Source organism: Cynocephalus volans, chromosome 10 (genome assembly GCF_027409185.1).
Source record: "Cynocephalus volans isolate mCynVol1 chromosome 10, mCynVol1.pri, whole genome shotgun sequence".
Taxonomy (NCBI): domain Eukaryota; kingdom Metazoa; phylum Chordata; class Mammalia; order Dermoptera; family Cynocephalidae; genus Cynocephalus; species Cynocephalus volans.
In genome coordinates this window covers 13,121,874-13,193,962 of record NC_084469.1, presented here as the reverse complement: position 1 = coordinate 13,193,962, position 72,089 = coordinate 13,121,874, and the positions used below count along the sequence as shown (strand labels likewise).

Here is a 72,089-nt window from a genome sequence, read left to right as displayed (position 1 = left end):
GAGAATTTTTTTAAGAAAGTTTCTCATGACTAGGCAAATCACTTTCCTTCTAAAGTTATATGATTCTTTTTTTTTTTTTTCTTTTTTTTGTGATGGCTGGCCAGTATGGGGATCCGAACCCTTGACCTTGATGTTATCAGCATATGATTCTATTTTAAAAGTGTCCTCTGTGGCTGCTTCCTGGCCTCCTTTTATCCCAGGAGTCTGTTCATCTGTTAACCAAGTGCAAAGACCCCTTGGGATCTGAGGTAGGAGGTTCAAAGTTCAGACAGTGGGACCTTTGGGGGGATTTTAAAGAGCAAGTCTGTCCCTCAGGCCACAGATGGTCAGGACTGGCATGCTAAGCTCAAGCACCAACCTTCTTCACCTCCTGAATTTCATACTCTACCCGGAGTAGGAAATGCACTGTGCAAACCTCAAACCACCTACAGGCTAGCAATAGTCAGATTGGTAAGGGGAGTGCACAGGAATTTGGCTTAAATCTGTTCAGTCTCCAAAATCATACCAGTCAAAGAGCCTTTTCATCTCAAGGTCAGCAAGAATGACCAAGGCCGATGCCTTTGTGTGATTAGAGCTGACACGGATTTTAACCCTCTAACTGAATCCCTGAAAGTGAGCCTTCAGCTTGATTTCTGCAAGTTCCACACAGGCCCGTGATTACCCCATATTTCAGGTGGAAGTTTGCCTTGAGGGAAATTGCAGGGTGAACGACCTTGACTGAACTGGGTAACTAGAAGGGAAGCAAAGCAGGGGGCTGCCCACCCCCTGCCCATCCCCAGAGAGTGATTCCTCAGCATTTTCTCACTAAGGAAAAGGTTTTTGGCAGAAGCAACTTTGCATTGTCATCGATTTTTTTTTTTTACCTTTATTTTACAGAAAAACTAAAGTAAAATGCTAAAAAATATTTCCAATGGAGGCATTTCAAACTTTTTCTGGCAGGGATTTAAGATTGCCAGTATTGCTTGTTGTTATTGTTAGTTTTAAATATATATACAGTATATGTGTGTGTGTGTGTGTGTGTGCATGTGCGTGTGCGTGTGCGTGTGTGTGTGTGTATTTCAAGATGTAGCACTAGTCCAAAGAGCCCTCCTGAGTGGAAGGAGTCCCTGAACCACCTCCACCCAGAACAGCAGCCGTGGGAAACTGGGACCTAGTTTGATCATGCAAGATTTGCTCAGAGGCTGGCACCCCTCATCCCCCTTCTACTCCCATTCTCCACCAAGGACATCCTGCACTGGTATTTCTAAATTAGGACCAAAGGCAACAGAGTATAAACTCTACATTCCATTCCTTATGTAAGAAAGCCCTGTGAAAGTTTCTCTCTTGGCAAGGAGGAATGTGGAGTGGTGTTGGAGAGTTGCCAAAGGACTGCACGTTTTAAAGGCAAATTTTTCAGTTTTCCCATGGATGGAGACTTTGAAAGGAGACCGGTTAGGGTCAGGCATCATGTCCCAATGTATCCGTATGCGACATTGTTATACTTCAAAAACAATTCCATTTTAAAATCAGGTTGGGGAGTAAAGCACCTTAATGTCTCGTCTCGCTGGGAGAGTCATACTGTGCATTAGCATGTTAAGGGTTCTGAGAAAGGCTACTCGTTTATGTTTAATGCAAGATTTCCAAACGCTGTTTGACTATACAGTGTTTTTTTTTTTTTCTCTCTTTTATGTAATACCTATTAACATCTGTTCTGAGAATTATATACTAGAATATGCTGGTGTAATGGAAAATCATGACCTTTGGAGTCAGCAAACCTAGATTGGAGTCACCACCTGATCACTTACTTGCTGTGGGGCCCTAGGAAATTCTCTTAACCTCTCTGAGTCTCTGTTTTGCTGTCTTCAAAATTAAAGCCAATAATTCTGACCTCATAAGGCTATTGTAAGGATGAAATAAGCAAGCACATTGTTGGCATCTGATGGGAGCCCAATAAATGGTAATTGCCGTTAATGAAAATGATACCTTGTGCAGTGGGGGCTGTAAGGTGCTTTCCAGATCCCACTTCTGGAATAAAGGAAAGATTTGCTTCCCCAGCTTCTGGGACTGCTATAGAAAGACAGCCCTCAGCTCTCAGTCCTCTTCAGCAATTGTCCTGGCTGAAGAAAGCCACTTGTTCCAAGGGCACACCTCATCCTTAGGACAGCTGTGGCAGGGGCAAGGGTTACAAAGGTCTGGCTCCTTTACCCTATTAGGGGGACAGGCCAGCTTCAGAGCTTCCCATGGAGTTGGCTAAGGCCCCCTTGAGACTATATTGCAGCTTGTCTTCCCTTTTCTTTCCCTCCCCGTCTCTTTCCTTCCCCTTTACAGGTGTTAATCCAAAAGCACTCCCTAATAAACTTCCTGCAAATAAATGTCCTGATGACACAGCCGACACCACTTTGATTCTAATAGCCCACCTTCCATCAGACTTTGAATGGTAGGAAAGCAAGGTGTGTGTGCATGGTTCAAAGGACTCAGCAAGACCCAGTATGTATGAGTTCCTCAAAGAAATGCATCATTTGCCAAGAAAATGTCCATCCCAACAACGATCAGTCCCCTCAGTAAGACGGGGTGTGGCTTTGTTCCTCAAAGTGTATCTCATCGGCAGCACCTGAGCCACTTGAAAGTAATGGGGCTTGCCACACCCATCTCCAGACTGCCTTGGGAGTAGGTCTGGGATGATACTGGGAATCAATATTTGTAACAAAACCTCCAAATGTTGCTGATGCAGGCTGTCTTTGGACCACTTCTTCTGTAAAGGGGCCGACAGTAAATATTTCAAGATTGGCAGGCCATGTAGTCTCTGTCACAACTACTCAACTCTGCGGCTGTAGCATGAAAGCAGCCATAGGCAATACAGTAAGTTAGGTGGTTGAATATGACTGTGTTCCAATAAAACTTTATTCACAGAAAAGGCAGGGGACCAGATTTGACCATAGGTGGTGCTTTTCCAATGCCTGCCCTAGACCCTTGCTATTTATTCAAAGTTTGGTCCTAGGACCATCAACATCACTAGGACCAAGCCAGAAATACCAAATCTCAGCCCAGCCCCTAAACTACTGAGTCAGCATCTGCAATATAAGAAGATCCTCAGTGATTTCTAGTATGTTTGCTGTACAATGTCCATTGGGGCAAAGTCACAGATCAACATCATCACAAGCTGATTAGCTTCTCTGTTCTGTGATCATGGAAGAAAGATTAGAACCGAGGCTGTCCCAACTATCTGGCTTCATGTACCCCTTTCTTTACAGGACAGACCAAGCAAGTCCTGACTTTCAAACTGGGGGTTAGTGGTTAATTAATATGAAGGACACACATTTTTTCAAAGGTGCAATCAAGCTAATATATGGGGAGGGAAAAAAAGAAGAAACCTTCTTATCTTGGAGGGGAAATGGGGTAGAAGAGATAGTCTTGGTTACCAGGCAGCAGAGTTCATCTTCCTGATTCATGCCATCCTGTTTTTCCAGCAGAGACTTTGCAATATTGCATTAGTCAAATGATTCTGCAACATCATTTCAATGACATTAGGTTTCTGCTTGTGTCTGAGCATGATTCTGAGGGCGGACTTGTGCCAACCCATCTGTTCCTCTGAGAATATATCCAGAATTAATTGTACTGGAAACTCAAAAACAACAGCTCACTTGGGCAGAAGACCCTGGTGAGTGGATATAAAAGGCCTGTGTGCCAGAAGAACTCTCCTCCTCAGGTACACCACCAGCAGGTCCAGGGCGGGTACATCTTGTCCTCCCCTCCACCCATGCCCTGGGAAAAGCCCCGAGATGCTTTCTTGGCTGGACCTAACCATTCCATTCTCTAAAGCAGTGACTGGCAAACATTTTCTGCAAAGGGCCAGATAATAAATGTAGGGGAGACATAACTTTACCCTCTTCGGATCCCTGTCTGAGCCTGAGAATTAAATTGACATGAGATAGATAAACAGGAGAAAAGTATACACGTTTAGTATGAGTTTTACATAACAGGAGAGCCCTCATCTGGAAAGGAGCTCCAGAGAAATGGCAAAACCTACATGCTTCTGTATTAGGTTGAACCAAGAGAGGCAATGTGGAAAAGCAACTAAATTGTGTGGGGAGAATAAAGGAAAAGAAGAATTATTTTAACAAGGTCTGTTTGTACAAAAGTCTCTGGCTATGACTCCCCACCGAAGAACGTTTCTGGTACCGGGAGGGCATCTTTTACATGGGATTCTTATCTCCTGTTTTCAGGAAGAAAAGGGATTGCCTTTCTTCTATCTGCTGTTTTGCAAGTCCCTTTAGCTGAAAATACAAGTGTACTTTGAGAACTTCATGGGAAGGTTTGTATTATCTTGTAATTCTATTTTTCCATGAACTTTTTTTTCAAGTACCCTCATAACCCTTATGTCAAAGTGGCATATTTTGGTGTGGCATTTTCTGCCACCGTTCATAAATATTTTAGGCTTTCTCAGCTGTAAAGTCTCTCACAATTACTCAGTTTTGCCACGGTAGTGCAAAAACCCATAGACAATATGTAAAGGAATGGGTGTGGCTCAATATGTTTATTTACAAAAGCAGGCAGTGAGCTGGATTTGGCCTATGAATTTTAGTTTGCTGACTCCTGTTCTATATCACCACTTCTCAAACCTCAATGTGCATAGGAATCACCAGGGTATCTTGTTAAACTAGAGACTCTGATTCAATAGATGGGGCCTGAGATTCTACCTTTTTGACAAGCTCCCACATGATGATAATGACAGTGATGATGATGAACCGAGAACCACACTGTGAGCAGCGAGGATTTTTAGACCAATAGTTCTTAACCCCAGATGCAACTTGGAAAGGCCTGGAGAGCTTAAAAATACCAGTGCCTGGTTCTCTCTCCCTCCCCCCTCTCACCCCCCAAATTATGATTTCATTATTCTGTGGTGTGGCCTGAAGCATCGGGATTTTTTGAAACTCCCCAGGCAATTCTGGTGCACAGCTAATTCAGCTAATGTGCTGATAGAAACAGCAGAGAAATGAAAGACTTAGGAGTTTCTTTGATAAGGATTAAATTCACTACTCAAATTTCTAAAGGAGAACATTTGCTCAGAGCGAAGTTAACCTTTGAGGAAAGAAAATATTTCTGCTCAAGAGAAATGACGCTATTTCTTATGTTATAAAGTAAATAAGTCCCTGAATTAGCCAAATAGGATTACATTTAAAACCCAAGTGGACAAATAAGCTTTATAGAAGGGACCAGCTCTTTCCTCTGGGATTAGGGCAAGAAGACAAACAAGACTTTGTTAGGGTGGAGTCTATCAATTGGGCCTTTCCTGTCAACTCTTTTGTAGAGGAAGAGACACTCAACTAGCAAATGCTTTCTGAGTACTTAGCACGTCCCAGGGGAGGTCACCTGCTGAGCGTGGGAAATGGAAGTGAAGTGAAATACTTCAAGGGAATTGTGAAAATTTAGAATAGGTTCTATGGACTCTAGGAGAAGATGCAGAGCTGGGGGCAAATGAATTTCCCAGTGCTGTGGCTGGCGGGCCAGCTGCCGTTAGAGACATTTGTCAACTAAATAAAAGGAAGAATTTGCTGACAGTAAAAACCATCCAAAATTGGCATGGGCTTGCATTGGAAATGAATTCCCAGTGACTGGATCTCAACCACAGGTGGGATAAGCACTTTTCATTCAAAAAACCTATGTGTCATGAACAGCCGAGTGGGGTGTTCCTAATAATTCTGGCTAAGAATGATTAATCTACCAAGCTTTGCCAATGCATGACTTTAAAATGACTTAAGAACACAATCAAGGATGTCTCTGTAATAGCATCCCTCTTAATCACTTGCATTATTGATTCACTTTGAGTGGAAGAAAAAGGCGTGGCACAAGGTTAGCGTGCCAGGAATTGCATATAATCCACAAAGGATCTTAGCTCACCAGCAGAGAAAATGTATCTCATGTGGGAATATTATCCATTGCATGTGGGGGAGTGGAAAAAAGGACTGACAACTGCTAAGACAGATGACACTGTCGTAGTGGGGGACCTAAGAATTGAATGCGGAGCAAGGATGGTGAATTGAACAGTAGTTTAAAGTCCTTCCAACTCTGCTACTGGGACCCTAAGAAAACACCTGTGCTTCTGGTGTTCTTTTGGTTTGAAAGTAAAAGCTTCACTTAAGAAGGGGATGAATCACTACATAAATTATTCAGAGCCTGGAGTTCTTTAGAGAATTGCTCTCTGGTCTTTCTTTGATTGAGGCAGGAATCTTCTCCCATATCCCTAGCCTGGACCTAGGCTGCATTTTTATTTTTCAGGTCCAGAGAAGGTCATAGGTAATTAGGCCCTGGGAAACTAGGATGCCCCCATCTCGCATCATTATGATTATCAAAAGCATGACTTTGTACATAGCTTGCAAAAAATTCTTTTCCTTATAGCCCACAGTTGTTGTTTAAGCTAGAATAGGTGTTGTTGCAAAAGGATTTCATAGCTAGCGGGATGCACTATGACATTGCTTTATGTCTGGGTTGACACCAGCTCACCATGTTCCAGGTGATAACCCTAGGTAGGTTGCTTTATGCTCAGTGCCGGTCTCGTCACTGGTAAAATGAGAATAATGATGCCTCAGAGGGTTACGATGAGGACAAAATACATGTCAATGGCATAGAACAGCACTTGGCAGGTATAAAGGTGAGTACTCCAGCCACATTAGTCATATGATTCTCGCCTTCTAGGAACTGGGAGAAAGATACACTTAGATGGACATACTTTTATAACACATGCAGCCAACAAAATAAGAACATAAAACAAAAAATTAGACACTTAGTATTTTATTGCTTTTCTTTTATAGGTTCTCCTTGTTTATAAAATTAGACAACAACTCTTTAGCTTGGCATCAAAGTCTTTCATGATTTGAAGCTGATGCTTGTGTACACACAATACACTCTTCCTCATTAGGTAAATACCCTGCACTCAAACCAAGCCACATCACCTGCTGTGGTCCCAACGGGCCCTACACCTCCCTGTCTCTGAAAGCTTACTCATAATATTTATTCAATCAGTATGTAATATACTCTTCACTCATCCTTGCTGGTCAGTGTCATCCTTCATCCAGTCCAAATGACTTTCTCCAAGGAGACTTTCTTTAAAATCCCAATAGATAGAATGACTCTATCCCTCTCTATGATACCTTAACATTTTATGCCTCCATGACCATACTTTTATACACCCCCGTGGCTCAGTGCTGTTTTGTGAATCCCACCAGATTTTAAGTGCCTTGAAGGACAGAAATTGTTCCTTATCTATCTTTATATCCAATCTTCTGACTAGTCCCCACCATTTCCACCTCAACAATATGCACAGGGCAGTCCATGGTGCCTTATACACTGTAGGCATTTGATAAGTGTGAGCAAGGTATGGGAATCTCTGGAATGTAAGAAAGCATATAATTGGAATGGAGATTGGGAAGTGTTCCCTATCAAGCCTAAGTGGGGCCAGAAGAAAACAGATGGCCGTAACCCAGGGGCTGCAAGCACTTATTAAAATTAGATATTTAATGTCTGAGAACAAAAACCTTGCACACACTTTGGCATTTTGGGGGTGCTAGCTGCACCCATGCCCCTTTCTAAAAGAACTGCTCTCTACTTCCAGCCCCCGAAGCAGTGGTGGATGAGTTCCCCATGTTTATTCTACCGCAGTCCACCCTCCAGCTTGAGTTGACAGGATCAGGGCATCCAATTCACAGAAAGCCCAGCTACCTATGGCCTCATGAGACCAAATGAGGTCACCCAATGGTTCTCCACTGAGAATTTCAAATTGGAATTTGGAAATACTCACCTAGGAGCTATAAACACCAAAGTTGCTATAATAATAATAACAACAACAATAGCTGTATTTATTGAGCATGTACTACATGACAGTCACTGTACTGAGTGTTTTCAGGACATTATCTTTACTACTCATAGTACCACATGAAGTTGAGGCTGTTATTAGCCCCACTTCATCAATGAGAAAACTTGAACACTGAGAAGTAGAGTGTTAAATCAGGAGGCAAACTCAAGGGATCTGTCTCCAATGTCTATGCTCTTAATGACTGTGCTGAAATGTGTTTCTCCAGGGCAGGGCTGGTCAAAGTGAAATGTCTCAAGACTCAAAGACTGGCACCCCGTTGAGAGTCACACACAAGCCAATGAGTAAGAAAAAGAAGTCAGCCTACAGAGGGAAAAAAAACTACAGGGGGAGGAGCAAATGAAGAAATGTAAATAAAAGATTGCACAGCCACTTAAGGACACAGAACAGTCTCATTTCCCATCAGCTGTAAAATTCCCAGGGCTTGGCAATATTGTGTTTCCTGCCTCAGGATTCTGTAAACCCCACTGTTTATGCTAAACTGGCCTTTGTATTGGCTAAATAAGTGGGGCTTCTCTGCTGTGAAAAAAACTCCATGTGCACTTGTTAAAAGACTGTGTCCCCATATGGAACGCAGACTCAGAAGTCACACCATTATACGGTCCTCAATGCAGGCCAGCCCTAACTCTGAAGACCGTCACACTCTGGAAAGAATTTCTTACTCAGAGTCAGAAGACTTGATTGGAATTCTAGCTCTTCCATGTTATTAACTGAGGGACCTGGCACTAGTCCTTAATGTGTTTACCGTAATGTGTGAAAACCTCAGCAACTTCATTTATAAAACTGGGAGCGGGGGAGAAGAGGGAGAAGACAACCAATAGCAAAACATGTGACCTGCCTCCTGCTTCCAGCCAAGAGTTGTGGCTACGGCTCAAGTGAGAGTGAAGGCTGCGGAATCCAGAGCTTGTCTGTGCGCCATGGCTGTTATCAGAGGTGCTGGGCCATACCGTAAAGAAGCAGGTAGCGTTATCTACCATCCTGGCGTTTTCCTCTCTCCTGTCTCTGTTTACGAAGTAACAGCTATTGCCAAGAAATATCCACATTCCTTTGTTATCACTAATGAGTCAACTCTGGAAGCACCAGTCTCTATCAGTCAGACGGATCTACTTTTCCACATTTCTGTTTATTCACCACTGTTTACTCTGCCACTCTCCTGGGCTGGTTCCCATAGTCTTGGCCCTGAGTCTTCTCATGCCTTTCTGCTTTGCCAAACCTACCTTCTCTACCCATTTGGACCTAATCAGCCTCCTTCTTCTACCACTCCCCCTCCTCACAACAACAAGGGTTGTAGTTCCTGCCCAGGAGACTTTTAATTGATTGTTTGGTGAGAAAATTATTTGGCAACAAAGAGATGGGCCAGATAGATATCAGCTTGAGAATCCAGTCAACTGTGCGATTCTCTGATACAACTAAGTTTACAAGACACAGAGGTTATAATTTAGTTGAATTTTGTGGTGGATTTATTTTGTTAAATAAAATATATAGGAGGCCATTGGTTTGGACTGAGCTCCTGCTCTAGGCCCAACAGATCAAACCAAACTGGAGTCACTCATGACCAATCCAAGCCAAACCCAAGTTATCTGAACTTCTGAGAAATCAGGAAAGAGAGAGATAATTGCCAAATCCCCAAACAGGCCACTTTAAGCCAGGAAGTTCCCTCAGCTTCAATCTCTACAATAGAAGTAACTGAAAATGACCAATCGACTTTTTGTTCTCTGTTTCTGCCTTCCTCAGACTTTTTCTGTCTGTAAAACCAACTTCCTCTGCTCACCTCATCAGAACATTCATTCTATTTTATGAAATGAGGTGTTACCCAAGTCTAGAATTGCAAATAAAAGCCAATTAAGATCTTTAAACTAAATTTGTTGTAACGTAGTCTTTTGACGGTTGGTACATAAACCATGTCTCCCTCATAAATATTACTTATGTGGGGTTGACCCCAACTTTAGAAAGATTTTGTGTCCCATCAAAACCACAAAACTCACTAAATCATAGTCTTCCTATCTTGTAACTCATGACCACAATTTCTTAGAAATAAATTATGAGACAGCTGAATCTTGCTGTATTAAGAGACAAGGTGGGAAGGATGCTTGGGAGTCGAAGCCCTGGGGTAGGATTGCCAGATAGATTACAGGACATGGAGTTAAATTTGAATTTCAGATACATAATGAATAAACAACCAATAATGCATGGGACAGACTTATACTAAAAAATTATTTGTTGTTAACTGAAATTCAAATTTAATTTTTATTTGCTAAATCTGGCACCCTTACCCAGGAGTCCAGTTCTGACTCTCACAACAGACAGCATTTAAATCCTGCAATCCTCAGAATCCTCTGTAAATGAGAAGGCTGAACAAGGGTGTCTTAGTCTGTTCCTGTTGCTATAACAGAATACTTGAGACTGAGTGATTTATAAAGAAAACTGAAATTTATTGCTTACAGTTTCTGAGGCTGGGAAGTCCAAAGTCTATCTGGTGGTGGTGACAGTGACCCAGGGGTCTCACATTACAAGACGGTGGAAGCAGAGAGAGCAGAGAAAGACTCTCCTTTTCTTTCAAAGCCCTCAGAACCACACCCCTGACCACCATTACTAATCCATTCACTACAGCATGGTCCTACAATCCAATCACCTCTTCAAGGCTCCACCTTTCAATTACCAGAGTAGGATTTCCCACCCTCTTAACAGTCACAGTGGGGGCCAAGTTTCTAAGACATAAAACCTGGGGAACACAATTCAAGTTTCAGTGAGTTTTGGGGGGACATAATTCAATCCACTACAAAGAGGAATCCTAACTAAGGTTTCTTGCAGCTCAATCATTACGTAATTCTATGACTCAAATACTAATGAACTACAAATATAATGCTAGGCAAGTTATTTAATCTTTTGGTGAATCAATGTCGTCATCTTCAACCTAAGGATGACAAAGCCAACGTTACAGAATTGTCTGATGGATGAACCCAACTCATGCCTCTGTCATAGATAAACAAAGCTTGACATTAGTTAAAGAAGTGGTGAAAACAGATTTTATTCAGTAACTACTGACAGTAAGGGAAAGAGCTGTGCTCCATTCCAATTTGTACAGAGGTGACTGGGCATTTTAAAGGGAGAATGAAGGAGTAGGAGGAGGGAGAAAGCAGGGCTCAAGTAGAATCAGAGAAATGAAAAATTACAGACGGTTGATCTGTGTAAATGTGATCAGGCCACCTGTGTCTGCTAGCTGGCAATTATGGAGTCAGGACTCTATCCTCTCCCGGGGACACCCAGGCCTTATCCTTCCTGATGATTACATTTCAAAGAAATGGTTTTCAGATCCTTGAAAAAGACACGCTGGAATTGCAGGAGATACATATACATCCCAAAGGGACAGAGAAAAGACTCACAATTGTAAGCCTTTTTTAGTAAATGCTCCAGGAAAGGGTGGTCAGGGGCCTATTGTCAGGTGTTGGCTAGAACAAAGAGTAAATTCTTTTGACAGCTCTTAGCTTTTCCTGCCAGGAACTCAAAAGGGGGCTGTGTTGTCCCAGCAACGCCTCCATGGGCTGCTGGAAGACTTGCTAGGATCGGTTAGTTTCAGCGCAGGGGTTTGGACAAGTTCATGTGCGCCAAGAGTTCTTTGCAGTTCTCACCTTCAAAAGTGCCTGGCGTGGTAACTTGTACTTAATAAACAGTCATTTGTTTATTCGTGCAAAATACTACAAGATCCCTCATAATCAAATTGTATATAATGAGAACTTTTTACAATGCAATCATATGTGGGAAAAAAGGACTTGCGATGCAAGTTTTAATTGTAAAATACATTATAGGAAACTTGCTTAACTTGCTTAACTTAAAATACTATTGAGTCTTGGCAAATTGTTGGCAAGCAATGGATATGCGGCAGTTTTAAATGAATCTTATTTTTTCACGAAGGCATCTCTTAAGACTTGACATTGCCAATGTTTTTGTTGACACGGGGTTGGTGAACTATAGGCACAATATACACGTATTTAAATTATTCTGGAATTTGTATGTTAGCTCTCAGCTTTCCTTCCCTTCCATTAGTCTAGAATAAAAGGGTTTCTCGGTTTCTGATAGGTCAGGGTACTACTCTGATTTAGTTATATCTGTATTGTGGCAGATCTGAGCTGGATCTGGGGAGGAGCATGCGTCCTATTTTTGTTTCCCTTTACTCATTAGAATTCTATTTTGAAATGGTACAAAATTATGAATTTAATGCAGTGCACACAGAAGCAGTCATGGCTGGAATTGTATTCCTCCGTGGCTCCGAAGAGTTTTCACAGATTTAGGCTGTGTACAAAGAACTCCTTCATCTTTCTGAGATTATTCTCTTTTTCTCCCACTCCCATTGGTGTTGCCTTAGTTCTGACATTCATCACTTCTTGCGTGGAACATTGTCATGCAGCTTCACTCATAGTATTTGTTGGGATAATCTTCCTGTGACAGAAGCCCAAAATAAGAGCAGTATAAACGAGATAGAAATTAATTTCTTTTCACTTAGAAGTTTGAGTTGGCAATGGCAGCTCTGCACCAAAGCCAGTGGGGCCCAGGCTTCTTCTACCTTACTGTTCTACCATGCCAGAGTGTTATCCTGTCCATAGAGTCCAAATGCCTCTCCTTAATTTTCTGTATTTTAGCCTTTGGCAAAAGAGAAATAAGTAAGGGGACCCTTACCCTTAAAGGCATGACCCAGAAATTGAGCTTCAGCTCACACCCCATTGTCCTGAACTTAGTCATATGGCCACACTTAGCTGTAAGGCAGGCTAGAAAATGTGGTCTTTTTTCTGGGCAGCCATGTGCCCAGCTAAAAAAAATTGGGATTTCTTTAGTACAGACAAAGAAAAAAAAGATATAGAACCATACCATCCAATATGGTAGACACATGTGGCTATTTAAATTTATCAAAATTAAAGAACAGCAAAAATTCAGTTTCTCAGATTGACTAGCCCCATTTCAGCACTTAGTAGTTCAAGTGGCTAGCTGCTGTGCTATCGGGCAGCACAGATATGGAACATATCAATCATCGCTGGAAGTTCTACTGGATAGGAGCTGATATAAACAACCAACAATTTCATCTGTACCCCTCCAAACAATTCTTTATACAAATTTCATCAGAGAGATCTTTCTAAACACAAAACTGATCACCTCATTTGTGTATTTAAAGTTCAGTGGGTCTCTACTGATTTCAGCATAAATTCCACATTTTTTAGTTTTTAGCACATCAATCCTTTCTTTAATCTGAACCCTTCTTACTCTCTAGCTTCATTTGCTACACCTCTCCACACACGCCCTCCACTTGCACCACGTGGAGCGGCAGGTCTTCAACGCATCGTGCTTTTTGCACATGCTGTGCCTCCTCCCTTGACTCTCAACTTCTTTACCTTCGTTGCCTAGCTTACCTACTCTCTCATCTAACCATGCGTACTAAGTCCCAATGTCATCTCCTTTTAAAAGTTACCACTGCCCACCCCACTCCTGTACCTCAGTATCATCAGAGATTCCTATTATGCACCTCTAAAATGTCCCAAACAACACACCACCATAGCACTTAATACACTGAATGGGGACTCGTGGTCAATTGTTTTCCTCTCCCACCACCTGGAGGTCTCTTGAGGACAGGTTGTCTTACTTTGTATCTACTACCTATATGCTCATTAAACTTTCAATAAATGTTCATGGGATAAATGTGTGATAGGAAAAATAATTAATTATTAGTTATTTTCAAGTCCTCCCCTTACCTGTATCTTTTTAGGAAGGCAAATTTCCATGAAGACCCTTGGTTTAGCTCAGCAGTCATTGCTGGGGATGCAATGGCAGAAGGCAAAAGAGAAGGGCCAAATTTCTTTGCATGGGAAAATATGCACACTGACTTTCTGGAGGTGGAAGATTTTCCCCACTGGTATGGAGAAAAAATGTTGGACAGGATAATGGGGTTGTTCGGGAGAAAGAGATATGGAAGCTGCCATAGAATGTAGAACTTTGGAGAAACAAAGATGTTTAAGAGTATACACAATGTAATTCCCTTTTCCATATCCACAAGAAACTTTAGTAACAATGAATAATACTTGTTTGTGCTTTAAGAGAATCATTTAGGTTTGTGTTTCTTCCAAGTATAAGAAATCGGTAAGGCAGGTATCAGGGCTTGTCTGAGGAGGTCCAGGTGCACTTGGATTACAAATGAGTGATCATAAACCTCGACCCACTACAATAGCAGATGAGGTTTCAGAGCTGCATCTTTCAGTGTGTGCAAGTTTAGAAATGTTCATGGGCATTTCCACCAATATATTCTGCTTTTCTCTCTTCAAGAGAAGTTATGCTTCATCTTTTCCTCCACCTCTTATTTATCATGAACAAATAAAACAGCTGAGACCACACAGACACTAAGAAACTTTCAGGTCCTTTTTCATGGTTGACTATGGCAGAATAAAAGAACTCACAGGTTGACTACCCTGTTTCCTACCACTCTACCTAAGAAGAAAGAAGCATCAGGATAAATGGCTAAATGGCCCCAAGTAAGGGGCATCTACATTTTGTTAAGTACAATTTTTTATTCCTTGTGGCTGAAGCAAAAGCACAGAAATGTTTCCTATGGACCAATTTAAAAGCCCCTAGTGTGATCTTGTGGTCTCTGAACCACATTGTGAGAACCACCGTCATCAACTTTGGTTTTGTTTTATGTTGGCCTTTGGGGGCCTTCTTTGCATTCACTGTCATTCCAATTCTTATTCTCAGCACCTCCCAAACCTTCTTTTGAAGAAAGACCTGCGACAATCCTGACCTTCTGTGCTCAGCAGGAATGTCATGAGACAGAGTGTCTTACATTTTAATAATGCTCTTTTGGGGAGGGGGGAGACAACAACAGAATGTCATTTACTGATTATCCAGAGAGAATAGAAACCTGCTTCATGCAGTGATGAATGACACACGTCATAGACTGTGATGAGGCATGGAGGGAAAAAAACACTGGGCTTGAGGTCAGAAAACCTGGGCTCAAATCTTAACTTTTTCATTTACACTTACAATTTATGTTACTTACAAAACTTCTCTAAGCTTTCATTTTTTCATCTTTAAAGTAGACGTAATATTACCTACCTCATAGGATAGTTTTCAGGATAAAATGAGATAATAGGTATAAAAGTTCCAGGACCATATCAGGCACTCAAAAAGTTAGTCTCTATAAACCATTGTCCATCCCCTTCCATGTGGTCCAGTCTAAGAAAGAAGTCGCTTTCCAATAAATACAACCAAACAGCCAAAAGTAATTTAAAAAGGGACTCTAAACTTTACTTGTTGGAAAATATTGGTGGTGTAAGTTTCATGTGTCCCCTCCAAATTTTTGTGCTGGAAACATGACCCCCCTGGAAACAGTGTTAAGAAGGTGGGAAATCCAATTATATTTAAAAGGTGGGGCCTTTTAGAGGTGATTGGATCACGAGGGCTGTGCCTCCAGAATGGAGTGATTCATTCGTGAAGTAGTGAGTTATTGTGGGTGTGGTTCTGATGGCTTTATAAGGAGGACAAGTGAGAGGGTTAGCTGGCTTGCTCCAGCCACTCCTCACTATGTGACACCCTTGCGTCCTTGTAGGGAGTCATCACCAAGAAGAGGTCCCTCACCAGATGTGTTCCCTGGACCTTGGACTTCCCAGCCTCCAAAACTGTAAGAAATAAATTTCGTTTTCTTTATAAATTACCCAGTTTCAGGTCTTCTGTTATAAGCAACAGAAACGGAGTAATACAATTAGAGTATCCAACTTATACTCAGTAAAAATTTTCACAATCCTTTTCCAATTCTTCTCATTCTTTTATTAACCCCCCATTCAATGAATTCTCTTACTTTGCTAAATTTCACCCCACCTCTCAAAACACTTTTACCAACATCCCCTAGATTACGGAATGTTTTTTCTCTCACTTTTCTTCATCATGTAGATCAATATAGTTTATCTACCTAAGTCCTTCCCTTTTTCTTCAGATTTTTTTTTATCCCATTGTTTTCTCCAATTATTTTCATCTTGAAAGTCCAGGAATGGGACATGGCAGAGACAAATACTCCCCAAAGGTCAGGGAATGTGGGCAGAAGACCATGCAGGAAAAGACAGCATTCTTTTTTTTTTCAGGAAAGGAGAAAGGTTGAGAGCATCTACATTTTAATTGCTTTACCCTGTCATATTTGTAAAGAGACAAATCAAAAGCCAGTAACAAAACACAGTCTGAGATTGGAAGTCTAGTCAACCTTCCCAAGGTATCTGGAATCAAAGTTTGGAGCAGAGACGTAACTTTCTGATTGGAGGATCACAGCCAGAGGATCAGGTCCCAGGTGCTTCCTTGTATAGTCAGCAACCTGTCCAGGAACTCTGTGTGCTTCGGTGAACAGAGCAGGTGTTCTTCCAAATTTTCTGCATCTGGCATCTGCTCCATCACAAATCACTTCTTATAGGCACAGGCAGTGCCCACACAAGTGTGTATCTGCAGTTTTGTAGAAAGAATAACCAGATCTCTGAGCTCAACAGAGTGTCACATGCTGCTAATGGGAAGAACTTTCCATTTCCTTCAGCTCCCATAGCACTAACCTCTAAGTCAAATCTCGTACTTTTTTCTGCAAACATACTTGGGATTCCTCCTCAGAAACAGATTCAGACAGACACCTCACTAAAGAAATATGGCAGGTGTTTACATGATTAATTCAAAGCTGTTTTTTTGTGTTTTATTTTTTGAGGATTACTTTTACCTTGGGGGGTGGGTTTCACAAATGATGAGGCTAATTTAAATTTGTGGTCTTATTTGTTTTAAAAAGCCACTTTCAGTTAATATTCTTGCATTTCTGTGGAAGAGACCACTGTAGGTCAAGGCATTTTATTCTTCCAGATTTAATCTGATTTTTTTATCTCTCTCCCTTTTTTTTCCTTGAGTACATATCATTCACACTGGTGTTTCTAAAGCTAGGTAGCCTCTCACAAATCTTCCCTTACTGTTCATATCTCATCCTTGTTCAAGCCGTTGTCCCTGTGCAAAAAGGTGTGCCATGTCATGCTCATTATTTCTTTCAAAATCCGTCTCCAGACTTCCTTCACTTCCTTAATTAGTCCCATCACACTCTAACCACTTCTTATCTTTGCACATCCGTAAGTCATTGGTAGGATGAGATCTGGCATCTGTTCGTTTATTGCACTGGTGGTGTTTGCAGGTTTTTTTTTTTAATTAAATTCATGTAAATATTTTTATTGAGCACCTATTGTGTGTGAGCTTCTGTTAAAAGTTTTCAAGAAATACAAACACGAGTAAGGCAGTCTCTGCACTGCAGATATTTTTATTGTGTTCAATTTTGATCTTTTTACAGAAACTGAAGTTTTTCAAAGTACTTAACAGCTTTACTGAGATATAATTCATACATCATATAATTCACCCATTTATTTTTTTAAATTTTATTTTGTCGATATACATTGTGGTTGATTATTGTGGCCCATTACCGAAACCTCCCTCCCTCCTCCCACCCAAAAATGTCCTTTCTGTTTGCTTGTCGTATCAACTTCAAGGAATTGTAGTTGTTATGTCTTCTTCCCCCCCACCCCCCGGTTTTTTTTGTGTGTGTGTATGTGTGAATTTATTTATTTATTTTTAGCTCCCACCAATAAGTGAGAACATGTGGTATTTCTCTTTCTGTGCCTGACTTGTTTCACTTAATATAATTCTCTCAAGGTCCATCCATGTTGTTGCAAATGGCAGTATTTCATTCGTTTTTATAGCTGAGTAATTCACCCATTTAAAGTGTGCAATTCAATGGCTTTTAGTATATTCACAGAGTTGTGCATCCATTACTGCAATTTTAGAACATTTTCATTAGCTGCCCCAAAAAACCTTGCACCTCTTAGCCATCATCCTCTAAACCCCTCCTATTCTCCTGCCCTAGGCAACCACTAAACTATGTCCTGTCTTCATAGATTGACCGGTTCTAGACCTTTTGTATAAGTGTGGTCCTTCGTGACTGGCTTCTTTCATTAAACAAGTGTTTTCAAGGTTCATTCTTTTAACACATATCAGTACTGCATTTCTTATTTTTCTTTTTAAGACTATTTTTTAGGGCAGTTTTAGCTTCACAGCAAAATTGAGAGGAAAGACCAAAGATTTCCCGTATACCCCCACCCCCACACATGTGTAGCCTCCCCCAACGAAATGGTACATTTATTATCATTGAACTTCACTGTTTCTTTTAACCCTTAGGTTATTTCATATGGTTAATTTTCATCTATATCTTTATTAATTTTCTATGTTATCTTCCCCTCCTCAACTGATCAATTTAGGCCAGGGGCCCAACATAGCCAAAAAGTAGCAAACTTCCAATCCATTTACCTTTTCTTGACTTACTGTAGGAAAAAAGATTTTTTTGTTTGTTTGTTTTTTGTTTTGTTTTTTTTAAAGGAACATGTACTTTAAAACACAGAGAGGCAGTCTGGTATACAGAAAAGATGAGGCTTTAATGTGAGAAGAAGCTAGGTATGAGGTCTAGTTTTGTCTGTAGTGTGTTTTTTAAACGCTAAAAACCTTAGCCTCCTTATCTGTGAAATGAGTAAGATAACGCCTATCTCGAAGAGCTCTTGGAAAGATTAATGCAATAACCATGGAAAGCACCCTCTAGATCCCTGCACTTGGAAGGTTAAAGGAAACAAAACTAGATTTATGGGTAAAGGAATTCCCCAGCTTTCCATTGCTTCACTGCAGGCAGAGTGAACACTCCTAACAGCCTAGCCTAATGTCCCCTTGGGAGTCTCAAATTTGAGGGGTGGGGGAGAGGTGTGAACAGAATTCATGGAGGGGAGCACATCTAAATTCCAAGAGTGATCCAGGAAACACTCAAAAATCACGCATTCATTCATTCCTCTTCTAACCTGTCTTCCAGCAAGCCCTCTGGGTTCAGACGTTTTAGCAACAGGATCCTGATTCAAGTCTACGTTTTGGTTTATTTGGAAGCTGCTTGGATAAAAAATAAATTGGAGAATAACATAAAAGGATCTTTGTAGAGGATTCCTCCATTTGTGTTTCTCACTGAATCTCAGATTTAGACGATATGACAGACAAGGAAAGTTTTTAAATCTGCCCTGGAGCTTCATAAAATAGCTTAAAGGCCCTCCAAAATAGCTGGCCCTCAAAATGATGAAGGAATAAATGAATGGAGAGATGGAGAAACGAATAATGAAGAATGAATGAATGACACAGAGTCAGGACTGGAACGCAGACAGGGGTCCTGGCTTCCTGTCAATTTCCTTCACAACCGCCTTTAAGATTCCTGGTCCACTTCCTCCTTTACAATTTCTCTCCCCTCACCCGGTGTCTTTTTTCACGCTCCAACCCGACCCGGTATTGAAGTGCGCCGCCCAGCCAGCGCCCCGCCCCCGCCCCGCGAGGCCCCGCCCCGCCCCGCCCCCGCGAGGCCCCGCCTGCCCGCCAGATCCCTGCGAGAATGAATGGCAGCGTGGCCGCCGCGCCGCTCGGGGCGCTGATTGGCCGCCCGGCGCGATGACGCGCAGGCGGCCGCGGGTGCACGCAGGCGGGCCAAGCGGGCAGGGGTGGAGCCGGGCTCTGGGGCGGGGCTCGGGCTCACCCGGGCGGGGGAGCCCGGGAAGCGGGAGGCGGGAGGTGCTGGGGCCGTTTAAGCGGCCTCCCTCCCGCCCCCAGCCGCCCGGTTTGGCCCTGGCTCTGTCCCGACCCCCAGCCTGGCCCACTCTGGCCCTGCCCGGCCGAGCCGCTCCGCTGGGCACGCAGGCGGCCTCTGGAGCAACCCAAGCCCATGAGGGCCGCGCGCCCGGCCGCCCGTGCGGACGAGACGGAGCTCCCGGCACCCGAGGAGGAGCGGAGGATCAATGCGGGTCAAGAATCGATTCCAGCGGTGAGAGGGATGGCGCCCCCGCCCCGCCGCCCGTGCTGGGAGCGGGTCCCCGGATCCCGTCACTTTGCGCGTGGGTCCCGGCTTCTCACCTGGATCCATCCCCTAGTGGATCCCACGCTTTGGCCGGGAACCAGCTCCCTGGGGATTCCTCGCCCTGCTGTCCCTGGTCGATCTTCCTCCGAGGACCGGAGTTCGTGCCTGACCCGGGTCCCCTCTCGCGATCTGCGGACCTCGGACGGATTCCCAGACCCGGGACCCCGAGGCTGCCCTCCTTCCCGGGGATCCCCTTGCTCGCCCGGCTTCACCCTCCCGACTCCCATCCGAGCAGGGCTCTTGCTTTGCTCTGGGGACCCGCGCCCCAGCCTCAGGCGCCGCTCCCGAGCCCTCCGACCCTGGCTTTGGCCTCCATCCCTTCAACCCCCAGGGTGCGGTCTCCCGGGGGGCGCGGAACCGGAATAGGCGCTGCGCCCTGCGGAGAGATTTGTTGTAAAGTGGGGGGTGCTTTGTGTACGGCCCTAGCAACAGGGAAACTGAGGCACGCCCGCCGGCTCAGCTGTGCCTGGCCGTGTTGGGGCCTTACTGGTTCTCCGGCTTAGAGACCCAAGGAGGTGCTATTTTGGGCTCTGCGAAGGGGCAAATTAACATTCGGGTGGTGAGACCTGCTGTTGAGGCGCCTGTGTTAGGAAATGAGGAGGAGGAACCGAGGAGGTGCCACCGGAAGGCTGGGCGGCTGCTCACTCACGGGAGAGCCGGGGGGACGCCGGGCTGGGGGCACTGTGGCCTTACCCCACTCCGGATCTCTGCCTTCTAGAAATGGATGGAGGCCAGCCAGCCCATGGTCCTGAGAGGAGGCTCTGGCTTTTCTTTTTCGTTTAAGTGGGTGAAAGTTCACCTCTCCTGTGTTTGTGGTAACTCTCCATCCCTTTGTCTGAATCTGGCGGCCATCCCTATTCCCAGACCTTCTCCACCAGCAGGCTACCAAGTGTGCAGTGGTGGGGGGAATTTGAAAGAAGAAATGCACGAGATCTTCCAAGCAGGTTATTGTTGTGGAGTATTTAGGTACCGCCTTCTATGTCAAGATTTTAAAGTGCACATTTTTTTTTTTCTCTCTCCCTCTTTCCAATCTCCATTCCCTGGCTGCCCCACTGACCCTTAATGCTTATCTCATTCCTTCTCCAGTCCCAAAGGGTAAAAGAGCCAAAAAAAAAAAAAATGCACAGGCAGAGTTGTGGTGGTCTGTGTCATCAGGAGGGGGAGCAGTCTGAAGACTTGGATTGACTTCTGAATATTGCTCATCGCTCAGGGAGTTGAAAGCCTGGCACTATTTATTCCCCCGACGGGATCTTCTTATTGCTTTTAAGGGTGAAAAGGAACCGTGATGCCTGGCTTTGGAACCGGATGTTAGCAATGAAGATGGAGGGGCTCTAAGAGAGGATGTAACATGGTTCGGGCATGATGGGTGAAGCCCTGTGTATGCGGTTTGTGTGACTTGGTTTTACTTGTCTGCACATCTGTGCTCTTCCTGTTTTCAGAGAACACGGGCGATGTTCTGTGAAATTACCCCTTCCCTACTAGATTAAAAGTTTGTATTTCTTTCCTATCACTTTGAACTCTTCTCTGAAGAGAGAGAGACAAAAAAAGAGCCTGTTTTATTATGTGTTACACAAACATTGAAAGTGTTACATGAAAAAACAAAAACAAAAAACTATCTTCCTTTTGGTGGGCACTAATCTCTCCAGTCCTTATTAGCACAGTTGTAATGTGATTTTGAACTAACTCTATTTTATTCATCTAAAAGTTAAAAATACAGGCATTTTCCTTTGGAATGGCATAGACTGTAATTTTCTCAGGGACCACACAGTATTTCACTCAATGGATATTTAACAGTTTCTTTCTTGACGGCATCTGGACCTACCCGATTTTCACCAAAGATTTGAGTGAGCTCATAATTTCCTGTTTCTCTATTATAGACTAGATTGGAAAGATATTTCTAAGCATCAATTTGAACCTGGAAATAAAGCCCATGAATAAGAAGTAATTTAACAAGGAAGTCCTGATTTTTGCGGCTCACGTGTTAAAATGTTGAGAGTACTATTCTGCACCTTTTAAAGCTGTGTTCATTTTACATCTATCTGAGCGTTCACCGTAGTTACAGGTAGGCAAATTACAAAGAGACTAGAGGGAGGGACACACTGTCTTTGAACAGATGTGCTCCTTCTCTTGATAAATTTACCGAAGAGCATATGGAGGGCTTTATGCTCAAGAAATTTAGGATGCGGAAAATTCCACTAGGACACAGAGAATATTTTATTTTTCTTGCATTATCTTTCACACTCAAGTCTTCCCAAGATACCTACACACACACACTCAGAGTCATTTGTCCCCTTCACAGCATCTCTGATGATTGCTACCATTTTCCTGTCTGTGCCAGGCACTGGCTGGATACTCATGTACTACTCATCTCATCCTCAGTTGTAATCCGGGAGGCAAAAATTTTATACCCATTTAACAGAAGACCAAATAGATTTAGAGAATAAAAGGGAACTTGCCCATAGTCACACAGCTTGGAAGGGGCAGACCCAGGAGTTCAATTCCCTGTGTCTCACCATCTGTGCTGCTGGCTCATCTCTTTCTCTCTGTCTCCCTGCTCACACCTCAACATCTGTGTGTATAGTATAGACCCTTAGGACCCATAGAGTGTCTACTGTGACTTCTTGTTGGTGCATACCCATTTTTCCAGCCTTGCAACCAGAAAATCCAAGGAAAAGGATGCTCTTTTCCTGAGCCCCAGTCTTGTGATCACTGGTTAGTTTCAAAATTGAATATTTGGGAAAGCATCTTATTCTAAAGCTTTAGGAAGTCTTCCAGGGGCTGCCTATTTTCTTTTTTGCATGTTTTTAGAGCATTGAATCAAAGATATGGAGTAGTCTCCTTATATATATGTCATCTCCCTTTAATAATTAAACCAAGTTTAAAAATCTCAATTCTTACCAATTGTGATAAGGGCTCTGGTTGGGTGGGGCGGGCTGAAGTGATGCTTTAGATAGGATGGCCTGGAAAACCTCTCAGAGGAGGTGACATCTGAGTTGAACTTGAAGGATAAGAGAGCTGAGCATTCTGGAGAAGAATGTTCTAGGAAGAAATAAACAGCAAATGCACATACCCTGAGATAGACAAGATCTTGATGTGTTTAAGGAGCAGAAAGGAGGGTATATAGCTAGAGGGTGGAGTGAAAGGAAGGTGGCACCCTGAGGCTGGAGAAGTAGAGAGGAACAGACCACTCAGGGCTTCGGGGCCTGGGGCATGCTGCATTTTTATCCTAAACACTTTGGTAAGCCAGTGGCAGGTTTTAAGTTGAGGTTGGGGTGTGTGATGTGATCTGATTTGAATATAAATGATTGTGGCTGCTGTATGATGAAGAGAGTCTGTATGGGGACATGCAGGAAGACCAATTAGGAGACTGTATTTTTACAGACCTGAGATGGTATCTTGATTTAAGGTAGGAGCTGTAGAGTTATAGAGAGGTGGGCTGGTATGTAATATATTTCAAAGGTAGTGTTAACGGTACTTGCACTTGGAGAGTGAGAAACACAGGGATCACAGAGAACTTGTGGGATTTGATCCTAGGCCTCTGAGATCTGCAGGTAGGTTGCAGAACTACTTTCAGAGGACACAGTGCTTTGGGCTGAATTTAAAATGCACTAGTGTGCTAAATTCTGTGCTGGGGAGAAGGGCATAGGACACTGGGCAAGTGGGAGGCAAGAGAAAGTATTGAAAGTGAAGGGATTGAATGAACAAACCTTGCTTAACTAACAGCTTTATCAACGGTGATTCCCATTCCCAGGACTAGATCACTTCTCTCAAACCCTCTAAAGCATGCTAGTTGCTCTACTCAAGCATTGGGTAACCATTAAGATTACTAAATAGAGTTGTCCTCCATAAATGGGTGCTGTTTTCCATACCATGTGAACCTTTCTCATTATTTTGTCAGGGGGAAGAAATTAGGCTCCTTGTGGGGGAGTTTGCATTTTACATCTGCTTTTCTATTTAGGTCTTAAAAGTGATTTCTTCAGGAGGAGGCTGTGGAGAAGGCTTGATTGCACCCTGGCAAGTCAGAGAGAAATGGAAAAATTGTAATGTAATTTCCCAGCAGAACAATTGTGCTGTCTGAGCCCTAGACTGTGAATGGCTCTCAGGATGGTTGCTCTCACCTTTCCATATTGCCCAAATCTTGCTCGGCTCATCAGGAGAGACTGCCTTAAGTCACCATGGGTGGGATGTGTTTCTCTACAACTTCCTCCTTTATTTTTAAGCTGAATTATTCCAGGTGGGCAGGGACTAAGCTGTCACAAACATGTCCACCCAGCTTATTTGCTTTTAGGAGAAAATGTGAAAGTCTATCCCTGTTGCTGTGTAATGGTCTGACTATTTTTAGATTGGGCTGCCAGAGATATAAATTGCTATTTTAGTCTGCAGCCTGGTGGTGGGTAGACAAATCCTACTTACTGCATCCTACACAGAGCACTTTCAATTTAATCTAACCTCAACCATCTTGGAGCCTTGCTCTTTATTCTTGAAAATTCCTAGTAGGGTACACTACTTACCGCTCTGTTGTTACGTCTCAGGGTAAAGATGCGGTAGATCTTTCAATGCTTGGGGCACTTTTAAAGCATTCTTCCCAAGAGTGTAATTACAGCGTTTTCTTTATTATTAATATCAGCTGTATAGCAACACTCTCATCCCTTAGGAAATTAGTAGAATTATTTAAGGTATTATCAGGGGAGAAAAGATGGTACTTGAAATTAGTTGTCTATGTGCAAGAATAGCTTAGATAAATTCTGAAGCTTCTAGCTGTATATTTCTCTTAAACGGTTAGTTTTCAAACCATTTGGCGGATTATAGTCAGTATGTACATAGTTTGCACACCGGTTAAGTATCTAGACATTAGCAGTACAAATGAAATATCCTCACTGTCTCAAATTCATGAACTAGTAGAATTTCCACCTGAAGTATGTGTACAGTATTGGGTTATCAGGGACTACTGTTTTATTTTTATTTACTTCGTCTAAGTGTAACAGGTCCTTCTTAATTCAGAGAGAAAGTATTGGCTAGTCTTTTGTTCATAAACTGGGCACTTTTTAAAATGGCTTGGTTAGGTGTTTTAGCCAATTTTTGGCAACCAGTTCTGCCATTTGGTTTAGCCTGGTACCATTTTTCATCATGTGAATGAATAAGGTATGACTAGTCAGAACTTGTTATTGCCAAAACATACTGCCCCCCTCCCCTAAACTAGTTCCAGCAAGAGGATAATTCACTGTAAAAGACTGTTGACATCTTGTGAACTAACAGCACAGGAATGTAGCCAGGCCTCTGAGACCTGAATGCTCTCTGGGCTCTTTACCTCTGTTTGTTTCTCTGCATCTGCTCTTCCCTCTTTTATTCAGACAGCTGCTTGTTTTCTCCTCCTGAGAACAGTTCATCTAATTCAGAATCCCTCATGAAACCTGGTGTAGGTGTGGGTTGGGTTTTGGTGGAACATTGTCACCTCCACCTGACATGGGAGACTGCTGTTGTCTCTTTAGGTCCTGGTATTCATGCTTTCCACTCTGTTGCTGATTGTCACAAAGTTAACCCAAAAGGAATTATCGAATATGGGTGTGTATCTCTATGTGTAACAGATTTTAGATACATATACACATTTGTGTTTTGTACATGAATTTCGTAGCAGGTCCTGTGTTTGGTTTTTGAAACAAACTCTTTTAATTCAGGAAGAATGAAGGTGAAAATGTACCTCCTGTTTTAGGTGGCCTAGAGGTAGCCAGCTATCATTTATTTAAGCTGCGTGGTGCTGGAACGTGTAATACAATACAGAGAAACTAGTTGGACATACCTATTAATCGTGGGATATAGGGTTTAAAGATCTGCTCATATAAAGCTTTATAAATTTAGGGAGAGAAAATAGAAACCTTTCAAATGCAGTGTATCCCATTTCGTTTAATGACAAGAACTAATGTTTAGAAAGTTTCCTTGATTTAAGATTTGGTTATGCCTTTTTGTGTGTGTGTGTAGGTTACCTGTTGAAGGGGTGGATATGGTTTCTGTTTGCTTTGGGTTGGTAGAAGGTTTTTCTTTTGAATAAACTGAAAGAATACTTAATCCAGTAAACTAGGGCATTTGCTTTAGGATCATTGCTGTTGGCTTAGTTCACACCGTTTTAGTGGCTTTGGTTTTGTTACTGCAACTAGGTATTTCTACCACCTGGAAATACCTCTTCATTTAGAATAGACCCAACATCCATTGGCAGGTTTTCTCGTTTTTCTTCACATGCTTTGAGCTTTCTCACATGATGTCTTTTTTGTTTCTACAGATTCATGAATCATCGGGCCCCAGCCAATGGCCGCTACAAACCAACTTGCTACGAACATGCTGCTAACTGTTACACACATGCAGTGAGTATGAGTCTGCCTTTGCCATCCCGTCCTTCTCAACGGGATTTGGTGGGAGGAAGGGGTAATTATCTGTAGTAACCTCAGCACGATTAGTTGGATTTACCCATCTCTGTGACCTTATCTACCAGGATGTCAGTGCTGGGTCATGTCAACAGAAACTGTGAGCATGTAGAACGCTTTGTGTTCTAACCTACAGTCAGCTCTGTCCTGGACTTGCTTTCTCCAACAAGATCTTCTTTAAAAGAATAATAATAGTAAGTACCCTAGTTATAGGAAAACCAAAGAAACCTATTTATGAAGAGCGTTGCCCCTGGAATAAAATGAATTGCCTTTTCAAGACAATCAGCTGTGTTCATTTGGCAAGGACACTCCACAATTTTTTGAAAAAAGTGCTTTTTTTTAAAATTAAATGATCCTTTGAAATGGGAGGCCACATCCTCCCAGCCCCACAGTGGCCACTGCTTCTCAGAGCAGGTGTTGTTCCACATTGCAGATGAAAAAGCTGATATGATCCCTAAATTCTGTGTTAATTTTTTTCTTCCTTATAATAGCAAATCATGCCGACATGAGACACTTAAAAAAATACTGAAAAAGATATTAGAAGAAAGGGCCAGCCGGTTAGCTCATTCAGTTAGAGCGTGGTATTTTAACACCAAGATCAAGGATTCGGATCCCCTCACCAAAAATATATTTCTATATTAGAAAAACAAAACTACCCAGAAATAAACTAACAGTTAACACTTTGGTGCATTTCTTCTTTTTGTGTGTGTGGTGTTTGTGAACATGTATTTTCATAGTTTTCCTATTAGTGTCATGTTATTGGCATTTTCTTATGTCATAAATTTCACTTTATCTGTGGTTTCATTACCCCCTTTGAGAGCTGCATTTAGTGAGACTTCTGAGGGGAAAATGGTGGCTGGGCTATGGTCTGAAAACAAGAAATAGAGAAGACCAATTTATTCCTTTAGTGAAGAGTGTTTAGGTCGGGCTAGTTTAATTATTATAGACACCGTTGGTGCAATATAATGGTTCGGATATTGAGATGCACTGCTTACCTTTAGGAATAATATTTGCTTAGGATGGACCTAAATAATTCTTAACGTATCTCTTCTAATATGTCACAACTTAAGGGGCGCTATTATAAACTGAAGTTAAGAAAAAACTGACAAAACCTCCATGTTAATTTTTTGGAGGAAATATAATTTTGTTAAACTGTATTGCAGATTTTTGAACTTCAAAGGCCAAAAATTTCTAAAACAGGCAAAACACTTCTGTTATTATCATTTCATTAAAGAGAAGACACTTTGACATGAAAAAAAGTAGAAAGGACATAGTCCAAAATAAAGGACATTCATTTAAATCAAATAAATTTTGTTTTATGAAAAATTTACTTTATTGTCCTTAACATTCTCATTTAGATCTGGGCCTGTGAAAACTTCATCATCTGAAAATTCATACCAATCTCATCTGGGAGATTTAATATTCTGTTGCAAGAGAGCAAAAGTAGGTGTTAGGGGAAGAAAAAAGATAAGGAAATTGCTAAAGTTTGCATTCTTTGTCAGATATGCTTATTAGAATATCTAATAAAGTAGTTCATTTCTCCTGGAAATTTTTGTTATTATAAAATGTTTACAAGTTATACTCATATGATTAGACATTGAAAATTGTGTCCATATGGACTGTGAAATATGGCGCAGAAAGCAAAATTCTCTTGAAGACTCTGGTCTATTAAAATTTTTTGAATAAGCAATGGGAGTGGGAATGGATTCCTCTTGCTTACTTAAAAGGTACTATTAAAAATGAAATAACCCAAAACTCTTTAACTCTGCAGTAGCTCCCTGATTGGTGGACTGTACAGATCCAAACTAAAAATCATTCATTTTTGTGTATGTATGATGTTGTATACATTATGATACTTGCTGCCTTGATTCATTAAGTTACCCTTTGCTAAAATATTGGGATTTCAGTAGCTTACCAGGACAACAGGACAGAATATTTTAAAATCAGGACCTCCCTGGGAAATCTGAGTATATGCTTGGCATCTGAGTATTTTAAGTACCTACTCTAAATCAGATTAGAGAGTAGGATGAAACGTGTCCTTATTTAATGAAATTAGGATAAAGAACATCTGTTTTGCAACAGTTAAGTAATGCTGCATCCTGGACTGGTTATTTGTATACCGATTGGTTGGCACAATTCCTGGGCCCTGAACCTGCTTCCAGTGTAGCAACTGATAACTTCTTCTGGCTCTCATGATTATCCAGGAGAGGCAAATGTTTGCTTTAAAATTATTTTTCTGGGGTTGGCCGATTAGCTTAGTTGGTTAGAGCATGGTGTTGATAACACCAAGGTCCAGGGTTCGATCCCTGTTACCGGCCAGCCACCAAAAAAAATACTTTTTTTTTTTTTCAAAAATTATCCCTGGTAAACCTCTGTGTTTTTAGCAAAAGTCTCAATTTTGTGAAAGCCAGGATGTTCTCTTTACCTTTCCCCAGTTCCTCATTGTTCCGGCCATCGTGGGCAGTGCCCTTCTGCATCGGCTGTCTGACGACTGCTGGGAAAAGATAACAGCATGGATTTATGGGATGGGCCTCTGCGCCCTCTTCATTGTTTCCACAGTATTTCACATTGTGTCATGGAAGAAGAGCCACTTGAGGTACAGTTGATGGCATGTCATTTCAACAGGTCTAAGTAGTTGACTCAGCGTGTTTGTTATCCTCCCAACTGTCATGTTTTAGTCAAGTGAGGCTAAGAGTAGACATTTTCCTGCCTTGTAGACTATAATGCTGCCTATTATTCAGGACACTTTCTTTGCATTGGATAGAGTTTGATGACCCCACCCCCAGTATGCATCTAAGAAAGCAGGACTTGCTTATACAACACACAGTACCTCACTGGTTGCCTGGGACTTACAACTTCCAGTCTTCATGGCTACTTTCCAACATGGTCAGGCTCATGGAGGTCACTTTAAGCAGAGTCTGTGGGGTAGTGACAGAGGACACTGAACTTGGAGTCAGGACTCAGGCTTTGAGTCCCAGCCCTACTGCTTCACGTGGGGAGGTGACTGGGCCTCATGGAGCCTCGGTTTCTTCATCACTAAAATGAGAATCATAATGCCTGACTCACAGGGTTCTTATGAGGTGAGTTAGATGATGTATGTGAAAATTAGAAAAGACTGCAGGACTGTGATGTAAGAGGTATGCTACAAGTTGGGTTTACTATTTGGCAAAGTTCAGCTTTCAAAATTAAGTCCTGTGTATATTATTGAAACAAAATTCATGTATTTTGCTACTCTTAGCTGTTAGGCACTTTCAGGCACATAGTATTGTCAGGCACAATACTATGGCCCTTGGCCTGTCAAGGAGAAGGACATAAAAGCATTCCTCCTGCGAGTGAAGGATTAATTGGGGAGACTACAAAGGGAGTGGCACACTTTTGGGGGAAATGGGTTGCTTGTGAAGTAGATTCTGCGCAACCCAAGGGTAACATTTTTCCTCAAAGGAGGATTCAGATCAAACTAAGTGATCTAAAGGAATACTTGAATACACCTTTTGGTTTTACAGAATGTTCTGAAAAGTCTTAAACTATTCAAACAACCTAATAATAAAAAGATATGCTTCATTTATGAGCAGGATTTGGGATATATGAGATGACTACTGGTTTTCTCACATGTAGAATCAATAGAGTTTTAGAGCTGGAAGGATCTTTAAATATCATCTAATCTAAATCCCTTAATTTTCACTTGGGAAAACTGAGGCTCAGAGAAGTGGCCCAACTTGCCCAAGTCAGTGAGACCAGCATAATCTGATCATCCTGGGACCTCTGACTCCTAGTCCTGTGTTTTCATCTTACCCTTCACAATATTGCATAAAGTTTATAGTCCACTACCTTTTCCTATGAGGTGATAGTTCCCTGTGCTTAAAGTAAAGCCACAGCATTATTTGACTCAAAAGGGGTCTCTGGGACGCACTCACAAGAGAGCCACCCAGGTACCTCTGATGGCCCCTTGAGATGCACTGTCACAGAACTCCGAGGCCAGTCTGGAAGCAGAGCACTTCATTATGTTCCTGGCATGATGCACTGCCGTGGTTGCCTCAGCAGACTTGGCTTTGATGTCTAGATTTCTGAATCAATAAAGAGTTGTACATACCTGCTTCAGTATTCAGGGCCTCTCTGCCAGGGGTCGGAGAAGAAAGTGTAATAGAAACCAGACTCTTGAAACTTGAAGTAGCAGTGCTGGAATCATAAGCTACTTATAGATTTTTGCTCTGCATTAAATTTTTTTTATATCCAAATGACTCCTTAATTTAAGCAAAAGAAAGAAGGGAATTAGCGTTTACTGAATATGCACTAGGTGCTCCTATGTGCTAGGTGCTGCTAGGTGCTGCTAGGTGCCGCTAGGTGCTGCTAGGTGCTGCTAGGTGCTGCTAGGTGCTACTGTATTCTAGGTACTGTGCTAAGTCCATGGCCTACATTATCTTATTTAATGCTCATCCATACTCTGTGAGAGAGAATGTTATTATTTCCGTTTTACCTGTGAGAAAAGTGCGAATCACAGAGGGAAGTGGCAGACCTTGAGTAAGATTCCAGATCTGACTACCTGCTTTAACAGTGTATTACTTAGAAAGGCTTCAAACCTTGATAGGAATCACAAAAACCCAAGGAACTAAAAAAAAATAAAAATAAACCCACAAAAAAACAAAGATTCTCCCCTTTTCTCCACTCTCAATCCTATCTTCTAGCCCTTTTAAATTAAAATCTTCATGACTGTATTTTATAAGCTCCCCAGGTGATTCTGATATGCAGTCAAGTTTGAGAAGCATTCATCTAGTGTTTGCTTTTTTAGACCTGTGACTTGAATTATTATCTGTGGGTAAGCTATAGCTTCTGACTAGTAGACTAAAAACCATTCTTTCCCACAAATGGATTTTACCCTCCTTCATTAACCCAAGTCCCTATCAGTCTGCATTGGTTGACATTGTGTGGTGAGGCAGAGTCTAATACTGCTCGTGCTCTATAAGATCGTAGCTATTACCCCCAGGTACTGAAAATAGATTCAAGACTGTGCATTCATACCTTTAAGTGACAGATTCTGTCTAACCCATTTCGTGAACAGACCTCAGTGAGCCAAGACCTTTGTACATACACTTAATTTTTCAGTTTTGGAAGGAGGAACTTGCTTAGAAATCCAGGTGGCCACCCTCTTGCAGCAAATGCACCTTTTTTTGTTTTTGTTACTACTGTTCCTAAATGAGTTTCTGAATTTCCTTGATTACAACTTATTGTCTACTCTAGGATATTTGAAGTAAAACCTTCTCTAAAGACAGTCTAAAAAGACGTGAAGAATTACAGTGCAGGGAGTGTTTACTGAGCATCAAGGCCTTGTGCCCCACACAGTGATAAGAGCTGGTGGGTGGGCTGCCTTCAGGGAATTTCATTTTTCTGTTAGATAGGATCTAAGAGAAATGGAAAACATCAGGAAAGACGATTTTGTTTGTTTTAATCACTTAAGACTTCCCGATTATCTCGAGGCTCTGTCTTTGTGTCTCATATATGGGAAGAATATCTATTGTGGGTGCAACCTAAAAAATAATCCAAAGCTTTTACTTGTGGCTTCATACTGTTAACAACAGCAGCAGCAAAAAAATGTGTGGCTTTGAAGGCCATATTCTAAATGCCATAAGAAACTGGAACAAGAGTGGAAACTGCAACATGATGGAGTGGTGGCTCATACTTCCAGGCTGGAAATTTTCTAAAAACTTTGTTTATACTTTTTTCCCACCAGGACAGTGGAGCATTGTTTTCACATGTGTGATAGAATGGTTATCTATTTCTTCATTGCTGCCTCTTACACTCCATGGTAAGATACAGTCTTTCTATCTTTGAAGACAATGTTTATGATTAGAATTCCTCACTTCTCCTGTCCTCTCTCTCTCTTGTCCTCACCCCCAGCCCTCATATATCCTCCCCACCCCTCCCTTCCAACACACACGTACATGCTCCCCACCATCACCCCAATTTGATTTACTTGGGTCAGATTGCAGATTAGAAGGAGAGAATATTGCTGCTATTTAGAATGCGTATCTGGGCATGGGATTGCTCAGGAGGAAGTGCTGTGAATTTATGCGTAGCTAGCTTGCTCACTTTTGAAATAAATAACCTTTGCCCTCCATATTCTTTTCATATACCTCTGCTGCTGTTCAGAATTCTCGGAAATTGTTCAAGTGGAAGTGCTGTAAATATGCATGAGGAAAGTAAGCTCCCTTTTGAAACTTACACTCTGTCTTCAATTCACTTCACAGCACAGCAGCTGCTATACTACCAAGTGCATTTCTCATTTCTGCTGCTATCTGAGTAAGAGAACTAGCCAGATCAGTTAACGTGTTAAAATACCTGGTGTACTCTTCAATTTCCTTGATCTCACTGCCCTTTTGGTACAACGCAAATAAAATCTTCTGTTGCTTTAAAACCCATAATTAAAGAAACATTTGCTCTCCTCTGTCAAGACATGACCCAGTTTAAACACTCAGAAGTTCATATATGCCATCAACTAATGTAGTCATTAGAAACAGTAGGCCTCTAGATTCTGGCTAATGCAGCATCAATCATTCAAAAGAAACCTAACTATCTGATGGAGTAAAATATAAGTGGTATCTCTCCCCAGTACACCTTACTAATTATAGGTCTGCTTCATGTTGTCATAAGAACACTGAAAGGCTTTTGTGAAGTACACCTCAATTTAAAATAAGTAAATACGTAAAAAAAAAAAAAATTATTGGAGATGAAGAGAGACTTTTAAAAAAATAATTTTTAAATGTGAGCTGAGGAATCAAATATCAAAGTGGGCAATTTATTCACATTTAGTCTTAGATATGCAGGTAGTAACTTTTTCATTTAGAAATATTAATTTTATAGTTATAGACAATCAGAACACTTGTTTTTTTCTCATATTTATTCTTTTTTTTTTTTTTAAGATGACCGGTAAAGGGATCTTAACCCTTGACTTGGTGTTGTCAGCACCACGCTCTCCAAGTGAGCTAACCGGCCATCCCTAGATGGGATCCAAACCAATGACCTTGGTGTTATCAGCACCGCACTCTCCCAAGTGAGCCACGGGCCGGCCCTCACAGTTATCCTTACTATGAAATTAGTACAAATGAATTTGCAGAATCTTAAAATTCAGACCTCACCACAGTCCACAGTTAAATTCTAACAAAATGTCTTCCATAACATATGTTGGAATAATTCTTCTCATGTTCTCTGTTGGCAGAGAGATTGGTAACGGAGACACTGGTCTGTGTATCAGGTATCTGATGTGGGTCTGTGATCCTGGTTCAGGATTTTGTTCAGAGTTCTCATTAAGCTTTGTAAGCAATCTGCTCCCAAGTACATGGTCAGAAATAAAACGGCAAGTAGCCTTTACCTCAGTCTGCCTAACTGGGAAAATTGGGCGTCACAGGTGTGCTGGGGCTCACTTCTGCATGTCTGCTTTCAGCTGGTTTTATTTTTAAACCACATTGGAACTAATTCTAAGTCTTAAAGGTCAACTGACAGTTTTATCTTTGGGTTATTAATTTATGTAAATTGCCCAAATGCCTCCTTTGTGTATTGAGTGCCTTTTCTTCCTCCTCTTACCCTAGTACTTTCTGTTTTTAGCACCTAGAGGAAAACATGGTATCTGTGAATTCCTTTCATTTATCACTTCTGTTCTTTGTTGTCATGTTTACATTTTTAGGTTAAATCTCCGTGAACTTGGACCCCTGGCATCTCATATGCGTTGGTTTATCTGGCTCATGGCAGCTGGAGGAACCATTTATGTATTTCTCTACCATGAAAAGTAAGAGGAAATAATTTACATTTGATAGTTTTAAAATTAACTGCCTAAATTTTGCCTATATTGCAATACAATTTACTGTATATTTGCACTTCATAATAGTAGAAATACATAAATAGTCTATACATTATCTTTAATAACTCTTCAAAACCATTTGGAATTCATTAGTGAAGACAGGTTACTGTGTAAAGACACTAATGGTACATGCGTGCTGTGCTGATGTTCAGGGACAATGTGACCAGTCATTTTGAAGTCTTTTGGACTTCATTTCTCATCATGAGGCAAACTGGCCTTATTTTCTGTGATTCAGTCATCATGTGAGAAAAATAACCACTTTTCAAGGTTTTTGTGAAGATGGAGGATAATAGATAAGTGCCTAGCATAACACTTACCTAAATAGGAACCTGGAGGGTGTTCCAAATAGGCTTCCCTGAGAAGAGGGATATTTGTCCTAGCCCTGTGGTACAGTTCTTTAACCCATTATTCACAGCTCTTAATCATAAGTGTTGAGTAATATAAAAAGAACAGCTTATTGAAATTTTGCATCTTTGCTCTAGAGGAGACCTCCTTCAAGGTCATTTATTCCAGCTTTATGCTTAAAAAACGAGAACATTTAGGACATGCATCAAATTAGTGACTCATTTGGAAATTAGGACTCAAGTGTCCCAGTTTTTATCCTATAGTTCTTTTCATTACTTCATATGCTTGAATTTGGAAAACTCACAACCATGAAATCATCCTCACTGGATTTTTAATTTTTAGTTCATTAAATTCTTGGTCTACTGTGGTTGGCAGAATGGCCCTCAGAATTGAACATAATTTGTGTTTATCAGGAAATATTCAATTGTTTTGCCTTTTCAGAAGAAAATGGTTTCACTAACTTATCTCCACGTTTGAAATTCATTTAAATACCTTTTTGGCTATAATTAGCAATGGTGAGTGGTGTTATGCTGTAAATCTAAGGAACAGTTTGCTTTTTGAACTCAAACTTCTAATTTATGTCCTTGGATAAAACAGGAAATAAAGTAAAGCAGCTTTCTTTTTTTCCCATTCCAGGTCTTCTGGTGTAAACCAAACCCTTAAACCCATTCTTCCCCTGATATGCTCACTTCACCATACATACATGTTAAGTGTGAAACACTAAACATGTGGCGTGAATCACCTTGTACATTCAGTTTGGCAGACATTAGGGAGTGCCTAAATTGTGTCAGGTACTGTTCTAGGCCCCGCAGATCTAAACATAAATAAAACTTGGTCCCTGCTTTTGAGGAGTTTATAGGCTAGTTTGATTGGGCAGAAATGTAGGTTGAATGTCAGTACAATGTGTTTCTTAGAGTTTTCAAATATTCTGTAGCCTAATGTGATGAACCTTATAAATTGGAGTTTGTGCAGATGCAGAATAAAGAAACAAACAAATGCATGCCCTCTCCTTAGGGGTACTATTCTTCAGCAGCTGATAAATTAGACCCCACAGTGCATCCCTATCCATCTTCATAATTTCACTTTCTTATAGCTCTGGGTTGGAACGGTAATGAAGGCAAACACTCTAGGACTGGAAAGGGGAAAATGCAAATAGATTGGATTCAATAATAACTACATTTGGTAGAAAAACATTTTCTAGGTAGCACGTAAAGTTTGATGCCTTTTCAATCCTGAAAGATGCTACTTCATTGTTACTCAACTAGGGTATTTTAATTAGAGACTTAATGGTCTTCTACTGGGAACTGTATTTCATTTGAATAGTTAAGAGTTTACATTTGAATAGTTAAGAGTTTACCTTTATTTTTCAAAAGGAAAAGTTGGTGTGTAAGTGTTCTAAGTGTTATAGAAATGTATAAATTAACTATATTTCTGTTCCTGCAGGTATAAGGTGGTTGAGCTCTTTTTCTATCTCACAATGGGATTTTCTCCAGCCTTGGTGGTAACATCAATGGTAAGAAGCGGCTTCATAATTTTGGTTATTTCCTGTTAAATTGCTGGGATTCTTAATGCAATTATTGATACAACGTATAGCTTTTCTTTCTGAAGTTATGACATGTCCATTAACTGGAGACTCAAAAGAAAAACAATATATTAATAATGAAGTATGGTAGCAACTTTTACTAGGTAGTCTACAGTTTGGAAAAGCTATATATTTAGTTATGTTTCTCTTCTTATGGTATTCTTCTGTTGTATTATTTGTTTCTTTTGGATGTTTTTCATCTTTCTGTTTTTCATCCCACTACCAACCCCCTCACCCCCCCACTTCTCCCAAAGAGGTGTGTAGCTATATGAAGGTGGGCATTTCTTAGTTCTTAACCCTGAATCCATGGAAGACGGTAATTTTTGAGATGTCTTACAATTAAGAAATTGTAAATTACCAACTACTAAATCTCAGGAAGCAGAAGGACCTTAAAAGTTCCTTTTGCTTCAGCATTCTGTTGGATATTTTTCAAATCTCTTCAGTCTTACTTTTCCTTTCACTTGCTTTTAAGTGATAATACTGTTTCTCTTTCCAAGAAAGGCACTTTTTCCCCCCACATTCCTTGAAAATATCTTTTGGGAGCTTTCATGTATCATTACCTAAAGCAGGCAGTTGAATGTACATAGTTTGAATATTGAATTACTGGTGAGAAATCTGTGTGTATCTGTCACTTTGATACAAAAACATATCATTACAACCTCATGGTTCCATCCTGCTAATGACTGTGCCTTTAGCTTATGTATGTCTTATGCTGTACAGTTTTTGGCACTAGTCACTATATTAATTAAAGAGGTCCCAATGTGTTCAGTTTGAATTCTTCCCAGCCTGCATGGTCAGAAGAGCTGTACCTATGATTTTACTCGTGAGTTCATAGGTACGTTTTAAGAATATAATGCCACTACACATAGATCTTTCCCTGGTCATAAAACACAATGAAAGGTTTAGGAATTACAAACTTGGTTCTTTTTTTTTCAGAAGATATGTGTTTTGAGAATGTAACAAAATATGTTTCTTTGAGATATGAAGTATATGATGGCTTTAATAATTATCTAGCACCAAAAGTACATGCAGTTTAGTTGGTAAAGGCAACAGGGAAGGTAAGGAGAGGGAGAGGAATGACTGAAATGGGAAAATCAGCCTCGAAGGTCATATAGTTAGAGGGCGATTCAGGACACCCAAAGCAATATAAGCAAGGTCTCTGCAGATAGGTTACTAATTATTAAGTAGAATTTCAAGTAAATTCCCTCTGGGCATAACAACAGTAGGTTTATCCAGTGTTTTTACTAGCCTCGATCTTTAATTGGCATTTTCGTAAGTGGTACAGTAGCAGGTGACTAATGTTTATGATAATCAAGTGGGATAATCTCCAAACTGCCCTCATAGAACTTAGAATCAAGCAGGCAAATGTGATTCATATTAAGTAAGAAGCTATAATGAAATTGTATAATGCCTTCGATTGGGGAAGTTCAGGCTGCTCTGGGAGCACATGACAGAAGTACCAGAGGAAGTGATATTTAAGTTGATTTGGAAAGACAAGCAGGAGCCCAGAGGTGGTAGAGGGGAGACAAGTGTTACAGGTAGAGATTACAGAATGAAGGAAGCCTGCAAAGGGGAAAGCACCAGCATTTCTGAAGAATTGAAAATCGCTCATTGTTGGAACATAGAGTATATTTACGTGTTTGAGTATGTACATATGCATGGTTCGGTAGGTGTGCAGGTAGCACAAGTCTTATGATAAAGCTGGAGAGCTAGGCACAGTCCAGATTAAAAAGCACCTCAGCTGTCTGAACCAATAAGGTAACAGCATGAGTGCAGACCCAAAGCTTTGGTTCTGGTCAGAATCATGGGTTTCAGACTTACCCTACCACCATAAAGAACACAGACAGTTCAGGGCTGTGATCCTTGAGGGAAGAGGATCCCCAAAAATGAGCTGGGAATGGGGGGACAGTTTCCAAGCAGTGACAAAGGGAAGTGGAACCCAGAGAGCAGCAGTCTGGGTGGAGGAAACAGAAATCAGCATTTCAGGCTACTGAGATGGCTGCAGTTTGTGGAGTAGCGTACCAGAGAGGCAAAGTTGCTTGGAAAGAAGAGGCTTCAGAAATTAAAGGAGGAGTTTCCCTGAGTCTTTGCCCAAATATCAAACTGAATATGTGCAGGGAAAATCTCTGCAAACCTGGCTGAGAATAACTATTTAAAGGCTGTGACATAAATGGAGATAACAGAAAGTGCCCAGGGCTGAGAGACATTGGAGTTCAACCAGCCAGAGTGGAGAGACCATGCTGAACACCGCAGGCATTCAGTTGACCATACCAAGGCCACACCTTGGCAGTAATGCTACACTAGCCCTGGAGTGAGGACTACTCTAAAACTGCCATACAAAGCCCAAAGACAAACCTCAAAAGGTTAAAATTGATCCTCTGGTAAATAAACCACCTACCAGGCTAGAACTCAAGTCTTTAATAGAAGACAACAAAATATATACCCTTTAACAACTTAGCATCCACCATCTAGATAAATATACCACATGGGCAAGAAGCAGGAAATGACACATACCTAAGGAAAAACAAGTCAATAGAAACAGATCTAAAGATGACAGAAATGTTGAAATTTACTTGCAAGGATGTTAAAACATAGTGAGTAAACAGATGAGTAATCGCAGAAAATAAATGGAGACTAAAAAAGAATCCAAATGGAAATTCTAGATCTGAAAACTGTGATGTCTTGAGGAAAAAAAAATGTGTTGGAGAGGTTTAACAATAGATTGGATACTGCAGAAGATCAGCGAACTTGAAGCCAGGTCAATAGAAACTATAGAAACTGAAGCATGAGAGAAAAAAGCGTGATTAAAAAATGAATAGAGGCTTAGTAACCTGTTGGGCAATTATCAAGTGGTCTTACGAAGTACAGCCCAAAAGGAGAATAGAAAGAGAGTGGGAAGTTTTTTGTTTTTAAAGAAATAATAGTTAATACTTTTCCAAATCTGACATAGTTTCTCATTTAATATGAATTATAAAAAATATCAACTTAGAGATCCACAAAACACAATGAAGCCTCAGCAGGATAAACACAAAGAAAACTACACCTGAGCACATCATAGTCCAATTACCAAAAAACACAGGTGAAGAAAAAGTCTTAAAATCAGCCACAGAAAAAAGAGCAAGGAGAGAAGCATGACCACTGACATCTCATCAGAATCAGTGGAAGCACGAGTATGATGGAATGACATCTTTAAAATGCTAAAAGGAAAGAAAAACTCCAAGCTGAAGCTAACTCAGCTTTGTAACACTAATGTCAAAAACAAATCAAGGTGCTGGAAGTGATAAAGTTGCAAGTGAATACAAAGTACTGTTTTTTATTTTTTATTTCTTCAAAAGATAATGTGGGGGGTTATAACATGTAGAAGTAAAGTATATGACAACAAAGGATGGGCGTGGGGAAATGCAAATATACCATTATAAGGGTCTTAACTTTGTGAGTGAGAGCATAATAAAGAAGATATATTGTGATAAGTTAAGGGTGTGCTTCGTAGTCCTTAGAGCAACAAAAACCATCAAGGAAAAAACCAATCAATCAATCAATAAATGCTATAGCTAAATAGCAAAGAGAAAAAAGAAAATGGAATACCAGAGTCACTCAGTTTAATCAAAAAGAAGGCAGGGGAAGAGGAAAAAAGGGAACAAAGAATATATGAAACCAAATAAAGCAAGTAACAAGATGAAAGGTTTAAGCACAATCATGTCAACTATTATATATATTGTATAACAACTAAGTGAAAATGGGCTGAACACTTTAATACTTCAATGAAAAAGCAGAGATTTTTCAGACTGTATTAAAAAAAAGCAAGACTTAGCTCTGTGTGTCTATGTGAAGCACACTTTAAATAAAAAGACGTAGGTTAAAAGTAAAGGCATGGGAAGGATATGCCATGAAAACATTAATCATATTAATATTAGATGAAATAGGTAACAAGACAAGGAATATACCAGAGATTAAGACAGGCAGTTCATGATAATAAAAGGGTCATTTCTAAGAAGCTACAACAGTCTCAAATGTATGTGTACCTAATAATAGAGCTTCAGAATACATGAAATCTATCAGAAGAGGAAACAAACCCATAATCGTTAACTGGAGATTTTAGCACTGCTTTTTCAGTAATTGAACAAGTAGCTGAACATATAGACAAAAAACCAGTAAGGATAGCAGATTTGAGCAGCACTCTCGACAGTTTAACCTTGGCGTTTCAGAACACTCCACCTAAACACTGAAGTGCCCAAATTCTCACAATCAAAATACATAGCATGTTAGACCATAAAATAATCCTCAATGATTGTCAAAAAATTGAAATCATGTAATAAGAAAGATGTGGAAAATTTCCAAGTATTTGAAACTTAAACGACCTTTTTAAATAAACTCATGGGTCAGAGAACAATCACAAAGAAAATTAGAAAATATTTTGAACTGAGCAGTGCTAGGAAGGAATTATACTGCTTTAGATGCTTATATTAATGCGATAGTTAATTTTATGTGTAAACTTGGCTTGGCCATAGTACCCAGATATTAATCAAACATTGGTCTAGATGTTGCTATGAAGGTACTTTTTAGATGAGACTAACATTTAAATCAGTAAACACTGAAGAAAGCAGATTGTACTCCATAATGTGGGTGGGCCTCAAACAATCAAGTGAAGGTCTTAGGAGAAAAAGACTGAAGTCCCTCTAGGAAGGACTTTTGCCTCGGGATTAGCTTTGGATTCAAGCTGCAGCATCAACCCTTCTCTGGGTCTCTAGCGTGCCCACCCACCCTGCAGAATTCAAACTTAGCTTCCCCATAAGCATATGAGCCATTTCTTTAAAATAAATCAGTACACACACACGATCTTACTGGTTCTGCTTCTCTGAAGAACCCTGACTCACACAATTAGAAAAGAAAGTTTTAAAATCAGTGATCTAAGCTTCCCCCTTAACCTAGGGAAAAAGATCAAATTAACCTCCAAATAACTAGCGGTAAAGAAATGGAAATCAGTAAAATAGAAAGTGGGTAAACAAAAGAGATAATCAATGATCAAAAGTGATTTCTTTGAAAAGATTACAATTGACAAAATTTAGGTAGACTGATCAAGAAATAGAGAAAACATAAAATACCAATATTAGGACTAAAATAACAAATATCACTATAGATCCTATAGATATTAAAAAGATAATAAGGGGATATTATGAACTACTTTATACCAATAAATATAGCAACTTAGATGAAATGGGCAAATTTCTTGAAAGACACAGTCTATACCACAGCAGACCCACAAAGAAACAAAAGATCTGGATAGCCCTATATTTATTAAAGAAATTAAATCCATAATCAAAGCCTTCCTACGAAAAAATCCCAGGTCCAGATAGTTTCACTGACACATTTCTTCAAATATTTAAGGTAGAAATAATACCAATTCTACACAAACTGTTTCAGAGAGTAGAGAAGAGGGAACACTTTCGAATTCATTTTATGAAGCCAATATCACCCTGACACCAACATCGCACAATGACATCACAAGAAAGCTACAAACGACTACCCTTCAGGAAACAGAAAAAACTTCAACAAAATATTTGCAAATCTAATTTGTGAATGTATCAAAAGAATAATGCATCATACTCAAGTTAGGTTTATTCTGGGAATGCAAAGGTGGTACTTCACTTAAAATCCAGTCATTGAGATTCATCACATTGAGATAATCAAGGAGAAGAATGTATGGTCATCTCAGTAGATGCAGAAAAAGCATTTGACACAATTCAATACTTATTCGTGATTTTTAAGAAAATTTCAGCAAACTTGGAAGCTTCATAAATCTGATAAAAGGCTTTTTAAAAAACCTGCCAGCTAATATTATACTCAATGGTGAAAGGCTGAGTGATTGGGAGGAACAAGGCAACAACACCTGCTCTTGCCACTTTTATTCAGCATTAAACTGTGGCTCTAGCCCTGCAGTAAGGTGAGAACAAGAACCAAAAGGCACACAACATGGAAAAGAATAGATAAAACTGTCATTATCCACAGATGACACTGATCATGTATATAGAAATCTTAAGAACTATACAAAAAATTACTAGAACTAAGAAGCAAATTTAGCAAAGTAGTGGGATACAAGGTTAAAATACAAGAATTGATTGCATTTGTATGGAGTTTCAATTAAAGCAATTCAGTGAGGAAAGGAACGTCTTTTCAATAGATGGTATATAGAACAACTACATATTCATATGGAAACATATGAACCTCAACTTCACACCATACACAAAAAGTAATTTGAGGTGGCTCATAGACCTAAATGTAAAACCCAAACTCTAAAGTTTCTAGAAACATGGAAACTTGGAAACAGGAGTCTCTATCATCACAATTGTGGGATGGGCAAAGATTTCTTAGGCCACAGAAAGCACCAACCATAAAAAAATAAAAAATAAAAAATAAATAAGTTGAACTTTCCAAGATTAAAAAGTTCTGCTTATCCAAAGACACTATTAAGAAAATGAATAGACAAGCCATATGGGAGGAAGTATTTACTCTCTCTCTATTTATCTGACAACATGTATCCTGAATATGCGTATACATACTCAACTACAAATAAAGGATAAAAGGAAAATTCTATAAAAATGGGTAAAAGAACTTCACAAAGAAAGACATGCAAGTATCCTTAAGCCCTTGAAAAAGTGCTCAACGTCATGTCATTAGAAAAATTAAAACCCCAGTGAGCTACCGCTACATACCCTGCAGGATGGTTAGAATTAAAAAGACTGATAACATCAATACTAGTAAGGATGTGAAGTAACTGGAATCCTACCATATTGCTGGGGAGAGTGTAAAATGATATAACCACTTCAGAAAATTGTTTAGTAGTTTCTTATACAATTAAACATACACTTGTCCTATGACTCAACAGGTGTTACCTGGCAGAAATGAAAACATGTACCTACAAAAAGACCCGTAAAATAAGTAAATATTAATTTTATTTATAATCGCCCCCAAAGGGAAATAACTGATGAACAAATTATGTTAAATACATCAATGGAATACTAAGCAATAAAAAGAGAAGACTGATATACACCAGTTCATGCATGAATTTCAGAAACACTATGTTGAGCAAAAAAGAAGCCAGGCACAGAAACGTACATTCAGCATGATTCCGTTTATGTGATGTTCTAGAAAAGATAGACTTAGTCTGTGGTGATAGTAAAAAGAACAATGATTGTCTTGGTGGCCGGGGATGCCCAGGATTGGAAAGGGGTACCAAAGAACTTTCTGGGGTATTGGGATAGTAGTGTATTTTGATAGGAGGATGGGTTGCACATTTATCAAAACTTACACTGTGCACTTATGATCTGTGCATTACACTCAGCAAATTAATCATTAAAATTGTGTAATGCTCTCCCTCCTCCACTAAAAAAAAAATAATGAAAGTTTAGGACCATGCCACCTTCGTTCAAATCCTCATTCTGACATTTGAAAGCTATATAGCTACTTAACCTGTGTTTTAGTTTTTTCATCTATACAATGTGGATAATAATAGTACCTGATTTAAGGTTGTGGAAATTAGATGAGTAAATATATGGAAGCACTTCAAACAGTGCCTGGCACATAGTAACAGTAATGCCATTGATAGTGAAGAAGACATTTTGTTTGTTTGTTTTAGAATTAACTATGTTTTAGTTCTTTGAAAGCTGATACGGTAGATGTGGTGTCTTGAAGAAGTATCTGTTCACAGATGTTTGTCAAAACCAACCTGTGTACTTGATTTGGTCTCTTGCTTGTTTGGGCAGAAAAAAGAAAAAGAGTGGTATCTTTTGGGGCAATGACCAGCTGTATGACTTTGTTCAGGTCACTTCACTTCACTGTCGTTAGTCCCCTCACCTCTAAAATAAGGAGGATGTATTAAATAAGTGACTCTGGGAGTCCTATGCCTTTTTGAGAGTCTGTTGAAAGACTTAATGCTCTCCTAGGAAAACACTTCTAATGCACACACAGAGAATTTTGTGTGAGGGGTATTAATTGCTCTGTAACCTTTAGAAAGTAATAAATATGTGTGGTATTTTGTTTTTGTTCTAGTTTTTACTTCTTAAATAAAAATAAATCTGGCTGCAGTCCCTTCTTACCAAGGTTAAGGAGAAATTCAATATCAGTCAATTTGGCTTGGCTCTTTCCGCGTCTTTTGATCCTACAGAAACCATGGGGGCTTATGTGAACTTTGAAAATAGGACTTACCCTCACACCTGGACCTAGATCCTCACACCTGGTCCTTGGCTCCTGCTAGTCTATTGTTGCCATTGCTTTTAGCCTTGATAGGCCTGTGGGGTTCATTCAAAGTAGGTGTCTGAATTAGAGCTTCCCTTTGCTTTTGCTGGACTTGGCCATGGGGACTGCCTCAAGGCTCCCAAGGCAGCTGCCATCAATGCCCATGCCTCTGCCACCCACATGAGGCCCTGCCATGATCTGTCTGGCTTAGGTTTCCATTCACCCTGCGAACCTGCAACCCTTTCTGTTCCTAGTGCTTAGGAATCTAGGGACTGACTTGTTTCTTCATCAGCCTCTAAGTTCTGCCTCTGTTCTCTTGCCTTTCATTCATAAAGCCAATTTAATCTTACAGATGGGCCTAGGGCTTTGAAAACCACTATGAACAGCCTTAAAAAATCGCCTTTTGTCCTAAAAGACACAAAACTGTTAACTTCCTATTAAGCTAAGAAATGCCAGGTTCAAAGAACAAAAATGCCTGGAGACATCTAAAACATCAGGAAATACTGTGATCTTTATGATCTATGATCTTGGAGTTCACTTCTAGCTACGATTTTCCTGTGTCATCCATAAGGAAGCTATAAGTTCACCTACACAGGGGAAGTCTCGAAAAAGCCATCAGTGTAGAAGAGTGAGGAAGACAAAGGAAGTAAAAACCCTGGCTGAGATGTAAATTATATTGCAGTGGCTTGTGCCACTTTAAAAGCACAAGCTTTTAAAGGGGAAGATGAGAACTGAGGTTTGCACTTTATTAAAATGAACTTCCATGTCTGGCTATGATTGCAGTCTGCTTAAACGTGCAATAAATGAGCAGAATATGCTGCTTTTCAGTGCAGGACCTATAATGTGAGTGCTTGCTCAAATTAAGACTGTTGATCCAGGGCTGGCCAGTTAACTCAGTTGGTTAGAGTGCAGTGTTGTAAAACCAAGGTCACAGGTTCAGATCCCTGTACAGGCCAGCTGCCAAAAAAAAGAAAATAAAAAAGATTGTCGATCTAAATGGTAATGCAGGTCAGTGTTTGAGAGACTTCTTTTATTTTTGGTTCATGTTTACAGATTAGGATTCTGTTCACACAGAGCTTCTTCATTGTCTAGTAAATCAGGAGCCTTAGGGGGAATTACAGTTATCTCTGTAGCTTGTCACATCAGAGTAACATCAAACCCTTTTTATTGTTTCCTCTGTTGACAGAGTAACACCGATGGACTTCACGAACTTGCCTGTGGGGGCTTAATTTATTGCTTGGGAGTTGTGTTCTTCAAGAGTGATGGCATCATTCCATTTGCCCATGCCATCTGGCACCTGTTTGTGGCCACAGCAGCTGCGGTGCATTACTACGCCATCTGGAAATACCTTTATCGAAGCCCTACAGACTTTATGCGACATTTATGACCAATCTGTACTAGGTCTCCAAACCAGTATTATTTCAATTATTACACTTGGGAGTGGGGTGAGAGCTAACAATTGCACATGGGAAAAAGAAGAGAAAAAGACAACTGCTCTGACTTTCTTTATATCTTTTGAATATAATTACTGTGACGGTATAAAGGCTGTATTCTGGAATTTTTCCCCCTCACAGCAAATACATAAGGTGTAGAGAATTAATTATTCATTCCATTCCACTTTCATGAAGGACTCTGGATAGACTTGGCCAACTGATGTTTACAAACCAGAATTTTGTATTTTAATTTTACAGATTTTACTACATGATTTTTCTAAATTACTAGGTCAGGTTGTAAAAGTCAGTGCAATAACAAAATTGCTTTTTAAGAAAAAAATTGTTTCTATCACTTTCCCATTTGTTATGTAAAGAATCGTGGACAGAAATTACACTACTTTTTATCATGTTTCATCTTGGCATAACATGGTTATTTTTTAAATAGAAACTTGAGTTTTTTGTAAATTTTTAAAAAACATATCATTGAAGCTCACCTCTGCAGCTCCTCATTCATGTTGTGAATTGTTGCAGCAAGCAGTCAACATTCCACAAACGAAACAAACATTATACCTCTTCTGATCGTTTTATTAAGCGTGGAGAAATTGCCAATTTTTAAATACTGCAGTTTTCCAAACTTTTCTGCCAACCTCTAAATGAATTCAGTGCTGCTTTGGGCCATGTACTTGATCTAGTTTGGTTTACCAGTGATGGACAAGTGTTTTGATATCATTAACTTTTTCAAAAGATCCACCTGTTTCTCTATGCCTTTGCCATGTTTTCTTCAGGGTCTCTTTCAACAGTGGATGAGTATTCTGTCTATATTGTGATAGTATTGTTGGGTCGGCCATCTGCCGAAAACTCCCAAGGAACATTGTGAATTACAGTGAATAGATGTAGTGCCTGTTTGGTACACAACGGTTAAGTCATTGTCACTTAGCTTTATATTATCAGTTTGATATTTATTTTAAATTGTAGAACTAGATGCATAAATTCACATTTCTACCTTTCCTTTTCCTTTCCCAATACTGTAAACTATTTTTTTTTTCATAAAAAAATATTTAAAGCATTATTTGACAGGTAGAAACTCATGTGTCTGTAGTCCATGGGTGATATCCCAGCAGTAGAGTGGTATTTATGTATTATTTTTTATTTTCCCTCAGTGTCTTATTAACATAATCTTTGCTTTGTTGATTAATCTCTTGTGTTGGTGTTTTAATAAGTGAAATAACCTCGCCTTTAGATCAGGTGTCGATATTCCCTGTCTTCTGGTAATGGGCTTAATCAACAGAATTGTTGGTTTGATGATAAGCTTATTAATTGAAATTTTGTACTGATGTGGCTTTAGAAGAGACTTTACTTGTATGTATATATTTAGGAATCTCTGATTTTGGTGAGTTATAAGGAATGAGGAACAAAGAACTGGTATTTGCCAGTTAATTTTTAAATAGGCAAGGTACCCAGTGAAAACACCAACCAGACCACCCCTATCTGCATGATTCTGAACATTTGAATGCCTGTTGTTTTACTGTGTATATTTTATTTTTAATATATTTTGTGGATTCACTTAAAGTCTGCTCAAAAGTAACACTGTCAAAACCACTAAAATGTATGTAAAAAATGTGCTGTAGATTAGAATAAAATTGTTACTTGGATTTGTTCTACTGTCTCTAAATTAGATGACTGTGAAAACAATAGTGCATATTTGAGAGCTTGAGCTCATCTAGCGTTTGTAATTCGTATACTAGTCCTTTAAAAAAATAAAATCAGAATGAAAAGACAAACATGATCTGTCATTTAGAACTTTCTAATTTGTGTTTTAATCATTGAAATGCCAGAGCTAGCTAAAACATTAATCAATACACATTTTCAGTTTAAAATATAGTAGTCAGAGTCCGTGGCTCACTCGGGAGAGTGTGGTGCTGATAACACCAAGGCCATGGGTTCGGATCCCTATATAGAGATGGCCGGTTGGCTCACTTCGGAGAGCGTGGTGCTGACAACACCAAGTCAAGGGTTAAGATCCCCTTACCGGTCATTTAAAAAATATATATATATAGTAGTCAGGGCTAAAGATTATAAGTTTTGTAGATAGTGTGTCTTTACCAAGAGAAGCCTTTGATTTAGCTTATGTAATATAATACTAAGGTTACAGGCTTTTGTATTACCAAGCAGACATGCATCATATTGTAAACCTAACAACTCTGAGTATTAGATGGCATTCTCCCTCTTCTATACTGCCAGAAACGAGGGTCAGAGAGGTTTATCTGCTTCATCCTAAATCAGGGAGCTGGTACAGGAACTCAGTTCCAAAACCTCCCATTCACCATATGCCACTGCATTTCCAGAGTCAGCAAAAACAAACCAAAACTTTGAACCAAAGATTCATCAGGCATAGACATGGAAAAGAAAACACTATTCACACAGTTTAGAGCTTCAATAAACCCTCAGGCAGTCCTCTGTCAAATCTAATTTGGATGATTGAGTTTCTTGAAGCATTATTATCCCCAAGGATTCTATCCTCTAGTTCACCAGGTGACTGCATCCATTTCCAGACCCATTACTGTGCTGTCATCTTCCTGATCAATATCTCCAGCCTAAAACTATTTTCTAAGGACCAGACCTTGCTAATCAACTGCCTAAATGCTTTCTAGGTACATGTACTCAACTTGTCTCAAACTGAGTCTATTCTCTCTCCTCATTCCCCTACCAAACCCATTTCTCTAAAATGTCCTATCTTAGTCAATGGCATGGCCATAGCCATCTGTCCATCCTCAGTTTCTCTTCTCTCACCCCCCAGTTCCAGCCAGTCAACCAGAGCTGTCACCTTTGCCTTAGGCACAACTCTCTGATCTGATGCCATTACCTCCCTTCCCGCTACAAGGCCCTAAAAAGTACTACTTACCAGTCCTCCGACTACTGCTGCCACCTCCTCATTTGAATTCCTGCCACTGGCTACACCCTCCAAATGAGCTCATCCTCCACACTGCTACCAGCATTATCTTCCTAAAATAGAATCTAAGCATTTGTCTCCCCTGCTCCAAAACTTCCATTGACGATTAGCCTGTAAGACTCATGCCACATGCCTTAGCATGTACTCTGCATGTGCTGGCTCCTCCTGATGGTCCCTTTCCTCACCTGAACCCCATTGACACCAGCCCTGCTGATGAATTTCACAGCCTTCCCCCCAGGGCCCATGCCCTCATGATGCTTTTGCAACAGTGATTTTGTACCTGCTCTTTCTCAGCCTGGAATGCCCAGCACTTGTACCTGGCAAACATGCTCATTCCAAACATCTGTCAGATGCCACCCTCCTCCACTGTGCTATTGACCCAGGCCCCATGCACGGTTAGCAGTGTCCTCCTTTGACCTCCCAGCGTCGATATCCCTTCATGGCCCCTGCCATGTTGCACAGTGATTGCATTTACCGTGTTCCCCTGTGTAGTCCTGGGACTCATCCTCTGTTCCCAGCTTCTAACATAGCACTGGGCTCACAGTAGGAGTAAAAAAATTAGTTGTATGAAAGGAGAGAGAGGAAGGGGTGGTTGGAGGATGAGGTTGAGGAGGAGAAAGACGGAGAATAAAGCATTTTTTAGGACAGACTTGGTTTTTAGCAAGTTCCTCTTGCCCATCATGAGCACCAAGCTGGGCTATTACTGACTGGCTACAACCTGACTTTCAACTTCCTTGGCTTTAGTGGCTTTGCTTACCAAGGATCAGCTGGAACATTAGCAGCAACCACGGGAGAGTCGATGAGTACCTGGGGTTTAAATGTTAGACGGTGTGTCCTAAATGAGGACAAGTCAAGCTTGTTTATTAAAGCATCCATAGTACCAACAGTCAACAACTTCAAAGCTTGGAAAATTACTTTGCCTATATCCTTCTTCCCTCTGGTTCTCTTTCCTGAACTTCATAATAAGATAAACAGAAACAGCACTCATTTCTGCAACCCTTGAGCCTCAGTGAGATTATCCTCAAAAAGCAACAACTTTCAAATAATTTAAAATATTATTTCGTATATTTTTACCCTAAACATCATGGAAAATAGAGAACACTAAAAATTACTGAGTTTACTCATCCTAATACATTTGCATGTACTTCCTGTCGATACCCCCGCCATCCCATTTATAGGACTTGGTTTTTGTTTTCTACAGTTGTAAATATACTATACGTATAATTTTATATGCTGTTTTTTCCCACTTAAAAGCAGTTTTAAAAATATTATATTGCTTTCATAGCCAGAATTTTGAATGGCTCCATCACCTTTCAAAACTGGATATGTAGTCTATTTCGCTTAATCATTTACTGAGTTCGGATTTTTAGATTGTTTCAGATTTTTTATTATTATAAACAATCCTGCAGGGAGCATAAAGCTTTGTCCATAGTTATGATTGGGTTTTAAAGGTAATAATAATAAACGATTGAGCGTTTCTTACATGTCAGGTACTGTGCTAGTTTACATGGCTTGTCTCATCTAATCTTTACCAAGAAACTTGTAGGTAGGTAATTTTCTTATCCCCATTTTATAGTTGAGGGAACAAGCACAGATGAGCTTTCTTGTCCAAGGTAAGTGGCAGATCCTGCGTGAACCCAGGAAGCCTAGAGTCTGTTTTCATTCTCAAGAGTGCAATTCCTGGGTCAAAGATTTGTTAATGGGTTTACCCAAAGGAAGACCTTTTAAAAACAAAGCTCAATCTAAACGTCCACATTTTTAGTTGGCATCTTGAGGTTATGTCTACTCTTCTCATGTGCCAATTAGATGGACAGTAGAATAGGAAAATCTCCAAATGAAACTGACCTTGAAGAGGTGGGTTCACCTCCCTCCTTGTAAAGGAAAATAAAGTTTCCCAAGAGGACCTGAGGAATGTTTTTAGTTTAACAAGGTTAGAATTACTGCATTCGTGTCTTTCTGCTGCTTTTGCTATTTTAAACAGACAGTGCCAATATGTTCTTACATTCTGTGCCGTTCCCACCTACATCCCTGCAATGTATTGGTGGTGTGATTTTTCCAAGAAACGGTGCCACTGTGCACTCTGGCTGCTTTGCAAGGGGAGTTAAGCTTTTCTCATCAGGGGCCTGTTCTACACAGCAGAACACTTTCTCATCCTGCTATGCAGCTCATATTTTTTACTGCAGTCAGAAATCGTTAAGTCAAAATAGACTGGCTGGGCTTAAGGGGGGCTTGGGAAAATACGCTTCGGAGCCCTACGCTATCTCCTTTGAGAGGTCACAAGTCCTTTACTGTCCTGTGTCAAGCCACACTTAATGCACCCAGTCTACCATGCCAGTCACTGAAACGGTCAGAAAAACTTTCTGACCACAAGGATCTGGTTCTCTTAAAATCACATCAGTGTTTTCTGAATTTTGTCTGTAAGCTAAGTGTGGAGTCAGTGTAGAATCAGCCAACCTGTGACAAATTGTCTAGGTGAGTTTAGGCAAGTTACATATCACCTTTGAACCGTAGTTCCTATCTGCAAAAGAATACCACTTCTCTCACAGCGCAGTCATCAGGATTAAATAATATGCTGAAAGTGTCTATGCATTCTGGCATATGATTTACACTAGGTAAATATTCTAGTGCTTCCTTTGCATGTAGCCAAGCTTTTAAAATTATGGTTATAGCCCACCTGGGGAGATCTTTCATGCAGAAACAAGCTAAAGGAACAGTTAGTACCACTCTTTAAAAAGTTTATGCATTTTCTAGCTTTTCCAAATGGTGGCCAACTCTGAACTGAGGCACGTGGTCACCCCAGGCTTTTTAATAATTTCATGTCCTTCTAAACAAACGTTCTTTATTCAACATTTCTTTAGACAAGAGGCTGAATATTCATGGAGAATGGGTAGAAAAGGAGGAAGCTGGGGCAGCTCTCCTTTTGTGCCCAGATGGGAGCTGCATACTCTACTTAGTAAAACAAAAGGCCTTCCATTCACTTGATCCACACTCTGTCAAATGGAACAGCAATTTGGTCACCACTATTGTCACCTGAGCGTGCCCCACCCCTCACACTTAATAACCCTTAGTGGCTTATTAAAGAACTTCTTCCAACCACGGTAATATGATGTCTTCACCACCTGTTTCTTTCCCAGTGATGTTGTGGAATCCCTTATTCATACATTCATTCAACACATATTTATTGGGTATCAACTACGTGCCAGGGACTCTTCTAGGCATTGAGGATGCTATATTTAAAAAAAAAAAAAAAAGACCTAATTCCTTCTGTTGCTCAGGCTGGGTGATTCCCTGCCCCCACTCCCTTAATCTGGATTTGACACTTGGTGAGCTTTTGTCGATTTGTTTTTCTGGCACCATACAGATGGATGCCTGTGGCCAGTGAATGTCATAATAGTGTGTATAGGCAAGTAGAAAGTGATGCTGATTTACCTAGCTTTCCAAAACGGGTGCCTTACTTCATGCGATGTGCACCTGACTTCAAATTACCTGTCCGAAAATTGGCTCTTACTTTTAAGAGCACCAAAGCCACTCCTTTTCTTAAAGGAAACTGTGGTGAACTCTGCCCTCAAATGGGTAACCCTCGCGTGTGAATGAATCGCCCTCTGCTTTAGCTGCACGTTTGTGTAAATGCGTCAGGTTCATTTGAAGCAGGGGGTAACCTATCCTCCCTGGCAAGGGATGAAGAATGAGAAACACCTGGCTGGGCCTAGAGTTTACAGTGTCTGGGATGTCTGTGGTCCCTCCATCATTTACCGCAGGCCTGCCGTGTGTCATACTTGTGTTAGTAGTGGGGGATACAGTAATAAGGTAAGTCTCTGCCCTCCAGCCTCCTACCATCTCCTGGCAAGGACTTGGGAAGAAATTAACAATGATAATACAACACAATGGCAATGTTTGCATTGGATGCTACTGTTGGAAGAGGGAGCAATTAACTCTGCCAAAGGGAGTCGAGTCCTCCTTGCAGAAGCGGTATTTCAGCTGAGGTTTGAAGGGTCAGTGAGGAATTGCTGGGGAGACAAGAAGTGAGTGGCAGCTGGTAGAGACAGGTAGACAGGTAGGAAAAAGCTGATATTCCAGGCACAGGGAGACAGCAGGTTTCAGGAACTGTATGGGGTGCACTTGAGAGAATGCTGCACAGGATGTCTGAAAGGGGAGATGATAATAACAGCTAATATCAATGGCGTTCCTTCTAAAGGCCTCGCCCATCCTTCATGTTTTACATCCATATTGACTCATCTCTTATTTGGGGAGTGAGGAAGATGATCTTGTATAAATATGAATTTTTCTGCAGCAAACGAAATTTGAGATGGGTTTCTTTTTCTGGGGCCTCTGCACACGCCATGCCTCTTCCTGGAATGTCTTCCTTGCCCCTCCTTCACCTTTATCCATCCACATTGAAAATTCCTACTTATTCTTCAACTCCAAGTTCAAGTGTCAACTTCTCCTAAAAGTCTTTTCTGACCCCCTGGGCTTAGAAAGGGTTCCTCCTTCACATTCTTCTAAGATATTCCATTATGATAGTCATTGATCACACAGTATATTATTCATCTGTTTCCTACAATAGACCTCAAGGTAAAGGAAGGTTTCTAATCTTTATTCGGATCTTTAAGAAGTTCTTGACATGTAGGAGCCACTTGGAGCTTTCTTATTGAATGAGTGAGTAAAGATTTGATGGACACTAGCATTGAAGGGAGCATTTGTTGAAAGAGCATCAGTGGTATTGAGAAAACAAGAAACCGGGAGGCCAGGCTGTCAGATAAGCTCTCATGTGTACAAATGCCTTTGAAAGTGAAGCGAAGAGGAAAATCTTGAGCCAGTCTTAGCTCCATATGACCTTCCTCCACCACCGTCTCTCCCTTCCATCTTGCAAAGCTGAGCCTGGGCCACAAAAAAAAATAAAAAATAAAAAATAAATAAGATGGTAAAACAATTTCTTTTTATTATTTCAATGCTGGGTTAAGAGGATTCATACTCCCTGGAGTGTCAGCTCTTTGACATTATGATCTTCCATTTAGCATCGATAATCAAGGACTGACTGCTTGTCTTTCCCGATGCATCAGAGCACATTGATAACACTTTATGAGATAAAACTGTCAAACCAACCAAATCAACCAGGAGCCCATCCTGGAGGACCAGAAAGAGCACAGGATTCAGAAGATCTGAGGTTCTTTCCCAGCCTCAGGGATCTCTAAGGCCCTGTCAGCTTTAATGCCAGGGCAGCAGAGGGCCCTGGACTGTAGTAAGCCACAAACCCAGGTGACTCTGAGAAACGCTCTAGTGATAACATCTCCCAATCTAAGACATCCCTCTGTGGAAATTTTCGAAGTGCCTTTGGGGCTATCACCCTGCCTTTTTTCAATTTTCTCGGGAGGCCATTTGGTGGCATATGTTCTAAATCTTTTGTTATAGTTGGAGGGACTGAGGAGGTAAATAATAACCCAAGATCACATAGTGAATTGGGAATCAAGCCGGGACCTGCACCCGGGCAGAAACAACTTATGAAAGGCAATTTTACCAAGTATTTTATGAAGCATCATCTGTACTTTATTTAAGTCTGGGGGAAAATTAAATTTGGGAAAAAAGAATAGAAGCATAATTAAAGGACCTGGCAAGAGAATATAAAACCCAGAGGGAACAAATCATTCCTTTGTGCCTTTTTTTTTTTAAGCTACTTGAGCACACATATGATTTTCCTTATTCCTGATTCCCAAATGTTCCTTCTTTTGAAAAGTCACATCTTAAAGCACTGAAGCCCAAACCCTTCAGCACCTGACTTGCTTGCAGCCCAAACTTTCCTTGATTTACTCTGCCAGGGGCTGACCAACCCATTCAACTGTACTCTTTTATATTAAAAAAAACTTTTTATTACAGAAAATTTCAGATGTACATAAAAGTACATAGCAACTCAACTCTAAACAGAAAAACAATACAAAACAAAAAACCTAGCTCTAAGGGGTTTAAAATATATTTGCATCTCAGGACATCATTAGCCCATTTTCCAACTGAGGTAACCTTAAGATAAAAAATGATTAACATTGAGGTAAAATAACTCAAGACTTAAAGGACCATATCTGCATTGAGCTTTCCCTCTTTTCTGTGACCATGTTGCTTTCCACCTGGGTCACGACACTGGCTGGGGTGCTGCCAATCAGGATTTTGCTGGAATAAAAAGATCAGATGTGCTCCTTGGAAGGGGTCTTTCTAGATGAAGACAGCCTGAGTTGGCCTGGTCTGGATAGAAAACAGGACTAGAGAAGCCTGGGTAAAGTTGGGAAGACAAGGTTGATAGAAGAATTGTCCCTGAAGTAAGAAGAAAAAGCAGTAGTGACAGTGAGGTCAATAGTCAAGAAAAACAAGAGGGCAGGAGGTGAATGGTTCAGGACCGAGTCTGAACAAGAGTGGGTGTGGCAGAGCTCCTGGCACACACACCTTCTGCCCACATTCCTAAGCATGTCAACTACACTTTTGCATGTTGATGCTCCAAGGGCCTTGTGAAATATTGATAATGATTCTCCACATTTTAAGTGCATTGTATAACTTAAAGAACATGTTCCCAGACATTATGTCATTTCACTATCACAGCCATTCTATGGGGTTGGTTTGATTATTCCTATTCTGTAAGTGAAGAAACCAAGCCTCAGAGCAACTTTCCAAATGCCACATGGGCATAGGAAGGAGGGTAGAGCAGGAAGACCTCTTTAGCAGGCTCTGCCCCTCTCCTGTGGGCCAAGGAGCGACCTGCTCTCCTTAGAAGGTGGTTTAGGGACCAAGGGTAAACAAGATGAACTTGTATTCCAAAGGGGGAATTGACTATAAACAAGTAAACATACAAATAAATGATAAGTGAAAATAAATATTTCAGATTGTGAAGGAAATAATACAGAGTTAGGAACTAGCAAGAGACTAAAGGTGGGGGTGGCTAATTAAGGTAGGGTGGTCAAGGTCATGGGTTGTGGCTTTAGTTTTGTAAGTGTCCTCCCCACTGTATCCCATTGTGAGCAAGGAAGCTAAGACCCCACTTGCCACTGTCAGCCACCCCAATATCCCAAGGGGAGCTTATTTTAGGATGAAGCCATCACTGTAGATAACAGAACAAAAAAAAAAAAGGAAAAATTGAGATCTCGATGCTGCAGTTAAGCCACTGTGTTCTTGAATCTGGAAGCCCGCCCACCACTGGACCTTCCAGTAAGGTGAGCCAACAACTTATTCAAGCCATTTTGATTTGAGTTTTCAATTCCCAACAACTAAATGCGTCATAACTGGTGAATGCCCCTTGTGAGTTATCATCCCCACCCCAGGCAGTGTATCCGTCTAGATGCACACAGTTCTTCCTATGCGAATTCTGACAAGCTCAAGTTCCTCCATCTTCTTGCATTGCCAGGGATGCCATTGCCTGGCTGAGTCACTTCTTAATGTGTTCATCATATTAGTGATACTTGAAAAATGTCTGTTGAACTGAATAGAGAGAATAAGCCAGAGAGCTGCTTAAAAGGAGAAAAGATGCAGGAAGTCCTAGCCTCCCAAAGACAAGGATATTCCAAAATAAAACTTTGCTGCCCTAAGTTGCAGAAAGCTTTCACATATGTTGTCCTGTCTAACCACACACTACCCCAGGGGACCATCACTCTCTTCACTTATGGATGAAGAAACTGAGAATGAATGCCCCTGTGACAGCTCAGTGGGTAGAGTAGGATGGACAGAGATAGAGGGTAAGAAAGGTGAAGTCAAGGGCATGGCAATTAGGGGACACTCAAAGGTGTTCTGATTACCAGTCTCCCACTTGTTTCTGGACTCTGAACATACACTGCATGATGCAGTAAATATTCAAGCACCAGGTAAGCCAGGAGAATGACCGAAGTGACGTACATAGGCTTATTGAGCTAGGAGAACAAGCTTCTCGAGATGACAGCGTGGGAAAAGTGTCTGTCCAAGGACTAGCCCGGCACTGGAAGGGCTGAATATTTGTACTGGGAACATAAGAGCTCTTTTTCTGCACTACTTCAAACAAAGTTAACTGTAAACCTGGCAGACTCTTAGGAAAGTGGGATAAAGGCTTGCATAGCATCTTCCTTTCACCCATACCCTCCACCCACCTCCCCCTATAATGCTGGCAATAAATTGATTGCACTTTTTGCATTGTGCAATTCATCTTTATTTTAAATTTTTATTTTATTTTTAATATTTGATGTACAGAAATGTTGTGATGATAGTGTGGAGTTCCCATATACCCCCCATACCCAATTATTAACATCTCACATTAGGATGCTATATTAGTCACAATTCATGAACCAAAACTGATAAGTTATTATTAACTGAAGTCCATACTTGGTTCAGATTTCCTTAGTTTTTATTGAATGTCCTTGTTCTGTTCTAGGATCCCACATTACATTTAGTCATCGTGTCTCCTTAGGCTCCTCTTGACTGTGAGACTGTCACATTTTCCAGACTTTCCTTGTTTTTTTATGATCTTGTTGGATTTGAGGAGTACTGGTCAGGCATTTATTTAGTAGAATCTCCACTTACTGATATTCATCTGACATTTTTCTCATGATTAGACTGGGGTTATGGGTTTTTGAGAGGGAGACCATACAGGCAAAGTGCTGTTCTCATTGCATCTTGTCAATGGTACATGCTAACTACATGACCTACCAGTGTTGATGTTGACCTTGATGAACTGGCTGAGGAAGTCTTTGTCAGGCTGCTCCACTGTAAATTTACTCTTTTTTTCCTCTTTCCACATGTACCATTAGGAAGTAAGTCACTATGTTCAGCCCACACTTAAGTTCTGGTGAGTTATGCTCTACCTTCTTGAGCGTGGAGTATCTACCTAATTATTTAGAATTCTTCTGCAGGAAGATTTGGCTGATCTCCCCCATTTATTCATTTATTTGATCATTTATTTATATCAGTATAGACTCATCAGTCTCTATTTTATACTTTGGGGTATAACCCAATTCTAATTTGTTTTGTTTCTCAAATTGTTCTAGTTTTGGCCATTGAGAGCCCTTTCCATTGGCTGGTTGCACTTTTAATCCAAACATATGTTGTGATGTCTTTCTACCTAACAGCAGGAAGCAAAGACTCAGAAAAACTGAGAGTTTTTCAAGTTTTTGTGTCACTTTGGTCAAATCTCAACTCGTCTCTTCTTTTCTTCACCTGTGCAGTGAAGTTAGCACCATCTGCTTCCCTTCGCCTCTGCCGTGGCTGTGAAGCTAAAGTGAGATGGTAGGTAGGAAAAGACTCTAGAAACTAAAAACAAAAAACATGCAAATTCAAGGCATTGTCTTAAATCTCTGCTTCCCCTCCCCACTCACATCTGTACAGCTTCACAGTTTAAGCTCTCAATATTTTCATACTTTTTGAGTGAGTGAATGAATGAATGAATGAAAGAATGTATGCATGCTTCCCAAGCTGTGACAGCAAATGAACAATGGAGAAGAGGGAACACATTCCAGGTGTGCCAGAACATACTGTCTCCAACTCCACTCATGTCAGAGCAATTTCACAAACTTCCCAAATGGACCCATGACATGCAAACCCTGGGCTTGGGAGAAGCAGTGCTGCAAAAGATACAATGACATGCCTCAAAGAATGTACAACCTAACAGGGATCCAGACACTCAAACAACTACTCATAGAGAGTGCAATATATCTCCCGGGTACCAGGAATGCACCTCTACTTTGTTATTTTCTGTTGTTTGACTTAACGTCTATAAAAGCCTCCATCACCCACCTCCTGACTGAAGCCAATCCCAGGCTGGCTCAGTCATGCTTCCTTCTTCAGTTCAGGTCTTTCTCCTTCCCACCCTCCTCCTTCCTAGGACTATGTCTGAGTTCTAAACATCATTCTCTGAATAGGTGTTAGAGGTAGGGGAGGCATCCAACACCTGATGTCATCTGTCACCATTGTGCTGGCCTCTGCCTGATCTCAGGTGTGGTTACCTGTGGTGTGGTTACCTGTACATCTGCTTTGTCATGACACAGACACCATCAGGATGCACCAGCCGGTTATCACTGTCCTTCCTGGAGACACAGGGAAATTTGGAATTCTCTCACACTGCTTTAGAGCCTCAGGAAACTGAGGGTGGCTGCTTCAGACCCTCTCTGCTGTCAGCCTCTCACATAACAGTCTCTGCTTTCCGCTCTCAGGCCCCAGGGGTATAAGGAGCATCTGCACGATGGCTGGGTCCCAGACAAGAATCAGGGCAGGGTTCCTCTACTCTTAAATACCTGCACTTATCTGGGGACACCGCCTTTGAAGTTAGCTGTGGTAGGAGGGCCCCTTCTTGGGTACCCTTGCCATCTGCTTTTGGGCTTTCGTCCCAACCCTCTAATGTTCTTCTTCTTGGGGGATGGAGCATAGAGAAAGGCAGCCTGGTTCAGCCAGTGTTCTGTGAAATCATTATGGCTTACACCTGGACTATGATGTTTATCTTAAGACCCAATAATTTGACAATGTTGTTCCTGCTTTTTAGTCCCCCTTGGACTCCAGAGACCTTTTATCTAGCTGCCTAAATGCAGAAAGGTCTCGAGAGGATGAGAGAGCCAGATGGAGTAATTGGGTGACAGCCCAGAACCAATGAGAGTAAAAAGCAGCATCTTCTCCCTTTAGAAATATAGTGGGAAGAGGAAACAGGACAGAGGGCTGTCGATGTCTTCATCAGGGACCTCATCCATGCACTTAGTTCAATCTTCATATGCCTCTTCAGGCCGTGTAGACCCTGGCACAAAGGAGCTGATCCCACTCTTCTAGTTTGTGTTTCTGCCTTCTGAGATTAAATATAATAAGACCTTAGGTTTGCCTAACTATTCACAGTTTTCCAAGCACTTTACATCCCGTAGTGCATTTGATTATTACACTCCCATGCGGAGGGCAGGTCTTATGATCCTCATTTTACAGATGAGGAAACCAAGACTCAGGGAGGGTAAGGGACTCAGCCCAGGCAAACCAGAGAATGACAATAATCACCAGAACTTAACGTCTTCTGTTGTTTAATCTTGTGTGTGTGTTTGAGGGGGTGGGGGCTTATCAAAGGTGTGTTCCTCGCCTTTGGCAAGGAAAGAAATGACAGCGCAAAAAGCCCAGCTCACTCCTGCAGCCTTGGAGAAGTGGCCGTGATGTGTCAATGACAGCAAGAATATCTTATTCTCCCACATTAGTGAACTGCTGCCCTTCATGTCTGTAGGGTGGGAGCATGGATGTCATAGCAAGATGGGTGCAAATTTGAGTATTAACCATTCAGTCATTCAACAAACATTAATTGTCTGTTAATGCTGGGTGCTGTTCTAGCTGCTAGGGATAAAAAGCATGAGCACCACAAGATTTCAGAAGTTTACCCTCTAGTAAGGGGAGACGTGTGAACACGTAAGGAAAATACAATCTTATGTGAGTCTTAGAGACTGATCCAGAGCTCGATTCCAATCAAAGGAGGGACTGGGTAGTCCTGGGGAGCAGAGGCAGGAAGCTGAATAGAGAGAGAGCCTCTTGGGCTGAGTTTAAAAAATAAGTGGGTTTTTGCCTGGCAAATAGGAAGGGAAGAGAAGTTGAGAGAGAGGAGGTGTCATGGGGAAAGGTCTTGAGGCACAAAATGACATGAAATATTTCAGGAAATGCACTTCCATGTAACTGGATCCTTATGTGCAGCAAGAGATGGTTGGGGATACGACTGAAGAACTTGCAGAGAAGCTGGATCACAGAGGGCCTTGGAAGCCATGCTGAGCCGCCAGAAGTTTCCCTCTAAGCCCATGCTGACCGCTGTGGTAGCCACCAGCCACTTGTGACTATAGACTGTTTGAAATGTGGTTGTGTAACTGAGGAATTCAGTTTTTAACTTTAAGTGATTTAGATTTAAAAACAGGTACTCAGCTCAGTTATTGGAAAACTGTGTATGTTTGGAACAACTTAGACCATACATTCTTTCAACTCGGTTGTAAATTTTATGAAATCTAAATACAAATCAAGTAGGTCCACTGAAAATTTGACATGCAAATTGAGGTGTACTGAAAGTATAGAAATACACACCAGATTTCAAAGATGTGGCATAAAAAATAATATGAAATATCTCATTCATTACTTTATATTGATTAAAAGTTGAAAGGATAATATTTTTGATATATTGGGTTCAATGATAAATAATTATTAAAATTAATTTCACATGTTTCTTTTCACTTTTTAAATTTTCTAGTAGCCACATAAGATTACATAGGTGTCCCACATTATAATTTTATTGGACAGTGCTTCCTAAACATTGGGAGAACAGTGAAGGATTTTATGAAGGATGGAGAAGCATCAGATTTGCATTTTAGAGAGAACATTCCTGTAGGAAAGGAGAGGATAGATTGCAGGGATATAAGGTTGGAGAAAGGAACCCTAGTTGTGAAATGATTGTAATAGTTTAGGTATGAGATGATGAGAGTCTGCCTTAAAACAAGAAATTTAGGAATGGGATAATTAGAGAAATATTAAGGAAGGTTAATTTAGAGCATACATCGGAATCACCTGGAGGGCTTGTTAAGACTGGATTCTGATTTAGGGAGAGGAGGGTGGGGTCCAAACATTTTTATTTTAAACTAGTTTTCAGATGCTGTTGCTGGTAGTGGTGATGGGGAGACGTCATTCTGAGAACCTTTCCTCTAAAAGACTTGGTGGCCAATAGGATATATCAAGAGAGGAAGAAACCAAAGCCTGTGAAGGCTTCCAGCTTCGTGCTGTGGCTGTCTGGGTAGACAGGGACTGTAAGAGGAGAAGCTTGTTTGAGACAGAATAGGATGGGTTCAGCTTGGGATATATTAAGTTTGAGGTCCCTTTGGAACCCCCAGGAGGAGATATCTAATGAGTAGTTGGATATATATGGATCTGGAACTCAAGAAAGATGGAGCTGTAATTAAAGATTTGGAAGTCACCAGAATATAGCTGGCAGTGAAAGCCCTAAGCGTGAGTAAGATTGCCCAGGGAGACAGTGGGGAATGAGAAAAGAAAACCAAAGGCAGATTTCTGTTGCTGAAGCTCCGTTTTGATCAAAATGGTCAGAGTTCAAGAAACATAATATAGGCATTAATTTCCACTTGTCATTTTTTAAACCATATGCCTCTTGTACTTGGTCACAGCAACATAGTTTTAGGTAACAGTTTCAAAATCCTTCTTAAGAATCTAATCAGTGGTTAGCTATGCTTCACCAATGACACAACAGAACTTAAAACTTATTTGTGAATTTGATCATTAACAAAATAAGCTTGGCCAGGTCTTGAGCTTCAGTTTTTTTATCTATAATACTGGGATTCCGAAAGCTTTCTCACGGAGTTGCTGAAAAAATGGGAATAATGTATGTCAAGCATGTGACAGCCCAATGAAGGTAACTATCACTATTGCTGCAAGACCACCTCCTCGGTGAGGCTGCTCCCCTAACTAAACTTTATTTAGGGGGCCAAGGAAAGACTCCCTTCATATGGAATTCCATTCTATGCAAAGAAAATGATTTGAGAAGTCAAACATAGCAATAATAATTTCAGCATTATAATAATTGTAATTTTAGAATGCAGGGGGGAAAAAGTCCCAATTATTTAGAGCAATGTGTGTTGTCCATTGTTTTGTTGCATTTATAACAACTGAAGTGGAAGGAAATCAGCCTTCTATGTGATAGGCAGGCAAGATATATTATTTCATTTCATTTATCAATGTAATATCTTTAAGTCCCCAATGAAAGGCTCTAAGTGGTTGCTGGCCAGCCAGGTCCCTCTGATTCCAACAAATGCCATTGCTAAGGTGATCAAAAGCTGGGTCATTGCAGGTAGCCTGTTGTCATGTCAGAGCAGATGGCTGGCCAGTGTTCTGACTCTAGTGATGCGCGGGCCTGTGTGAACAAGCACAACCTCTCTTCTGTCCATTCAAGCCATTTTCTCTGTCACCTTCTTCTGTTCTCTTTTCCTTTGGCAGCCTCAGCAATTCCTTTGATTTGCCTGCTATTTTTCCCCAAACAAAACCCTTCTCCACCTGAGAGAGAAAATGCTCCTCATGTTACTTTTAATCTGAATATCAATTTCAGCATCTTAACCAGGGAGCCTTATCTAGTCCAGCTGCTTTGATTTAAATGTGGTCTGGAAAGAAGTAACATTGAATTTGTGGGGGTTGGCTGACATCTCTCCTAGTCCTCCTGTACATTTCTTTCCACAGAATTCTCACCTCTCCCCGGGGCCTGGTGTACTAATGAAATAGATATTCTTTTTTGTTTCTGCTGGGCACAGAGTGAGGCCTAAAAACATTTCCTAATGGTTTGTTTTCCAGCTGGGCTGAACAGTTTCAAAGCCACAAACCACCAACAAGGGCCCAAGACATATAAAAGAACAGAGGAAGCCACTTAAAATGCTAAAAATAAAACCAGAGGCCAGTGGGATTCTCTGCAGTTTATTAAGGAGTGGGAGAAGATTATTTTATAGACACATAAATGTGTGTGATTAACAAATTTTGTTATATTAAGTTATTTACCAAACAACCAGCTATGCTGGCACTGTTTTGCTTTTTTTTTTTTTTAAAAGCAGATCTCTACATTCCCTCATCTAACTAACCTCTACCACTCTGCCACTAGGAACCTGCTATGTGATCAGCAAACTCACCTATACCCTCTAGCACTTTTCTGGGAATTTCTCAACTGCTTTGCCTTAATTGAAATCCAAGGTAATTGTGTGCTCTCTGCTAGGGTCTGATCATTCATGTACCCCCAAAATTCATATGTTGAGATCCTAACCTCCAATGTGATCGTATTAAGAGGTGAGGGTTTGCAAGGTCATTAGATCATGAGAGCAGACCACTCATGAATGGGATTAGGGCACTTACAAAACAGGCCTGAGGGAGCTTGTTTGTCTCTTCCACCCTGTGAGGTCACAGCACGAAGTCACCGTCTATGAGGATCAGCCGTCACCAGCCAGTGAATCTATCGGCACCTTGATCTTGGACTTCCCATCCTCCAGAACTGTGAGAAATAAACTTCTGTTGTTTATAAGCAGCTACCCAGTTTACAGTATTTTATTACAGCAGCCTGAATGGACTAAGACATCCTTGTACTCCCCCACAGCTCAAGGCCAGGTGGTAGGATAAGGGTCTTCCTTGTTTGCCCTTGCTGCTTCCAGACAATTATTCCTTTACCCTCTTATTTTTAAAAAAAACTGCAACAAAAACACACAACAAACACAACAATAAACCCAGCTGTTTTGAAGCTCGTGCTGCTGTGCATTACCTCTATCACTCCTTTTTCAGTTGTCACTTTCCCTCATTCTCTGAAGGATTTAAGACCTGGTTCACGGTCTTGTCTCTAGCAATCCACACCACCAGTCTTAACGACTATTGCATGCAGGTAAGCTGCTTACCTGAAACCTTGCGTATCAACTCACTGATCCTCTCAACTCCTCCCAGCCCGCACACTCATCATCCCACCCTGGATGTTGTTATGTCCACGCACCTGCACCCCTTCCAAAATCAGGATTTTGCAGATCCAGCTTTTAGACCTCATCTTCCTGTCTTGCCAGGAGTTCTTATGGAGGTCTCCAATCTATTAATCTAACTACTTATTTTTCTCTTTGTCCATCTGCCCTCTCTTGACATCATTTACATCTTTATGACTTATATTCTGTAATTTATCAGCATCATACCTCTCTTTCCACTCCCTTTAACGAGTTTTCCTTTCTCTTTCATCACGTTTACCTCACACACTGAACAGTTTCTATACCAGCACCTCTGGCAATGGCTGTAGAAAACCACCATACAGGGCAAATTACTGTCACTTTAAATGAAAGATAGCTCACTTCACATGGGGGTATCGTGATGCCTAGGATCCCTGCTACAACTCCCTAGTCACTCTGATCTCTGTGATGGTTAATTTTTATCTCTCAGCTTCACTGGCTCAAGTGATGCCCAGAAAGGTGGTAAAACATTATTTCTGGGTGTGTCTGTGAGAGCATTTCCAGAAGAGGTTAGCACTGAATCAGTAGACTGAGCAAAGAAGATCCACCCTCACTAATGCAGGCGGAGATCATCCAACCAACTGAAGGATGGCACAGAACAAAAAGGCAGAGGAAGGGTGAGTTCTCTCTTTCTCTTCTTGAGGTGGGACATCCATCTTCTGTCCTTGACGTCAGAGCTCCTGGTTTATGTGCCTTCTGACTCAGGAACTTATACCAGCGTCACCTCTCTCTCTCTCTCCGGTTTCTACTCCGGCTTCTCAGGGGACTTATTCTCAGAGCCTGTGTTGGACATCTTTCCTTTGTACACACAGGTTCACTCTCTGGCCGCCCTGCTCTGTGCCCTGGGAGGCTGACTCACAGGCATTACCTGGTTCATGTGCCCTCTGGTTTCCTGTTGGGTCCAGCCAATGGGGTGCTCATGCAGGAAATCAAAGGGCAGGAGGAGAGAGAGGAGGCCGTAAGTATGTAGGTTGCTGTGGGTTGACTGCCCCTCTGTCAAAAAGCTGCAACTCCGGTTGGGGGCCTTCTGCATTCAGCTCCCCTCTCAGGGTTCTGGAACTGCTCCTTCCTCTGGCCCCTTCAGCCCTGGGAATAGTAAAGTTCCAAATGTTGCCAGCCCTGACGGTACTGCACTACCCCTTTTTCTCCCCTAAGGCTTGCTTGCACCTTGGTAAATACTCCCTTTAAGAAATTCTGTTCAAACTACCTGGTTTGAATGTGCCATCAGATTCCTGCTGGGATTCTAAGGCATCTTCTCTACCTGAACCATACATACATGTTTGAATTCCCCAGCTTTCAGTCTTAGCTCTTTTTTCCTTCTACACTCATATTCTTCCTGGGTTATCTCATTCATTTCCATTGCTGTGTGCTGACGCTCTCCTAAAGTAATCTCTGGCTGAGAATTCTTCCTCGATCCCAAGATTTGCACAGCCAGCTGGCTGTCTGGAAATCCCACAGACATCAACCGTACTAAAAGAGCACGCTCCATGCTCCAGCGCAGGTGTCACTTTCTGACCAGCTTCTCCCTGTTGCTGTTGCCATTTCTAAAAGTCAGTTCTCATAGCAGGTCTGCAGCTAATCCACTCCAAGTACCTCCCTTACCCCTGTCAAAAAACACATGAGTTGACGATCTCAAGTGGCTTTCTTGAGATTCTAGAATCGGGCAAAATGTTATTCCATAAAATAGAGTAAGTGTTCCAAGGAGCCAAGCAGACGAGTTCATTTATAGACAAAAAGGGCTAAAGGAAGCGGAAATAACAAATGAATGTATTGGTCATTTAAAAGTTACTTTCCTTGTAAGATGGGGACAGGAAGAATAGGAAAATAACTGATTAGTTAACATCAGATTACTTCAGGCTATCTCTTTTGTGTAAGGATTAAAATGGAGGGAACTTCATTATCATACCTATTGAAGATTTAAACTTGGCCATTGGTCTTGATTCCTGAGAAGGTTAGATAATTATTCAGTTTTACTTTGGTGACTGGAAATTTAGCAGGAGTGACTCCATTTTTCTTTTTAGTCTAATCTGTTTGGGCCTAGCCCAGGAGCTTAGTCCAAAACAATGAACTCCTATAATTTTATTTAACACCCCCAGTTTTTCATATTGTCTCTTTATCTAAACTGGCCTCCACCCAAAGGCAGTAGGGATAGTTTAGTCAAAGTACAAGGCATTCTCAATTTTAAAAGTACTGAGTTCTGAAAGTTTATAAGGAGTTTAGAATTCCTAATCCCTTTCCCCAGAGAGATTATGCTATGTCTTCTGCCTAGATTTCTAGTTTACTTCACAAAGATTGCTGAAGGCATATTGTACCTGTGAACTTCTTAAGGGCAAGGATCCTGTCTAACTCATATTTTTTTAATAAAAAAAAGTTTTATTGAAATAGGATTTAAACACTATACAACTCACCCATTAAAAGTTTATAATTAAATGCTTTTTAGTAAAGTTGCAGTCAATATACCATCACCACAATCTAATATTAGCACATTCTCGTTCTTTCCCCTAAACCAATCCCGTACCTTTGGCAACCATTACCCCATTCTACTCCACCCCATCCCCAGGCAACCACTAATCTACTTTCTGTCTGTATAGATTGGCCCTTTCTGGACATATCACATAAATGGATTCATCCAGTATACAGTCTTTTGTGACTAGCTTCTTTCACTTAGCATAATGTTTTTAGGTTCATTTATGTTATAGCATATATCAGTACTGCACTCCTTTTTATTGTCCAATACTGTTTCATTGCATAGATGTACCATTTTTTGTTTATCCACTCATCCATTGATGGCTGTTTGGGTTGTTCCTCTGTTTGGCTATTATGAATAATACTGCTGTGAATATTTGTGTACAAGTTTTTGTCTAGACATACATTTTTATTTCTCTTAGCTATATAGCTAGGAGTGAAATTGCCAGCTCATATCATCACTCTATATTTAACTTTTTGAGTAACTGCCAAACAGTTTTCCAAAATAGTTGGACCATTTAACATGTTTGGTTGACAGATTTTTATTTTCACTCCTTTGAATATGTCTTCTCTCTGCTTTCTGGCTTCCATTGTTTCTGATGAGAAGTCAACTTTTAATCTTAGTAGGTTTCCTTTGTATGTGATGTGTGTTACTGCTTTCAAGATTCTCTTTTTGTCTTTGTCTTCCAACATTTGACTAGAATGTGTCTCAGTGTGGGTCTCCTTGTGCATTTGTTTTACTTAGAGTTTGTTGAGCTGCTGCTGCTTTTTCTTTTTTTTTTTTTTTTTTACAGGGACTGAACCCTGGTTGTTGAACTTCTTGAATGTGTAGATTAATGTTTTTCATCAAATTTGGTAAGTTATCAACCATTATTTCTTCAAAATTTTTTTGTTCCTTTCTTTCTGCTCTCCTTCTATTCTCATTACATGTGTGTTGGTGTATTTAATGGCATCCTATATGTCTCTGAAGCTCTGTTTGTTTTTCTTGATTCTTTCTTCTCTCTATTCATCAGATTGTATAATTTCTATTAATCTATCTTCAAATTCACTGATTCTTCCTTCTGTCACTTCAGTTCTTATTAAGGCAGAAACTCATTCTGCCTCTCTAGTGAATTATTCATTTTGGTTCTTGTACTTTTCAACTCCAGAATTTCCACTTGGCTATTCTTTATACATATAATTTCTATCTCTTTACTGATATTCTGTATTTGATGAGATATTTTCATCATATCTTCCTTTATTTCCATAAGAATGTTTTCCTTTAGTTCTTTGAACGTATTTATAATAGATACTTTGAAATCTTTGATAAGTACAACATCTGGGTCTTCTCAAAGGCAGTTTCTGTTGCTTGCTTTTTTCTTATGTTTGGATCATATTTCCCTGTTCCTTTGAATGTCTCACAAATTTTTGTGGAAAACTGAACATTCTAAATAACATATTGTCTTGACTCTGGATACTGAGCCCCTGGAGGTTGTTGTTGTTTCCTTGGTCCTTTGCTTGTTCATTAACTGGGCTGAATTAATTCTCCAAAGTCTATTTCACCCATAATGTGCAGCCTCTAATGTCCCTGCTCAGACGTTTTCCTCTTATTTTTGTCTTATAACCTGGCTAGACAGGGGTTGCCCCTGGGTCAACATAAGCCACTTATTAGTCAAAGGTTGCAATAAGTCCCTTTAACCTGTTATAGTTTTTACCCTTTACTGTTGGAAATGGTGTGCATGATACAGAGGCTGTTGTCACAGTTCAGTGAGCTTATTATTTTTGTCCCATATTCAGCCAGGAACTAGTAGTGTGGTAGTTTCCTCTCTGATTACTCCTTGGAGAATGCAGCCTTGGGCATATATTTAGTCTTCCAGACTGCCAAGGATGACTATGATTTTATTTTTATGCTTAGCTCTCTAAGAGTTGCTCTCGAGTCAGAATAACATATTGTTCCGTCAATTTTTCATCAGAGGTTGTGTTTAAGCCTTTTGTGCCAATAAAGTTTTCACTCTATGTTGATGTGCCTGTGGGTGACTTCAGGAATTCTTTCAAGTCTGCCCCACATCCTGCCCTGACTGTTCCTGAGTGAGTGTAGCATAGCACAGCCTTTCTGACTCCAGCATTGACTGTGATCATAAGGGGCTCTTCTTGGCTGTCTTTCCCTGATTCTATTAAAACTTAGGGCTGCTCTACATTTTGTTGGTATCATGCAAACACCAGCCCTATCTTAAATGCTCTCTACCAAGATAACCACTGTTTTCAAGAATGCCCTTATGTATGGAGTTCTCCACTCTTGTTTTAAATAAAGTTGGTTTCCACAGACAGAGCTGTGGAACTTTTCTCATTGTGGCCTGCCTTTCCCATTGTGCAAACCCCCTGTGCCACTGCACTGGAGCTGGGCCTGAGATCCTCTTTTCCTAGAGTGACATCCCTGCTCTGTGAGTGGGTCCTGGAAGAGAGAAGTGTGGAGACCCCTTGTCTTCTCATCTTACCTCTCCCAGCATGGAATCTGTCTTGCAAGTAAGCTGGGGTGTGGGAAACCATTCTTCTGGGAATCTCAATTTGCTATGTCTGGAGTAGAGCTTCCACCTTATAAGTGGGAGCTGCATGAGTCCTGGTCCTCTTAGTGTGCCTCTCAGTTCTGGAATAGAACTTCTACAAACTGGGGATTGAGGGAGTGAGAAACACCCTCACCCTTCCTCTTCTGGGGTGAAACCATAGCCTCAGAATGTAATCTGGAGAGAGACAGAGCCCTTCTTCTTGGCTTCACATGCTCTGGGTAGAACTTTCATAACAGGGAGCTGGTGGGAAGATTAATGGAGCAGATCACAGCTCAGTTGCCACAGACTCTAGCTGTTATTATGCAGATTTTATAGATTTTCTTGAGTGAATGTTTCTCCTTTGCTGTATGCCCTTAGGACATTTTCCAGAGACTATAAATGATGGATATCTTATTTTATTTTATTTCATTTATTTCTTATTTTTACATGTTCAGATTTAATTTTTTATTTTATTTTTTAAAGATGACTGGTAAGGGGATCTTAACCCTTGACTTGGTGTTGTCAGCACCACGCTCTCCCAAGTGAGCCATGGGCCAGCCCCCAGATTTGTATTTTTTTTTAATTTAACATTGCACTGAGAATATTTGCTCATGCCATTAAACATTCTACTGCACTATTTAAAAAATGTACTTTTTATTTTATCTTATTTTATCAATATACAATGTAGTTGATTTTCATGTCCCTTTACTGATTCCTCCCTTCTCCTTCCCACTCCCCACTCCCACCCATCAACATCGTATCTGTTCACTTGTCTTAACAAGTAAATGATGGATATTTTAAATAATTGTCTCCAGTTCAATTATTATTTTGCTGGGGAGAGGGCCCACCAAGCTTGTTACACCATTATTCCAGAAGTCCCACCTTTTAATTCATCTTTTTATACCCACCAAAATATCTCTTTGCTCATAACATAGGGGTTAAAAGCCCAAACTGCAGTCTAATCAGCCTGTATTCAAGTTCCTATTCTGCCACTTGTTAGCTGTGTTACTTAGAACAAGTTATTAAACTAATAGTAGGTATCTCAGGATTGTGGTGAGGATAAATAAGCTAATCCAATATGCTAAAATGCCTAGCATAGTGTCTGATGAGAATTAGGCACCCACTAAATAATCGCTATCATGTTCACCGCGGTAACCTCTGCATGGTGATAGATTGCCACAAGGGGGCATCAAGGACCAGGTGAAATGAAAAAGCACTCAAGGGACTCAGGACATCCCAACAGTTATATCTGAAGGCTAATAGTTGTATTCGTAGGGTTTTTTTTTCAGATAACAGAAGATGGAAGTTGAAGGCACTTCCTAAACATCACCATACCCTTTCTCACAGAAGATAGAAATTCAGCAGCCTTTCTAAACATTCGCCAGGCCGTTTCCTCAAATTGGAAGCTTAGCTATGCACAAGGAAGTATGCTATGAAGGAGAATGTCTCATTCGACTTTCTAGGTACCATTTCTCTGTGCAAAGTACTGTTCCGGGAGCTGGGGGGATGCAAAAGTTCCCTTAAGGAGCAATCAAATACAATAAGTTGGATTTACTTGTTGAATGCCTGCTATGCAATAAGGATCCTAAAAAGCTTAAGACATCATTCCATTCCTTTTATTCGGATTGAAGAGGGCCCCAGAGGCTCAGCTGAGGATTTGACTTATGTTCAGAGGATGATAAGTAGTTACTAGAGATTCTGGAGCTGCGAGGGGGTAATTTAATGAAGAAGGCATGATGTATTTACAGGGGAGTGCAGGAAGGAAAAGTGGCAAAAGTCAGGATGCCCTTGGCAATATGAAGTCAAACACTATTAAGGCAGAAACTCATAATAAAACTAAATTTTAGGAGAAACCACAATAGTTCAGAGAAATCAAAATGAAGCATTGTTCAGGCTGAAACAGAAGTAGGGAACCTGAATATCCGCCTACTAAGCCTCTTACCTTCTAATAGCCCAGAAAAATGGTGGTTTTTGAAAACTGAATCAAATCTTGGAAAAATCTCGGTGGTCCAGACAGTGAATGAAGACCCAGGATAAAGGATGGCTGAGAAGATAGAGAAAATGGAGCAGGAGGGTTGCCCAGTGCCTTTGTACCAGCTGCTCCCAGACACCCTTGATCGGTCCCAGCTGCACCTGTACGCGCTGCCTCCTTCCTCCCTGCACTGTTTCTCTTGCTCTCCTTCACATTCTGCCCTTGCCTCACACCAGCATAGGCTCAAGGGCTGAGCCCCTTCTTTAGCATTAATCTTGTTTCTTGTCCTTGGTTATAATTCGCAATTGCATTTCACTTCCCAGAAACAACTCATCCTGGCCCAGCCCTATACCTGGAATCCCTAGCATGGACCTAGGGGGCCACTACTTGTGCCAGGACTTTCTAACTCCTGTGAAAATGAGGAAAAAAGAATTAATTGTATATGGAGCTAGAACTAATAAAGAAAGGGAGAAAAAGGAAGAAGGGTTATTGATAAGCTAATATTTATTAAGTCGTTTCTGTGTGCCAGGCACTTTGCTAAGACATATGTACAAATTACTTGCCCAGGAACAAATAGCTACATAGGGAGTGGCAGAGCCAGGAGTTGGGTTCACATCTGTTTCACTCCAAAGCTCTCATATATGGTATTTTATGGATTCTAAGCTGATTTGCCTGCTTTCCAAACCATCCATATTCAAGGTCATGCTAACAATCCAACCCTATTTCCCATTTCTAGTCAAAACACAGCTACCAACATGAACACAGTTAGGAAGGCTTTTGTACAACAGCATTATTGTGTAGTCTCCCCTCAATATCTCAGTTTGAAAACTCCATTTTATTCAATTAAATTTAACCAATATTTATTGGGTGATTACTCTCTATCAGGTACTAAATAATAGAAAACAATGCATAGAGATTAACTTATTTCAAAGCACTTTTACTTTATCTCATTGGCTCTGCATAGAAGCCTCATAAAGTAGTCATGCCAGGTATAATTATCCCCATATTACAGGTGAAGTAACTAAGGTTCAGATAGTTTGATTGTTTGTTCAT

General features: G+C 40.7%; 1 protein-coding gene across 1 annotated transcript; it reads left to right on the top strand.

Moving 5' to 3' along the window:
- Positions 1–19,463: 19,463 nt before the first annotated feature.
- MMD (monocyte to macrophage differentiation associated) lies at positions 19,464–47,366 on the top strand. The gene is made up of 7 exons (XM_063111648.1): positions 19,464–19,724; positions 26,092–26,173; positions 28,669–28,829; positions 31,959–32,033; positions 33,909–34,010; positions 35,871–35,940; positions 45,428–47,366. Exons 1-7 carry the CDS (start codon positions 19,699–19,701, stop codon positions 45,626–45,628), a joined length of 717 nt encoding a protein of 238 aa, XP_062967718.1. The 5' UTR covers positions 19,464–19,698; the 3' UTR covers positions 45,629–47,366.
- Positions 47,367–72,089: the final 24,723 nt, after the last annotated feature.

Coding starts and splice junctions, on each gene's coding strand:
- MMD (XM_063111648.1), top strand. CDS start 19,699: ATGCGGGTCAAGAATCGATTCCAGCG. Junction 19,725..26,091: donor GTCAAGAATCGATTCCAGCG/GTGAGAGGGATG, acceptor TTGTTTCTACAG/ATTCATGAATCATCGGGCCC. Junction 34,011..35,870: donor GTATTTCTCTACCATGAAAA/GTAAGAGGAAAT, acceptor CTGTTCCTGCAG/GTATAAGGTGGTTGAGCTCT.